The sequence below is a fragment of the Microchirus variegatus genome, assembly GCF_963457635.1.
Source record: "Microchirus variegatus genome assembly, chromosome: 11".
In the NCBI taxonomy this organism is placed as follows: Eukaryota; Metazoa; Chordata; class Actinopteri; order Pleuronectiformes; family Soleidae; genus Microchirus; species Microchirus variegatus.
The window spans coordinates 1,805,508-1,867,511 of NC_139812.1; the positions used below are offsets into that span (position 1 = coordinate 1,805,508).

Sequence of the window (62,004 nt, forward strand, 5' to 3'; positions counted from 1 at the left end):
AGACAATGAGTGTACACATGATTGTTCTTCGCACACAGTGAACAATAATTATCTCCAGCAGAGGTCACTGTATTCTCCCAGACAAATGAATGTATACATGTATGAAAAAACGCCTTCTATATTTTTGTTTTTATATTTTAGAAACACATATGAATCTGTCTGAACAATCATACTGATTAATGAGGCCATTTTGGATGATTCATACTGTAACTGCAAAAGTAGCTCATAGGGTGCTCTGCTTTCATGACCAACAGTCATAGCACGCATGGAAGCATCAGTTTCATCCAAATTGTCAGTGACTCAATATCAAACACAAATTCAGCTTTCAGACGGTGCATGAATGGAAAGTGGCACTCTTCAAAGAGAATGCCAACGTTAGCGTCACAGTGTTTGTGCACTTTACTGTTTTTGCCATTCACCCATTTACTCACACATTCAACCAGTGACACATCTTTCACACCCATTAACTTGCTGCGGGCACAGTGGTCATGAGCAACGTGAGGTTGAGTGTCTTCCCCAAGGAAACATCGAATAGTGGAGCTGGAATTCGAACCCACAACCTTCCAAAGACAACATGACTCGCGCTACCACCGATCCACCATGTTGTCAGAAAAGATTTGTTCTCACAACTTTGGAAAGCTATCAATGTTTCATACTATTTGTGAACATTGTATTGATTAATGACACATAATCAATGCTGACTTAAACATGCCTACCTCACTGGTGCGCTGGAAACCAGCCTGATAATAAATGAATGTGGGGACACATAGAGAAACAGATTTTAGACACATTCACCTAGTAATTTCTACACCAAGGAGTCATATTATACCCTATTTCTCCAATTAACCTAGTTCCCTGGTGTCCTAATAAACATATCTGTGATGTCAAAATAAAAGGATGAAGCACCACAGCAGTTCAATCACCCTGCCAAAACAGCCCTGTTCAGAATGGTCACTTTTGAGTTCCTGTCTCTTTAAATACAAATGAGACACAGGAAACTAGGTCAGCGTCACTGAGGCTCCAGCAGCTAACATCAATTAGCATTTGGAAAAGCCATAATTCTCCGACTCTAGCCGGCACATTGCCGTCATATATAAAATGTATCCACTGGACACGTAAATCCTCTGAGGCTGGAAGTTTGTGTAGAACTCTGTGCTGCACTGTGCAGCCAAGAATAGAACACTTCCTTCTGCTCTTCCAGATACTATTGCACTCTCACGTTTTTTAGGAACAAAGCAGAGACAACAATTCCAGGAATGTCTCATTGTGACGTAGCAATGAGTGCGGAAATCAACATTGTGTGTTTTATCTCCCGTATTTAGACTGAGGAGGACCACAAAAACATGACTGAGTCATCTTTTTTTCACACTTTGCCAACTCATTGAGTCCCAAATATAAGGATTAAAATGATTAAAAAGTTGATTTTGTATAATATGTCCCCTTTAAGTCACTTAAAGAAACTGACGCGTGTAACATAAACTCATAGAGAAAATCAGAATGTTTAGCACTCAGCAATCACAGGAGCTGTTGGTCCACTGCTGCATCATTTGGAGAGTTTGTGTCACTTTCCAGGATTCCAAAACACAGAAGTCACAAAATAACAAGTTTAAACATCCTGAAGGAGGCAGCAGTGGACTGACAATTCCTGTGTGCCGTGGGGTAAACTTGTTCATTTTCTTTGTTGCAGGAAGTGTGCAGTTTGCAAAGTGACCCAAAGTGATCGTGGTGCTGGCAGTTTCTCAGGGGTTACCTTATAAAATAAAAAAGGGTTGTGGGGCTGCTGGTGCCAATCCCAGCAGACATGTTGAAAGGCTGCACACCCTGCACAGGACTCCAGTCCATCACAGGGCCAACATATAGAGAAGAACAACCATTCACTCATTTATGGACAATTTAGAGTGTCCAGTTAACCTCTAAATCTTTTGGACATGTGGGAGGAAACCAGAGAACCTGGAGAAAAACCCATGCACACACCATGACTGCTTTTCTTGATTTATTCTGCTTTAAACGTATTTAAACGTATAGTCTTGTTACTATTTTTGTTCTGCACAGAACATCAAAGCAAAGCGTTGTATGATAACATCTACGTGGTAATAAAGCTGATTCTGAATCTGAACATACAGTAACTTAATAGGACCTTGTCAATGTGGCCTCACTATGGCCTCTAAGTATATATCCATATGTCTATATCTGTAGCACATGGGATTAAATGATTTATTAGAGGTCAACCTCCTCCTACTCCAACTTGAAGATAATTTAGTATCTTTGAGACATTCAATTGGCCTTTCTGCATGAAGTTTGCATGTTCTCCCTGTGTGTGCGCGTGGGTTTTCTCCAGGTTCTCCGGTTTCTTCCCACAGTCCACTGTGGGGATTTCGGGATTAGGTAAATTGGACACTATAAAATGGTCCTGTGATGGACTGGTGACCTGTCCAGGGTGTAGCTTGCCTTTTGCCCTATGTCAGCTGCAGCACCCACCCACAACATTCATGTGGAGGATAGAGCAGTAGGAGATGAATGAATGAATGAATGAATGAATTCTTATAACAAGTCCTCTGTTATTTGGGCACATTTGAAATATAGAGGGAAATGTAAAGAGTCAGAGACAAAAGCACTTGTATGGTTTATTCATTGTATCTTCTATTGTTGCCACTGGGTTATCAGACCTTGGTGACTTGGTGGCCGACAGGGGGAAACATGAGCGAGAGAAAGAGGCTGAAGTGAAACTCCACCCAGGAGGAGGTGCTCACACAGTTTGGAGGAGGAGCGGTGATATCAGCGCGAGCACAGACCAAACCTTCAGTAGTGAAGCAGACAGACAGAGGGAGGGAGGAAGGAAACCTCCCTAGTGTGCAGACAAAAGAGTTTGGAGTTTGTTTACCTCCTCTGGTTCAGCGGTTTCAACACTGACGAGGCGGATGATTTAAGCAGTCCTCTCCTCAGCAAAAAGTTCGGGATTTATTGCATGGACATTGATGCTTTTGCTCACTTCGGCGACCTGTGGATCACATTTGGACTTACTTTGATACTTGACATCGTGTTATTTGTGGAGCCAGCGGTTATGCTCCGTCACTGACATGGACCCTCCGTCCAGGTAAGTTTGGCCACATAGGTCAGCAGTGAGTGTGTGCGTGTGTCTTATTTATCTTCCTTTCTTCCCATAAACCTCCTGTTTCGCTGCGCCTTTACCGGCGCGTAACTTGTCACGCTTCGAACACGCGTTATCCATCCTCGTTTGAATGCAGTGTTTTTTTTTTTTTTTAAAAAACAGGAAATTAACACAAAACTTGCTTTAACATTGTGATATTTTTTTTAATAATTCGGTGAAATGTCACTTTATTAAAGAGTGGTAGTCATGCGTAAAGGGTTACATTTGACTTAACGGCGCTTTCTTTTCACGCAACAATCCTTTAATAATCCAGTCAAAGTGTTAAGCAACACCTTCTCTGTGTTGATTTCTTCTGTTATGCTGCATGTGAGCATTTAGGACGCATCTGTTACAGCCTTTACCTCTGATTTTGCTGGTATGTTTGGCAACCGCGGATTAACCCAATGACACATTCGTCGAGCGTTTAGACGGCGTTTGACCCGGGATAACATAACTGCTTTTGAGTTGAGATGACAAGTTGTGCGTGTTAATGCAGATCGCTTTGCCACAGGTGCAGAGAAAACAAAATAAAAAATGGATTCGCTCCATTCAGCGTGTTTTTTTTGTTAATCAGGAGGAGTCACATCTTTCTAAACAGCTTCAGGACTCTCACGGTTATATGTTCTCCTTAAAACAGAATACCACATTTTTTTCTCTCTCTTTTTTTTTTTTTTAAATTAGAAACTTATTTGTCTTGTTATGGTCGAGTTCACGGAATTCCGCCGCCTTGTGACTGAGCTCTCTAGAGAGAGACAGAGAGATCACCTGCCGCTTTTCTCGCTGTTAATAGCGGGAAGTAGTGGAATGCAGTGCCATATTTTCGCCTCTTTATTGCCAGTAATGGAGGCACTGTCTGTGTGCGCGAATAAACAGCGGGAGGCGCTAACGCACCACCGGCGCCTAATAGAAGAAAGCATTACGCATGAGGCAAACACTGTCCATGTGACAGCTGTATAATGAATTTTTAATCTATTTATTTGAACACTTATAGTGTTTCAATAATATAACACTGATGTCGGAGTATTCTCAAAAATGCGTTTTCCTGATGAGACTGAACCAAACTCTTCATCTTCATACGGTGACAAACCGGGCGTGCAGCTGGACGGTCCTCGTTAAACATTTAGCACATTAAGACCCGATCAAATGTCTTCTTTTCTAGTTTGGCACTAGTCCGGCGGATTTCCTTTCTTTCACTCTCTGCCTCTCCCTCTCTAGGAGGTCACCGCCGGCACGTTTCGGTGCCATTTCTTCATACGTGCCGGTTGGCACGCGTAAAGTGGGTCTCCTGTCTGTGCTCAGCTGTGCGTGGAAAAACCCTCTTGGGAAGTTCACATTTTCACAGCGCAGGAGGACCTGCAGCGGGTGCAGGTGGTTCGGTTGTCATTGCTCCGTGCGTAAAAATGCGTAAAAATCACGAGGATGACCATTTACACCAAACGTGCTGAGAAGTGAGTGTCGAGAAAAGACACGGGGAGACATGGTGTCGAAAATATTACTTTTGATCAATTTGGCACAGACGGAGACCATTGCCAGTTTAATCTGGCAACAAACAGTACGCGCAGAAACTGAATATGATTTTTTTTTTTTTTTTTTTTTTAAATTCCACGTTTAATGTCTTCATTGTGAAAATGATTCGTGATTGTTGTTATTGTTGTTTATTATTTGCATGTTTTAGTTTTAGTGATGTTGATCTTGTTGAAACAGGGATTTCCAGACTGGCGTGTTTCATTTAGGTTATTAATGGCGCAGTTGAAGTGACCCCAGTGGCTTTACTTAAGTCTAATTATTCCCGCTATAGTCCTACAACTATCTGCTGCAGTCAGCAGCTTCAGACAAACAATGGTGGCGCACCGGGTTGCCAATTTGGGCAGGAAATCCGCGCTACTGCGCCATCAGGAACACATTCACTGCACGTAATCACGCGACACTTCCTCAAGCGAATCCTATCTGCCGCTTTGGGAAGTTTGTTTCCATCTACTGACATGCCCGGTGTTAGTTGTCTGCGTAACTGTCACTGTGATTTTCTGTGAAATTCCCTAGTTATAGAGGAATATATGGATCTTCGGGGTCCAGTCCCGGCGCAGCCAAATAGTGCATGCGCCACCGTCGCCCGTAGCGCAGCGCAGACGCGCGGCTGTAGGCTGTTTGGACAGACTGATGAAAGTCCAGGCTGACGGTGCCGCTCTGTTCACCCAACAGACCAGCGAACCGGTCCGATGACTCGACCGCAGTAACAGCAAAAGAAGAGAGCGGGGGAGATCCAGCAGCAGTCGCCGGTGCCGCTGGGACTTCAGCGCAAACCTCCCGCTCGAACGACGACAGCAAGCGGATCTCTGGTCACCCTGGCTCCGCCGGAGAACGAGAAGGAGGAGAGCTCGAGTCGCCAATTCGGCGCAGACCCAAAGCCGCCGTCGATAACCGAGATAGTTGCTCCAGTGGATATTTCTCTTTCGACGGCGACTCGCTGCCGAACTCCCCGCTCTCCCCGCGGCCACTGACAGCTGATAAATCCACGCAGACTCCGAGCCCCAGCTGCCAGGTGATGAAACACGCCTTGCTGCGCGTGGATGAGGCGCACGGCGGAGGACCGGCGACGCAGCTGCAGCATGGTGAGCACAGACTCTGTTAACTGACGTTTAACCCTTCACTATTTACCCAGCTAAGCTGGAACAGGCTGAAGTTTCTCATAACAAACACAGAGACGTTTAACTAACATCTGATACAACTTTCAAAACGAAAATACACTCTACTAACTTCCATCCAGTGTCAAATTTTCTTGTATAAAAAGCTCTTTATTTGTGACAAATGAGGACACTTGTGATTAAAACAATGATATAAAACAATAATATCACCAAGTCTGACAACTTTTCTTCAACCAGTTATCTTCCAGGGTTCCATTTTTAAATGGAGATACTTACACAATAACTACAGGTTTGACAGGTATAGCTGTCAAGTATCATCACTTCCTGATTGCTCAGTTGAAAAAATACCTGTTGTTGTGTGTGAAAGTTATTGTCCTGAATCAGCCAGAACAAGCTGACATCTGTGTGTTGTCACGATGCTGCTGCTGTTGCTGCTGCTGCTGCTGTGTGGGTGTGCAGCAAATTCTGAAACCAGATGGAGACTTTTTTACGCAAGCTCCCTGAAGTGAAGCTTCCTCTAGCAAAGATTTTGGGGGTTTGTGTTCAAGAAAATGAACAAAAACACAGTCAGGATGTTTTTGTTCTCCCCTTCCTTTCTCCATTCTTGCATGTAAGGGACGACAGAGTTATTTTTCTCTGCGCTATTCTCTCACGTGAGTTTGTCAGTATTGGGTTTACGAACTAATTCCTCACACTTCGTCTGCACTCAGAGTGAAATCTGACATAGATCTGAGTGAAACCTGCAGCTCTAAATAAGACATAAATGACTTGTGGTCGTTTTCAGTTTTCCTCTGCTTCCTGCTGAATAACATCTCCTGCTGTCGTGTGTATAAAACCATGCTAAACACTACAGGGCTCATGTAAACTAAACCTCCAAGCCTGTTGCGCTGTCACAGGCACATACTGTACACTCGGTTGAACTCTTTGGCCACTAAGTGTAAATCTTGTTTAACTCCTTCTAATTATATCAACCTTTCTAATTTTTGCATGAACACCTGTGTGCAAACTCTGTGAACTCTGTGAAACAATCTGATGCGTAATGATGAGCATTACGTACAACAATGCAGCTAGGGTGCCTCATCATGCTTTGTTAGACCTGTTGATGATGGATCCACAGACGTAAAGGAATCCTGACTCACAGGGAGGACAGAGGATCCTGACGTCTGAATGAAGTATGTGTTTGTGTATTCATTAAGCTGTGAGGACACATTTTTTTGGTTCAGAATCATCATTGTGAGGACATTGAGCAGGTCCTCATAACCTTAGAGGGCTTTTGAGGGTTAGGGCTTGGTTTTAGGGTTGGGTTAGAGTAAGTTTTAGGTTAGGGCATATACAGTAGTAGAGAATAGGGAATGCATTACATGTATTTATGTCCTCGCATGTATGAGTGAATCAGCTGGCATGCAATGCTTTGTGTCAATAAATGACCTGGCTCCTGGATATAAACGGTTCATGTTGTAAATGGTTGGTAAATGAAAAACAACAATTCATACAATCAGGGGATTTTTGTTATTGTTATAACTTCCTGCTTCAATTACTGACTAGACCGTCGGATCAGATGAACTTGATGTGAAACTAAATTAGACAACAAGAGATGTTGTTTATTTCGTTTTGCACCACAAACAACTTCAAACACAATCAAAACCAAACAAATACTTGTACATATTTTCAGCCTGTATTCCATTGATTGTTGAAGGCCTATATGGCATCTAGGTAGGAAAAACCCACTAAGTTTTAGTGATTTTATTGACACTATTTAATAAATCAAATATTATTTTGCCGTATTTATTTAATTAGTCAGCTTGAATGTCTATAATAAATAGTAAAATATAGCTTTGTTTGTATTGATGGAGCCAGAGTATGTCTTGCACATCTATCACTTCACTCTTAGCCCTGATCCTATTTTTATTTCTGCTGTTTATTTTGATACAAAACAAGACACGCGAGTCTGTCACCTCCAGCATACAGTGATTTAAAATAGTGCTTCAGTCAAACTTGTTTTCATCAACACGACTCAACAGAAAAAAAAAAAAGGTCTCTGCTTTTAGCTGTGATGCTGCAGGCTAAAGTTGTCCTGTTGCTTGGATACCAACACAACTGTGCCACGAGGTTGAGTTTTGGTAAAACATACACAAACAATAACAGACAGACTTGCCTTGCAGTGTTTGTGCAGTGGGTGAAAAATATAACCATTGTAATAACATAGTTTTGTTTTGCTCAGATTCTTCACAGCCTTTTTTTGCAGCTGCAGAAGCCTCCGCACCTTTATTGCCTCAAATTTAAAGCTACAGTACGCAGGATCGTTATGATCGCTGAGTCTCGTTGTCCTGGTCATTAACACTGATGTTCTGTGAATGAGGGTTTATGAGGAGCTTCATACACAACATACAGTATAACCTATAACAGGTTAAAGGCTGGGGAACCTCTGAGCAAGGTACCCAATCCACGTTGCTCCCCATTGGTTGGGTTAATTGGACACTCTTAATTATCCCCAGACAAGAGGTCCATCAGTGCCAGTCCATAGCTCAGATTACGTCAGAAAGGGCATCCGGCATAACAAAATCTCTGCCAAATGAAATATGTGGCGACCTCTTCAGAAGGGGAAGCTTAAAGAGAAACATTTTCCTTTCTTTCGGTTGCTTTTGCTGGAATCGTGACCTTCCCACCAAAGGGACATGTACGTGCAGGTGCTCAGTAGAACAGCTAATAGGAGGTGCTCACTCTCTCTCTATTGGCACCTTTCCACTATACAGTTCTCAGAGCTCATGCTCACCACGGCGCGACTATACGGTTTGGGTTGCTTTCCATTACTATAGTACCTCCTCACTGTGGGCTGAGTTGTCCTACCACAGCTGCACGAAAATGCTGTGATGCCATTTTATATGCGACACAAATGCACAAACTAGTGACGAGCAAAGCAGTTGTTTCGTCTTAACTGATCTGCATTTCGACATTGTTCGATTTGATTCCTGTGTTGGGCATCACGCTCATCAATCAGCGGATGGCAGGCAGTCTGTCGACATCACACGAATATCGGCTCAGCTTGCTTGAAACCTCGCCAGTGCAGGTACTTGGAAAAGTTAGTACCAGGTTCCATTATACTATCATTAATGGAAAAAAGAAAAAAAAACAATGAGTAGAGTGGAGTGGAGTCATGCCGTGCCAATCCGTGCTACTACTGTATAGTGAAAAGGTGCCATAAGAAGCCTTTAGTTTGGATTTTAGATTACCACAAGGCTGTTAACACAACCTAGAGCAGGTGCAGAGGCCTTACTCTCTCTAAAAGCTGATCATTAACACTAAAATATGTTGCCTACGCCAGCTTAAACTTATTGTTTTCATTTACAAGGATAGCGGTGCTTTTGCTAGTAAACGGTGATCTCTGGAGGCTAAACACGAACATCTGTAACCTCTGCACCAATAACTCTTTTGATAATAGCAGTGATTAGCCGCACTGATTGCCTTGTGTCTCTTTTATTGCAGCCAGACAGACAAGATGGCAGTCAAAACAGACAGGCACGTGTGTGTCATTCATTAAGTACGCCACTGGCCTGTGTGTGTGTACGGCAGTCAAAATAGGCCTGCAGGTCTTTTGTGAGATGCAGACAGAAACCCTTCGCTTCTCTTTCAATGCTCTACAGCTATCAGATGCAAGAGATAGGAGATAAAATGATTGTCCTCAATCATGAGAATGTTGGTCCGTCTGTGTGTTTTGTGTTAGATTAAGGAGGATCAGTTTATCCTGTTGTTGTTGCGCTGTGATGGCACGATTACAGCTCCTATCACAACACTTCCTCCTCCTCGTACAGCAGGGCGATCACACCTACAGTTCACTCGTGTTTCTTGAGATTCAGCTGACTCTGATGCTCTCCCGTTTTTAGTTATTTCACACTAAGATGGTTTATTTTCATATGACACGAGGTCAGGCCTGGTTTCTTATGGATCATAAGTATTCACAATGCAACTGTGGTTTTGTGTCATCTGCAACTAGTTACTAAGAGCAAATGCAGTGATTCAGTGTGTTGTGTGCTGAAAAATGTTCAAGTCCTGCGCTTCTGGATCGTCTAACTACGAGGTGTGAGCCTGCCCTTTGTCAGCAGATGATGTGTAAGTACACGGAACAATCTGAACACGATGATTTCAGCATGTTGTGTCATGTATGCAGAGTCACATTAGACTATTGTCTTTGTGGTCACGGTGGTGGTTTTCAAAGAGACAGAATCCATGTGCAATCCATGGCACTGTGTCTCTTCAAAGCAGCCTGACTGTACGACAATGTAACACATCACTGAAAACCGTATGTCAGTACAAGGACCCATAAATAGTTTTTGTTTTTTTAATTCAGACTGACAACATTCATGTGGAAAACAAAGTGTAAGACACTGAATGAATGACATCTCCCACTATTCACTCATTCACTTCAAATTTTCAGCTGTTGCTTTGGTCTATAAACATTTGTGTCTAGCTGTAGGGTTGGACACTATTCACATCTAATCAATCCAGATACTGGTACCAATACTGTTACCTTGAATGAGGTACTTTACTGCCTTTGTAATGACATCATTGCAGTTCAAGTGGTGAAAAACGAAATCCAAACTTCTCAATCCGATCAGGATAAACAGACTTTCCCATGAACTTGTTCACTCTGACTCAAATTGGTACTTGTTAGTAACAATATAATTTGGTCAGCGCCGAGTTCCGCACCCAACCCTTTCTTGCAGTGAGTTTGGCTTCGCGTTCTTCTGTCTCTTCACCCCACGGTGGAGACGTCTTGTTCCAGCATTTCCCCGTCCTGATGACATAATCTGCTCCAACTAACCTTTACGCGGTCGCCGTCGTAACCGTATGTCAGACTTCTGCACTCTGCATCGAAAAAAAACACAGCTACTGTTAAATGCTGTATTGGCATTTACAATAATGGAGGATGTGAGAAATATTAAATGTAGGTTTCATAAAGGCGTGCGTGAGTCATAAGCGGAAATTGGTGAGAGGTCAAAGTCTTTCATAGTCATACTGTAGTTCAGATTTAAAATATAACAGATTAACCACGAAAATACTCGCACGCACACACACACACACACACACACACACATACACACTCACACGGTCAACATCTTTATTATGATGCCAGTCACACATGATAAATACAAATATTGACTCAGACAAATATTGTTTTCATGTTCTGGTCCCTGTTCTTTTACGGTTGATAAACGACATTAATAAGTTTGTCTGGTTTTCATCTTTTCTGTGTTTTTTTTCTTCATGTCATTGCATGTGTGCACCATCAAATGAACTCTAAATTGGGTGAAACCTCTCTCGTCTGATGTCGAAACTCTTTTTGGATTACGCTCTGCCTCTGGTTGTTTTATCTATTTATAACTAATTTAATTTGCCTCTTAATGTTAAAGTTCTGACAATCATTTACCAGTATACTGTGATCAGCTGGAAAACAAAACATGCATGCCTCATTACATACATTACTCCAAGAAATAAAATAAAATCCCATCAGAAGGTTTTTGTTATTCTTCTTTGTTCTTATTCTCGTATTTGTCTTTTTTGTCATGTCTTCACTGTTTCTCATAAGATTAGAAATTAAACAATCTATCAGTTAAGTCTACATTTACTGTATATAATTGTGGTCTGGTTGTGTGGCCCCGAAGGACCGGGGCAGCCATCGATGAATCATTTATAGAGTTTTTTTGTATCCATTGAGTCTTGTTCGCTCTCTGATTTCTCATAACCTTAAACCAGTTATACTTGAAATATTGCTTTGCTGAAGTTTTTATGACAACACCTCCAACCACACGTACGGTTGACCCCGGTTTGGTTAGATTTTACAAAGAGTCATTATACACAGGATGTGGTCTTATTCATTGTGCCAAACACATGAAGCTGTTTTCTGAAGCCGTTTCTAGATTGTGCAGCTCTGGACAATGTCAGGGACATTTACAGACTTCACTGTACATTTGTAACATACAACACATACAGTATAGTAGGTGCTTGTGTGACGAACAGCAGTGTCACCAGGTCTTTTCTTCTTCTTCTGTTTCAGGAAGCTCTCCCAGCCGCTCTAGCAGACGGCAAGGAAGCGCAGCTAGGGACATGGCGGCGGAGGCAGTCGGACAGGAGCTCCAACGCATTGGAGACGACTTTAATCGACTCTTCTTGATACGGGTCAGTCATGCTTGTGTGTGTGTGTAGGGTGTGTGTGTGTGAATGTACACTTTAAATCAGAGGTTTCAAACTCACGGCTCATGTGGCTCTCTACCAAGAGTTATTCCTGTCTTTTAAATGTATTTCTAGATTCCGTTTTCATCCTAAATATGTTATTGTGAACTATACATCGTTCTAGAGCAAAACAAACTTTTCTTTACATATTCCATCATTATTGCGATAAAATGATGGAATATTGTGATATATATCATCCACTTCAGAATTATTTTTTGCCAGACTGTGGCCCCCAGCTGACCAGACTGTGGCCCCCAGGTCATGTGAGTTTGAGACCCCTGCTTTTAATCCACAGAGACCGAGCAATAATGACAGAACATCACAGACTGAATATAGTATGGAAACAGCCGGAGCAGACGTTGTTCCATACACTTTCTGATAAACTGTCCCTCAAACTACCATGGAGAACTCTTAGAGATTGGAGTCATTAGCATTGGAGTCACAGACGACGTTAACGTTGCCATCCAGATACCCAGCAGTTTGGCAGTTAAGGGGAAACTTAAAGGAGACATATTATGGAAAACCAACTTTTCAATCATTTGAATACTTCTATTTGGGACTCTTGAGGCCCTATGAGAAGGCAAAGTGTGAAAAAAGATGACTCCCTCATGTTTTTTGTGGTCCTCCTCAGTCTAAGTCCAGGAGATAAAACACGTGATGTTTTATTCCGCGCTCATTGCTACGTCGCAATGATACATTCCTGGAATTGTCGTCTCGCGGAGCTCTGCTTTGTTCCTAAAAAAAACATGAGAGTGCTGGCGAGGGCAATAGTATCCGGAAGAGCAGAAGGGAGTGTTCTATTCTTTGCTCCACAGTGCAGCACAGAGTTCTACACAAACTTCCAGCCTCAGAGGATTTACGTGTCCAGTGGATACATGTTATATATGACGACAATGTCCCGGCAAGAGTCGGCAAATGATCACTTTTCCAAATGCTAACTGCTGTTAGCTGCCAGAGCCTCAGTGACGCTGACATAGTTTCCCGTGTCTCATTTGCATTTAAAGAGACAGGCACTCAAAACTTTGTCAAATGATGGTTTTATTCATGTCATTGTGTGCGTCCAAATACAGTACATGGCTTTACATTTCAGTCCAACACACTTTTGTTTCAAGTTACATTTTCCTTAACTGCTGACCGGGAAACTGCAAACCTGGATACCAACTTCAGCGTCATGATTCAGTGCCTGGCATGACGTGATCACTCTACATGCAGAGTCTGTTGTCAGTGGGTTCCCATCAATCTGTCTTCTGCGCCCGCTTTGGGTGTGTTTTTATAGCAGCGATCCGACTCTGCTGCGAACAGCTATTCACCATCTTCAGTTTTTATGAAAACGGCCGGCGAAGAGACGAGGTGCCTGATATATTGCCTGGTTTATATGCTGTCAGTTATATGTCTCTGAATGTGATGGTGTTGATTTGGTTGTGTCAGCTACCAGAGCTCCATAGAAAGCATCAGTTATCACAGGAAGCTGTGATCTGGTCACAGACATAAATTACTTTAATAATTCAACTTAATTTTGTGGGTTTTCTCGTCATTATTAAGATTATGTTATGTTAAGCGATTAGCCAGGGTTTTTCAATCCACTTCACCACAGAAATTCAAACTAAGTCGAGCCGAAATAGCAGCTGTTTAAATATCTCAATGCAAAGCAGGTTTCAAAAAGAGCAAATTGCTCAGCAAGGCGAGAAATGGAAGAAAGAGGGTCTACAGAAAAATGTCACTTTATTACCACCACGGGGGATCCAAATCCAGCTGGTTATTTTTACTGTGAGAAAAACAAAATTACTTTTGATCAGAAAATAATTAAGCAGAGAGCCTGAAGCTGCAGAAAAATCGAGATGCCACAGAAACCGCTGCAGTTAAAAAAAGAAAAGAAAAAAGCCTTAATACAAAAAAGCCCCTCAACAGACGATCGTCTCCAGTCTCCCTCATCCTGTTACCAGCGAGGGGAAGAAACAAAAACACAGCTTGGTGGTACAAATTGGGTGTTTAAATGTGGTGAGGCCCACAGTAGCTCACTGACTGCTCACATTATCAAAGTGGAGTTTATGTGTTCAGCCTCAGTAGTTAAGCTGATTACTTCTTGGCTTGCTGACTTAAGAAGTGATGTTCATGGAGGTGTAATTGTGCAGAATCATTTCCAATTCAGCGACTTGGCGCAGGGTTTTTCATTATTTACCCAGATCACCTCTGCGTTTTCTTAAGAAATGTTAAACACCATGATAATAAAGAGCTGCATGTACTGTAGTGCTGTTTGTCCCACTGCTGCCACCATCTTGCTGGCTTCTTGTCAACACACCCACAATGTTTTTACCGTCGTCTGCAGGCAGGTGAAATGTATCAGTAAATGCAGCCTTTGTGGAGGAAGACACAGCTGTCCTCACTGGGCCTCACCTCACCTTTTGTGTGAGATATGACTCATTCCCTAAGGTCTGTGTCTGCATGTCCACAACGGTAAACATGGACGCTTTGTGAAGAACGCTGACTTCACATAATCCTTGAAGCTCTTGTTTTGGTCAAAAGAGAAAACCAAGAACATGGTGGCTGTGGACACTTGCTTCAAGCCTGCCCCACAATGGAGGATAATGGGCTCCAGATTTCAGTCCCGTTCTGGCTCGCCCGACAATCCTGGGTGCCCTCAAGATTTTAGGCTGACAGATTATCTGGCCAAATTAGTTGTTAACAGACGTCATCGGACACGTCAGAATCTTCCTGATTTCAAATCGTAAGTATCAAACATGTCTGACCAATATGAGGGACTGATGCAGACCCTCATTTTAGAACGGAACCTAAGCCATTTAGAGGAAATTGCAAAGCAGAACTCTGCAGACACTGAACCCAGAAAGTATGGCCTTAACATAGAGTTCAACACTGTTCTGAAAAAGCAGAGCAATGCAGCAGCAACTACAGGACGATGCAACGATGATTTTAAGGTGTGATGTTTTTTGGGGCTTCAATGTCACATGACTGGATTTTTCCATCTATGAAAAATTGATTTGTGTTTGTGTGCACTTAGAACTGGCAGGTTGCTTTGTTAATTATCCAGCTCAGCTTAATTACATCGGTGTGATTATTGCCTCGCTGCTGAAATAATCACATTATTCCAGAGAATATAAATTCTGTGAATGGAGCAGCTGACCATCAGTCAGTCAGACAGGGTGTGTCGTAAAGTTGCATCGCTACAATACGAGTTCATTTCCTCTTGGCCTGTGTTTCCTTGGCAACATTTCTGCGCGTTGCGTCATCGCTGCTTTATTTACTCTATCAAAGAGCTGAGTAGAGCTTTGGGAAGCCAGAAGAAGAGAGAGAAAAAAAAACTCAATGCTGGGTTGAATTCACTTTAATCCTCAACAGAAATGGATTAAAAACTAAAAAAGGACTGGCAGGACTTTGATATCACAATTAAAGCTTCGAATACTCCCTTGTGGGGGGTGTATCGGCTGCAGTGTAGCCCAACAACTTCAGAATCCTACTGTGCCACATTTATCCCCAAGACAATCTGATAGCTATTGAAATAATTTAAATAAAATACATTAAAAATGGGTTTAGAATGAAATTGTGGAATATGTCTTTGCATCGTCCTCCTCAAACACATGCATGTCCTCAGTCCTTGTTATTTGAGTGCACTCACGTTTGCAGCAGTCATCACTTTTCATTAAAAGCAATCATATTTAGAGCTGGATTACATATCCATCAACCAGGTTTTGCATGTACAGTATCTGTCTCCTGCAGCATTATCTCACCGAGTTAGGTGAATAAGTTGATTGGTTCAGGTTCAGTTCAGCAGCATCAGTCATTGCACTGACATCAGGAACATTTAAATTCTTTCCACGTATATGGAAAATCCCAACATCACAAAACATGCTGATGTTTTGGGTCCTTTAAATGTGTTGGACCTGATCATTTAAGTCTAACTAGGGCACAAGCAAATAATATTGCCTTTCCCATCCTCCTTCCTTGATACATTGGGTCAAAGATTCACTTTAACGACTTAATCTTTTAAAAATTGAAATACTCTCTGGACGTATTAGCAAAACTGACAACAAAATATGGGGAGCTTTCCTGGACTTTGTTAAGGCACACGTCACACTACTCATAAACTACTTTTTTTTTTAGCTCACTCTGTCTTAAAACAGCAGGAGACACTACAAGGACAATAAATAAACAACTGACTGACAATACGTTTACAATGAAAGCTTTAATGGTGGCCACCCCCTGTCTCTTTATGTGATGTCCCTTTTTTTTGTCTCTTGTAACGTTATTGTATGTCAGCTATATTAAATGTAAAATGCCCATATATATTCACAATGTAAGGCCCAAGCCTTCATGGTGCCCTAAGCAAAATTTAGATTTTTAATTCTGCGATTCTGTGATTTTAAACATATTTTAATTTTAGATATATCTTGCTCTCTTTTGTCATTCTCTCTCCACTCCCTCTTTCTTTTTTCAGCTCCAGTGTGATATACACTTTTGAGACATTTCTTTATGCTCCTCTCTCACATCAATTGCAATCAATGATGTACAGTGCAGTGTGCAAATATTATGCTCCCAAGATCTAAGGTGGAAGAAATAATTACTCCAAAAGTGTTTTTATGCCATGCCTTGGCTTGGGTAATGTTATCATCATGCACAAACAACAAAATACAGATAATGGATAATGGCTCTAGGTCAGGGGTCACCAACCTTTTTGAGACCGAGAGCTACCTGAAGGGTAAAGAATAGTATGGATGGCTACCATATTAACATTTTATGCACTATTTTTTTCTTAACCATTTAAATGGTTAATATTATGCATTTAATTGCATACACATACATTCCAGTGCTTACTCCAAGTATTGTCAGTTTTTATATGCATTTATCCATATGATGAGTGATCATATGGATAAATGCAAGTGAGGTGAAGTAAAGTGAGCCCGCGGGCACCGTATTGGCTGCCTGCGGGCTACCAGGTGCTCGCAGGCACCACGTTGGTGACCCCTGCTCTAGGTAAACTGAGATAAAGATTTGGAAAAGGAAAAGGTGTTTTGGCTGCAACGGCTGTGAGTCAAACTGCAAAGGAGAAGTGAGGGAGGCTGGAGAAATACTGTATGTGAGAATGTGATGAGTCGTGTGTGACTCAACACCTCACTCTGCCAGAGAAGACAGAAAGAGAAAAATCACTGTATATGTCTCTCTCTGACCTTTGGTACAGAATATTCCAGAAGGTGTTTGTTCGCACTGTAAAACAATGAGGAGGCCGAGAAAAGAGGAAGGCAGCGGCTTCTTCCCTGTTCTCTAGCCAGGTTTGATCAAGTGCTCATGCATAGGTACATTCAAGAGTGCTCAGTAACATACGTTTTTTCATGCATTTTAATCAGACACTGACAATTAAGAAACTGTTGCTGAGACAAACACAAGCGAGAATGCCTCAATATTCAAATTGAAAGACATTATAATTATTAAATTCAAATAATGTGTGAAAAACAGCATTGTGATGAAATTCAGTAATGCAGATATTCACTGGCCCCAAAATGTTGCTCTTCAAATGAGAAAACACATTTGTGTACTAACAGAGTACCAAAAAATTAAATTTGCATGATTTTGATTTGTAAATATGACAGTTAAAGATGTACGATGTAACATTTCTGAATGAAAATATCTGGAAAAAAACAAGAAGATTTATTTCGGCGTGTACTTAAATCAGCTCAAAAGTTTGTAACCTTCTTAAAGCCCATAGAAATAAAATGACCAGTGACCACGTTGTACACACACTCAGTACTCCTACATTTTCTCTTATGACACCAGCAAGTATTAAATAGCACCACACACTAAGAAATCAAAGTACGAGACTGTACCTAAAAAGGTACAAATGCTGTCACTCCAGTTGTACCCTATCAGATTACAATCACTGTACCTTTCTCAGTGTGTACCAATTGGTACATTTTTGTACCACGACATAAAGGTACATTTTTGTCACTAGGGGTGCAGAAGTGTTACTTTAGAGGTACAAACAAGCAGGTACACATTTTTTGGAGCGACAAAGCATTTGTACCTTTTTAGGTACAGTCTCGTACTTTGATTTCTTAGTGTGTAGTTGCATGACATCCAGTTAGTTTTGTCTCTACCGTAAAGCACATAGCAAATGCACAAACACATTAGTATATTAGCATATGTGACAGCAATTACTCTTGAGGAAAATTCCTAATGAAACATCAGAGTAATAAAGGAAATATTTATGTGTGCAACTGACTGGAACTGTACGGTACGGCACATATATTTTTTTGCATTTCCATTTGGGATAGTACTAAAATAACCGGCCCCAACCGTTTCCATTTACTGGTACCCATCCCTTGGGGTACCAGAATAATGGTACAGTATGGGTGGAGCTAGATCCACAATAGTCAGCTTATTGGGCGACAGAAAAGCGTCGCTCGCTTGCAACTGGTGTTTCTTCATCACAGGCAAGCTATTCTCATACAAAGCTTGACGTCTTGTTGAGACAAACAGCTACAAACCGAGCAGAAAAAGACAAGCTGCTGATTGTCCTCCATTGTTGTCCGTTGTCAGAACACCGATGCAACATCACGCTACATAACTCGCTAACACAGCCACCGGCCACAGCACACACCACGCCCACCAAGTGAAGGTACTCTTCTCAGTTGAAACACAAGCCTGACCAAGGGCTTTACCAAAACCAAACTGTACCATGGGGGGAAAACGGCTCTTCACCACGCCATCAAACTAGGTTTTCTGTTGTTGCTTTACATACTGTGTGTTTAAGATGTAAAAATATTGGATCATTACAAATTGCAATATCTGTCAATATAATGTTATTTTGACCTGATCGTTCAGATCAAGATTTTACCCCATAAGCTCCAAGGAGGATAGCAGAAATGATTTCACTCCCAAATAAAAAGATCTGTAACCACAGTAGAGGTAAGTTGGCTCGTTTGAATTGGGCTGAAGGAAAATAGTAACAGGAATACCAGCCACGAAGACGATAATAGATAATTTGCCTATCATTGTTCCAGCTGTCACCCTGTTTGAGGATGGGGAATGCTTTATCGTCTGATCTTTTCCACACTTAAAAACCTCAATGCTTCTATGTGATCCGATCACGGCCTTTGCATAATAGGCATCAGGCCAACTCTCTGCCATTCACAATGCAAAATCCCTCTCCTGAGAACAGTTTGCCTTCAAGAGGTGATCCTACCAGGAAGCCTGGATCAAATCCAAGGACACTGCAGGGGTAATACAGTATCTCCCAACTTAAGCGTTGACAAAATCTGAGAGGAAATCTTTTTTTTTTTTCTCAAACATGCCTTGCACTTGATAACAAATAGGCTCAGTTGAATAGATTAGTTTTCATGAATCCTATCTGACTCGGGGGGTGAATTTGGGATGATTGAGTCACCTGGATCACTCCCGATAACATCGTGAATTCAGGACATCTCTGCTTGAAACATCTTTGACGACTTAGAAATAGCACAATGTTCTCCTACTTTACAGTTTCGAGATTATGTACGTTATCACAGGAGCTGTTTCCTGACATGTACTGTGGATAATGTCCAGAGATCCAGGCATTTTCTGCTCACATATGATGAGAGCAGCAGGAGATTTTCTGCCTGAGTGGGAGATCCCTGTTGGATCCAGGCGACGTGATGGCATCTGACTTGAGCGTGCAGGAGGCAGGACACATTTAATCACCTCGGATTATCCAGAGTATCTCTGGCTGACATGAACCACAGATTGATGTCTGCCTTGAGAATGTGTGGAGCGACGACTGCGGACATTTACGTTCACACATACAGTATACCGTAGTGTCGAGGAAAGGCCTGCAGATTGGGGAAATTCTATGAGAATGTGAGTAGAGGAATGTTGCAGGAGTGACCTGACACTTGCAGTCCGGTCTGTCATAAGTGTATAATTCTGTACTGTTGGACAAATAATATATTCCAAAGCAAAAGGCACCATGAGAGCAAGACCAAATATCTTTTGTTCAAGGCCAAAGCAAAAGGCACCATAAAGTCAGGCTCTAAGAGCAGTGCATGCAAGGTTAATAAAAAGGCTTAATAAAGTCAGACACAAGGAAGAGAGCCCTGACACAAGTGTAACATAGTAGTCCTTGCTAATGGTGAATAATGATGAGATAATGAGTTATATAAAAAGTAGGTCATGAGGAGGGGGTCACCCCTCAACCCAGTGTATAAAAGAAGACACTCAGAGGTGGTCAGAGTATTCTGGTGCTCTCACCCTGGTGTTTGATCTGTGGATCCACAATAAATTTTTGACTTGAAGACAATAGCCTCAACTCATTGTTGTTTTTCCAGAGTAAAGTTCTTGTATTTTGAAAGCCCAAGAAAACAGATAGACGACTTCATTGATTTTCTCAAGTCTGCCATGACAATAGCCCCGAAGGATGGTTTATGGACATTATGATCCACAGAAGATCACCACCAATAAATCAACATTTCTGTCTTGACATTTATTGGACTACATTGAGTCAAAAGATGAATTGTCCACAGTACAAAACTAAATGTGTGTGGTGAACTTTGATTAACTTTCCTGCAGTGATAGCATGACACAGACGGTTTTGGCTTTGAGTAAAATGTCTCAATATCTGTTGGATGGAATCCAATGAAATTTGGAGGTTTAGTTGTACCGGTAAAGTTGTATAACATTTCCTACTGTCTCAGGCAGATAATACAAATGTTGCAGTCACCACAGCCCAGAATCTGGAAGCTATATTGGTCTAGCTCACTGGTTCTCAGACACCTGTGGTGTTATTCTTGGGTTCAGACTGTTTGGGCCAGAAAGATCAAGAGAAGATCAACAGTAGAGACAAACATCATATACATCCCTTCAGTCATTTAATAAGCCCTGCTCTAGATAAATGTGAACCTGAATGGCTATCTATTCCTGTATTTAGCTTTCCAGATAAAAATGGACTGGATTTGTTCATCACACTGAAGGGAATACTTATCTATTTTACGAAGTTCTCACATTGTTACTAACTAGCTGTTATCATCTTTAAAGTGATGACAAAGAGTTTATTTGCCTTCACCGCTTCAAGGCGTCTGCCAAGACACAGAGCCACATCACCTCAGGCTATAAAATGACTAATGTTATTTGCAATACGCTCACACACGCACACACACACACACACACACATACTCTGGTCTTACCTCCCAGTACAGTGCATTTTATTAATGCCAGAAAAATGAGATGAAGCACTCAAAAAAAAAAGCACTTTGTGTTTAGAAACTGTATTGAAGTGATTAATTGTCACGAAAGATACCGAGTACATGATGAGTAATTATTTGTTTTTCCATCGTCTTACCAACACTGACACACACAATCTCTCTCTCCTTTGTTCTCATTTAATCCTCCCTCTCTCTCTCTCTCTCTCTCTCTCTCTCTCTCTCTCTCTCTCTCTCTCTCTCTCTCTCTCTCTCTCTCTCTCTCGCTCTTTCTCACTCTGTGAAACATTTACTCAAAATGTGCGTGAGTATGTGTGCATGTTTGTTTTGAAACATCTGCGAACATGCTCAGTGGTGTGTGTGTGTGTGTGTGTGTGTGTGTGTGTGTGTGTGTGAGAGAGAGAGAGAGAGTGTGTGTGCATGTGCCTCTTTAGGACCTTTTCTGGCATAAACACTGACCTTTTTAGGACCAGTAGTCCTCATGGTGACCAAAACCTGGTCCCAAACCTTAATTTTTGAGGAGCCGGTTACGTTTTGGACTGACGTTTGAATTATGGTTAGGGTTAGACATTAACTAGTTAGAGATAATGCTTTGTTTAGGCTGTCTAAATGACTGGGAGTCAAGGCAGTGTCCTTAGAAGCATAGCTGCACAAACCTGTGTGTGAGAGAGAGAGACAGACAGTGAGGGAGAGAGACTAGGGCCCGTGACAGTGTAGGTCCATTATGGCTCAGCCCTGTGGTTAAACAACTCTAAGAGAGCAAAGCACAAGGTCTAATTATCCTGCCAAAAAGCACACACGCACACACACACACACACACACAGAAACTCCAACACACACTCTTTTAGTAGGAGGTAAAACCCTTTGTCCTGTGGACAGAAATAACCCTGAGGAACAATGTGGACCAGTCGGGTGTCAGTGACTGGCTGCTCATGTTTTTGTTTGTGCGCGATTGAATTTGCTTAAAACACTCAGAGCGAGAGCAGAACGGTGTTTCGAACCCTCGCTCGCTTTGCAGTGCGTTGTTTGCATTTTGTAAAACATGACACACCGAGGTTGCTGTTTTGCAGTCACACAACCTCAATTGTTTGTGGAAAAGAGACGTCGGCGATAAATAACAACAGAATAGTGAGAGAGATGACAGAGATGCCGTGTGACGCCCGTCATCAAAGTCACCGAAGTGTCATCAATGCAAACACTGTGAGTGGGTGTTGATGCGCTGTGTGCGTTTGCATGCAAAGGACAATGTTCTGTCCAGACACATGTTTATATAGTTTGCTCTGGAAAAAAAGAAGTTCATTTTCTCCCTCTTCATCTGCTCTCTCTCTCACTCTATCTGTGTGTGTGTGTGTGTCTATTTTTGCGAGGCAGCATAGTAAGCTGTAGTAACCAAACAAAGTCACATGAGCTTTTTGGAACCGACTGACTCAGTGTTTCCACTGTGAAAACAAAGAGACAAGAAGGAGAAGAGCAACAAACCTAGCTGAGAAATGTAAATCCTCAGCATCAGACTTCTCTCTATTCCTGGAGTCTTAGCAGTGTTACAAATATCACTTCTTTACCGTTTTATATTCATTATGTGCACCATTCATCTGTCAGTCATTTGATGAGAAAGCTGTGTATTTTTTACATCGCTGCAATTTTCTTTTTTCAAAACACTCTATATGGTAATACACTTGTTACCTACAGGTGATTTCCATTATTGCATAAGCTTCATGTGGGTTATTCACTGCTGCACTGTTTAATGTGAAATAAACATTTTGGATGCACCAACATTTGAACTAATCGCCCCAGACAACCTATGATATTTTGAATGCTGTAGTATTAATATGTAGTTAAATTATTTGAAGTTACTGGATAACAACATCTAGTCTGAATGCATGAAAACTACTGACTTGTTAGATTGATTGATTGATTGTTTGATTGATTGAGTGATTGATTGATCGTAGAGCTGAAACGATTAATCGATGAATCGATTATTAATCGATTACTAAATTAATCGCCAACTATTTTGCTAATCGATTAATCGGTTTGATGCTTTTTTCATGATTAAAACCAGATTTCTGATTGTTTTAGCTTCTTAAATGTGAATATTTTCTCTTGTCTTTGCTCCACATAACAAAGAAATCATTAAAACTGAATCATTTGGGTTTGTGGACAAAACAAAACATTCAAGAACATCGTCATTTCCAGGTTTGACAAACACTGATCAATGTTTTTTTTCACATTTTCTGACATTTTATGGACCAACCGATTCATCGATTAATCGAGAAAATAATCGACAGATTAATCGATTACGAAAATAATCGTTAGTTGCAGCTCTAATTGATTGATTGATTGATTGATTGATTGATTGATTGATTGATAGAGAGAGGCATTGACACAAACTCATAGAGGGTTTTGTGGCCAGTGTCTTACATCATTTGTGTCTTTGTGTGCAGGAGGTACTACTACTACTTGTTAGAAACGTCACAATTACTTGTGGTGACATATTCCCCTCTTATATGATTAAGGAGGTTAGTTGAGGTAAGAGTTCAAATGAGGAACCTATTAGAGGATCTGTGTTTGTGTGTCCGTGTATTCCCTTTTCAGCAATACTGAGGTAGAAGATTGAGAATCTAGTCGAGTGTGTTTTATGAGACCACTGTTGGCCTCATATCAGACTCTAAGCCTGCAGTTTGTCAGCTGAACGGTACATCTGCTTCTAATTGCAGTGAAAATCATGCCTCTCCTTGAAATACGACCAATCACCCAAATAACAGAGCAGCCCAATTGTCTGCATGGTGTTTCTTAATCATAGGCAGTTATTTGTATTCCCAGCACACTCAGCTTACAATAACCTGTTTGGCATTACCTTTTTGTGATTTAAACAAGATGCCACATGTTGATTTATGTGTTTTAGTGTTGCTGGTAGCTGTTTGGGTAAAGCACAGCCAGTTGCTCACCAGTCTTTATCTTAACTTAAGTTAACAAGTGTGATATAGCTCGGAGGACCACTGTGGAAGAATTAGTGACCTCTAATGGTGAGACTGCAGATTGTAACAAATGAAGGACTCCGCTACTCGCCCATCCCTAACCCAAATGAGTCAAGAAACTTCAGTGACTTTTGCATACCAGAAAAGTATGTATTTGAAAACCAATTTATTTTTATTTTAAAGCAACTAAACACTTATTGATGGGTTGTAATTAATCTGTAAAATCTAGGTCAATGATCCCATCACTTCTGAGACTGTGATCTGTTTACACACACTACACGTAGAAACCAGTCAGATGTAAATGTTTCAGTTTTCATAAACACATACATCCACACCACATCCTCCTGCACTTTCATTAACAGTAGGTGTGAAATATAGTTAGTCACGGCCATGAGTGTTAGCGCAGAATATAATGTGAAACGGTAAAGCTGCAGTGCTTAACTTTGGGGATTTATGTTGTTGTTGTCGATGTTATTATTCCGCCTCTGTTTGGTCTTTGTGTGCTGCGTCCTTCCTCTGAAAACAGGCTCTGTCAAGCAATACTATCAGATCTGACTGCGGGAGCATCTGTGTATACAGCAGCAGTGCAAGATTGGCTGGGACATTTGTCATTTATCCTGTCTAAAGACTGGAGGATTCATGTTTTCATTCTTATCAGGAATTGTAGTTCAGTCAGTGCTTTTAATCTGGTCCAGTAGACCTTTCCAGCCTGTGGTTTAAGTTGGAATGATGGAGAGGAATATTTTAGATATACCAATATAATTTTTTTTTTATAATTACTTTACCATCTGAGGCTCAGCTTTCCTCTTTACAGTGCTTAACAAATGTATGAGACTACCTGTCAAAACAAGAAAACTGACATATTTTAGAAATCTTTCAAAAACTAAAAATGCCATTGTTGTTTATTTGGCACCTTTTTATACCCAAATCTGAGCCAGCCCACTGGGCTTCTCTGAGAATTCAGAAATGAATCAAGCATTCAACCATTAAAACTATTGTTTTCCGTTTTTGTAAATAACTATAATTTGACATCTTTATCAAGAAATGTAAAATTCATGCATAGAAATAATAATCATGTCTTAGCATTAAAGAGCTTCTACATACTGATGTATTAACCTTTACAGTAACATGAACATTATCTTGATAATTACCAATGCTGTTTAGGGCAGCTGTGGCTTTGGGTGGTGGTCTAACAAATTTTTTTCAGCACTTTACATCATCAATGATCGTTGACAACACAAAACACAAATTGAACAAACACGGAACAGTGAAACAAGCTGTCAGTATGTTTGCCTTGAGTCTTTGCTGATGTGGTCCCTTCCCTCACTCGACTCACTGCTGACCACCTTTATCACATCGTAACAGTGAGTCGGTGAATTAAAAGCACAGAAAACTGTGCCAATAAAAACCACAAACCTTATGTCTGTCAAAAGTAAGAGATTAGTCTCTAATGTGCAACATGATAAATGCTGCTGTAGAAAAATTCAAATCAAAATCACTAATAATAGTGTCACTAAAGGCTAGAAATGAACACTGCACCCTCTGCGCTGCTTTAACAACTTTGCAAATGCTCTGCAGCGACCTTCTCAAAACAAAGGCAAAGCTCTAATTTGTGATGTCAACCAGCAAACTGTCGAGCTGCCAAATGGAAGTGGAGGCTGAATTAATGGGTTTTCACTTCTTTGACATTCACATGAGCCCTGATTGATGATAATGACAGATGTACAGGTTGCGGGTGAAACCGAATCCCCTAAAATCTATGTTTGGAGAGTTGTCTCTTCACCTTACTGCCAAACACAACACTCTTTTGATGACATTGAGGTAAACCCAGGGTTAGTTTTAGCTGCTCTTCTGTTCTCTCCTGCACTTTCAGTGATACTTTCTACCCAAGTGTCTCCTTAAATGTTGATTTAACTTCTTAAAATGATGGGGAAAAAATACTTTATTTCTTGCCTTTCAATGTACTATATGTACTGTATATCCTTTACATGGAAGTGGAGTCTGGATGTGAACATGCACACAAAGATGGTGGTTAGCAAGTAAGCCTATGTGGTACTTTAATATCAATGTATTATTCATTTAAAGTGTACACACAGAGGCTGGTGGGAGTGTCTTCTTCTTCTTCTTCGCCTCTTTGGCGTTTTAAGGCAGTTTTTTCTGCCTTGCCCTTCTCTTCTCTTTGCTCTATACCTATCTAAACCGAGGCTTTACACATAGTAACAGTTTCTTTGTTTACTTTTCTTCCCTTAAGTCATAATATATCAGGATCATAGCGTAAACTGAACTAATCCCATACCAAACAGTGCAATATGTGTAGTGGGGCTGAACAATTAATCATTTTCATATCAAAATAGCCAGTTTGCAATTAGCAAATTGCAATTATGTCAATTCATAAAATGTAAATGTTCCCATTTGGGAAAAAAATGAACATCTTATGTAGAATACGATGGTTTATATTCACGATTGGTTTTGGGTTTCGGTTCATTATGCTTTAAATCTCGATTAGACAGAGAATATTCAACCAAAGTTTGAAATTGCAATTTGATAGTGTCTTCAGTCCTAGTGTGTAGGTTTCGTTTCTGCCTTTGCTACGGTGATTTTCTTCCTCCGCGTCCACGAATCCACTGGCTTTGTCAAAACAATTCTGACCAGAAAATCTGCTTCAGATCATTTTTTTCCCAGCATCCTACTCTGGTCACTTCTGACCTGTTTGTTGAACTTGGTAAGAGGCAGAATCACAGAGTGTGATTCATCACAGGGTAAACTAGTCGTCTCCTCACCTGTTTCCTCCTTTGGCATTAGTGGTTTCTGTGGCTTTTGGCTCGTTTTTCAAATCAAACCACACCACATTGATTCCCCCCTCTCTCTCGTGCTCCTCTCCCCTGTTTTTCAGAGCACAATCTTGCCTCAGGGCATGTTCTGTGCCAGTCAATGTCTGGATGGTATTGTACAGTCTATGTGGATGGTGTGTATTGAAGGGCTTTCACGCCCAAGCGTCCATATACCAGTGAAAAAACAGATTCCTGCACTTGTAAATGCCTCAGTTGTTCTTGTTAACGCTCCAGTCTGAGTGTTATAAAGTTTTATTTATTAGAGTAAACAGCAGTTGAGGATTTCTTTTCAGCACGTACAAGATTTTTTGTCGAAGAGCAAGCAACCTTCTACAGTTGCGGAGCTTCTCTCTTCTGCCAAATGGAAATTTGTGAATTCAACATAACATCCCAAATATTTGTTTAAACTGGAGCTATGAAAACATTATCTCCAGTTCGTTTTCTTGGTCTCAGAACATCAGCGGCCTTTTTTTCAGCGTTCCAACGACTCTTTTTGTAAGCAATGTTAGCACTTTTTTTTTTTCCCATTAATTCACTTGGGAGATCCCCAGCCATCTTTCCACATTTCCTCAGCAACGTGAACGTCAACACTTTGTTTTCCTGGTGATTGCTCTCCCAGGAGAAATGTCCTTTCTGCTCTGTTGACGGGGCAGATGTTGCCAGTGCTGCATGTGATGGGCCAAGGAACAAATCAGCAAAGAAACACCTGTTTGGTCAACAGCATGCTAAATGTGTTCATATGACTCTGGAAGGAGGTTGGAAATAGTAAAGGGAAGGGCGCTGTGACAGCAGGTGGTTTCATTCATTACATCAGTTTTCTTTATGAAGACATGTAAAACGTTTGATGACAGACTGGACAGTGCTGTTCAGCCAGGATTTGAACTCTTGTTTTTGATGTTCAGAGACCTTGCAAATCAAATTCTGTAAACACACCAATAGTCTTTGAATGTCTAGCGAGATTTGTCTTCTTTGCTCATCACAGTGATAATTTTAAAAGGGACATACAAGGTCATCTTTTTTCACTATGCAGAGTCTTAAACCAGAGTCAGGTGATACATTATAAGCATGTTTATCAACCATTTCAGCAGATTGTCAGGTACCAGGGTCTGTCAGCCCGGAAATTCTATTGTATCATAATGAACGACATCAAGGACAGATATGAGACTTCTCTCCAGCAGTCCAATATGCCCTAACCCTTCTTCCTGGGTTCCTTCTTCCTAGCCCTGCCCCACTGTCCAGTCTTTTTCTCTCATTTTCCTGTGCCACTGTGCTCATCTTTGCATTTTTGGCTGACGGCTTACCAGAAATATTCAAAATGGCTTATTAAATACCAGGAAGTGAGCGTGCATGTAGTCAATTGTCCTCACTTTCACCAAATGCTCTCACTTCATGTGATTTATAAGGTTTCTGTATGGTCGTCACAAAGATGTATGTACAAGCGCATGCATGCACACACATACACACCACATTGCATATAGTGACATGAATAATTCACACCTGGACATGCAGAGGGTAAAGAGTGGTGGCAGGATGTTGAAAACTGTACTTACCTGCTTCCTGTGGATATAAGCACACCGTCTGTGTGTGTGTGTGTGTGTGTGTCTTTCTTTGATTTTAAACCATCAAGGGTTCCCTCTGCAACACCAGAGTGTTTATTTAGCTGAACATTTGATTTATGTCACAACACACTCAACGACATGTTGTAAAAGGAGAGTTAATGTTAAAGTTAATGCCAATGAGTCGGCAACAACTTTGTATCATGTTTGTCACCTTAAAGTTAAAGAAATCCATTAACTATGTAAATACGTGAGGAGTTTATTGTGCAATAACATTACAAAGAAACCACTTTCATATTAGTCATGTGGGGCAATGCAAAGACTAGAAACTCATGTCATTCACTCCATTTGGTTGATTTTAACTAAAGCAAATGATGTGCATGTTTTGAAGTCTTGAACGTCAATCGGTGTTGAGAATGGGACAGAAATTGTGGCAATAATAAGTGTAATAACGCTCTTTTTCTTCTTGTCTCTCCTTTTTGTTGCAGGGTGCGGCTGGCAGACATAGACATGTTGTCATTCATCCATACCAGCTGCCGCATGTCCACCAGGAGCCCACTGTGCTGTTGTGCATGGGCATCCTGCTCCTTGTGATTGGACGGATAATCTACTTACAAGGCAGTACGAACAGCCATGACCACTCTCAGGTTTAGCCTTTGGAAAAACCCAGCAGACGTAGCAATTTTTTTTTCTTCAATCATTTCTTTGTGTTTTTGGATCTGTCACATCTTGTATCGTGGGGGACCTATTTTTTCACTCTCCATCCTTCGTTTTCTCAAATGCAGGAGGAGCCTTTGGACTCTAAAATGGCTGTATTTTTTAAATTTTGCACCTACGTTTTTCCTCCATGGTTTCTGAGCCTTTGCGATGCAACCAAAGAGCCACGAGTTTGCACTCTTTTCCAGCGTAGAGGCGGTCATGTCACCCAAATATGCCTCTCTGCAAAATGATGCCTGTGGAAATTCAACTGTGCCTTGTACATATTTTTTCCCTACTTTTTTTTTTTTTTGTCAAAAAAGCTTTTATTAAGATGTTTTCCTTTTTTTGTACAGAACTTATGAGTTTCCCTGGGAGATCAACTCTTCAGACCCAGGGGTTGTTAAAGAACGAGGGTCCCGTTTATAGAACTTTCCCACATCTTTTCCCTCTGGCCAGTTTCAGGCAGGGAAAAATGATGCACTCCTGTCACGTGGGGATCCAGCATGCAACGAACTCATGACCTGTGTGGGGAACCGGGCCAAAGATGGAATTTTTATCCAAAATTTTTATCAAAAGTTTTTGCTACCATGAAATGCGTCTCACGTATTCAACATGTCAACTGTATGTTTGTGTTTTAACCGCAGAGTTGTGTTGCCTTCTAATCGTTTGAGTACTAAATGACATGGATGTTGAATCAAGACCATCAAATGTCATGTCATGCTATATTTTGTAGATGTAATCCAGATTAATATTCCAGGGAGAAGTATTTAAACGTGTGTTGTTCTCAATAACTGAAGCCCTTGTTCAGGATGATGTTCAGACTATTGACAGATTGTAAAAGACATCACTGGCTGAGCTGATGTAACAAATCATCAGGATCACACTCATCAGCAGATATTTAGGACTAAAACTAAAAATCTAGAAAATGTGTGCACATGATACATGAAAATCTCAACTATTTATTCGATGAACCACATTTTCCTTTAGAGGAAAGGTCAATTTTTTATTTTTTTTTGAGTCAATTTGAGCCACGGCAGCTCCTGCTCCTCCTGTAACATGGATTTATTCTTTCAAAGGTACCTTATAGTTACACAAAGGCTGCTGATCAACATTTATAGTCATGAGAAATTGCAAAACTGATGTTTCTCAACTCCTTTACAACTTACTCAACAGCAGCTAGTATAAAATGGATGGTCTGACCTGTTCATGTGGAAACTGAACCTGCCCAGGCAGATTTAATAATGCTTTTTTTTCATTCATTGTGATGAATAAGTCTTTTTTTTTTTTTTTTTTTTTTAACTCTTCTTATACTAATTTGATGAAACTGTACCAGCCTCTGAGTAACTGATACCACACACACACACACACACACACACACACACACACACACACACACACACACACACACACACACACACACACACACTTCCACCACAACGACAAACATTTCAGAACCTCCTGCTTTCACTTAAAACCACCACTTCACCAATAACTTTACATTTGAATGCAAATATTTCAAATCTCACGATTTTAGATGTCATGTCAGTCATTTAAACTATTAAACGGTGTCATTCCATGCAGATGTGTTTGCTCATCTTCTGCCTTTTATATCAACCGACCTCACTTTTCACAACCGTTTATTTTCAAATTCAGCGTTGTTGTTTTGTTTCTATAACAAGTGGTCAAAGCGTTCCGTCTTTCTACTGTTCTTTGTGTCAGCCTCTGGATTTACCATTACAGCAGCCAGACTGGGTGCAGCTGCATTGGTTTGTAGACAAGGTCATGTTATCCATTTATTAGCTTAGTGATTCAGGCTGAGGCCAAGTTTCCTCACGCCTGCCAGGTCATTAAACACTCACGGGAGAGATTTCTGGATAGAAACCAAAAACTGAATCATGTGGAGTCAATGAGCGTTTTTGTTATTGGCTGGTTATCTAACAGTAACAGCAAACAGTGGTAGATACAGGCTTCAGAGGAGGTACATTTATTCTTTGTGCATTATTGAAACATATCACTTCTGGCATTGCTTTTTATTTTAGTAGTTAGTGCTTGATACGCGATTACTGAGACGTGTGTTGTCAGATAAAGCTGAACGATAAACGGCCTGTTCAAATCATATATGCATACAAATATGAAATGCCTCATGTGTGGATAAGTGGATAGTTTTCTGTTGGTGGTGAATAATAAATAAGCAAAGAAGAAATTGAACCAAGCACCTTATATTTTCTTTTTATCACAGGTTGATTAAAGAACATTTTAGTTCAGTATGAGGGAAGTTTACCACTCGTCCATTAGAGCCCAGTTTGGGCCACATTTTTCTGTCTGATCCCGACCAAGAAAAGAAAACTCACCAAACGCGACAAACATCCTGCTTATTGTGTTTGAACTCATCAAAGTCACATCCTCCATCCTTAGCAGGGATAAGATCAGCTGAGTCCACACTGCTTACAATGTAACCAACAGCCCAAGTGTTGCCTTCAGGTGTTATCATGTAACCAACACTGACTGGACCGGAGTCAACAGACTAAATATCTATCAACGTGCCTGAACATTATTTCAAAACATTTTATTTGAATTATACACCTGTTATTACAGGTACATAAGCCAAACCAACTAGTCAGTGTTGTCATCCAGAGCGCACGTGACTCAAATAGAATCTATTGGGTTCTGAATTGACTTTTTGGTTTATTTATTTCTGTAATTAATTTACCATATGATCATGAAACTCTTCAGTATTAAAGCTGTCATCATCTTAACTTCCCGTTAACATTTCCCTCGTTCCTGTCGAGCCTTGACTCATGTGCAGAGAGAACCGCCTCTTTTTAGTGTTCTTGCTCCTGATCGGATGAAGTGTTGTGTGTCACTTCATTCTCCTATAGAGCAGTCAGAATATCGACATGTTCAACATATTTAAACTCACTGCAGTTTCAATGAGAAGTAGACGTGTTCACATTCTACAGTGTTAAGAAGTGGCCCTAATCATATGTTTTACATTCACATATTTTACAGTGACATTAGATAACTCATTAAATAATTAGTGCTAAATATTGATCCCTATTTATTTATGTCAGTGGAGCACTGGAGAGGACATGACACACTTTTTTTTGTTACTCAACTAGATATTTAGTGACTCGACTACACTCTTAAAAAACTTTAGAAAATCATAATCATTATAATTTTAGATGAACTGGTAATATTTTAAATTGGGATAACAAGGTTAGTTTGGCTGAGTCAGCCTCTAAAGCAATTCACTGTAACTGAGATCTGGACAAAAATACTTTCCTCTTGTTATTTGTGTCGTGTGCGTTGGACTGAATCGCGTAGAGCAAATGTGTTTCATCCTCTCTGAGGTTACCCAGACAAGAAGTGCAAATCAGAGTGGTAACAGGAGTTTGTTACACAATTAAAAACCAAATTCCTCTGAGTGTGTTTGAGTCACTCTTGGATGTTTGCACAGTTCTGTCAACACCCATTCATCACAGATTAAGTGTGATTTGGCTTTCAACATCATTTTTAAACTCTCATTTGAAAACTCCGTCACCTCTCCGCTCTGTGATGGCATGTTTTAAATCAGCTGTGTCATATTTAAAAAAAAAAAGAGTCTCCCAGTGAATTCAAGCTTGTTGCTGCATTACAGTGATTCATTTTCTCTGGACAACATGGACACAAGGAGCTGCTTTAATACAGATGTAGAAATCCCTCAGACTAATCCACATCTGACACGACAGCCCGCTCACAAAAATAGTGGTTTGAGGACATAGATCCCAAAGTTACATGTCGTAAACAGTGGATTAGACATGAAGTGCACAAACAGACGGCAACACAAATGCATGACCCCGGGGGCAGGGCTAGAACAATACTTGTTGGAAGCAACACAAAATGAACACAAATAGACACATGCTGACTATAACAAAGACAGTGGAAGAAGATGTGTTGTGTGTTGATCCTACTGAGAAGGAGTGAGTGCTGGTTAACATAATTATCTGTTTCCTTGGAGTTGTCAGGGTGGAAAGGGAGAGAAAAATCTAACCACTATTAATGTCCTAGGACATTTTTCAGTCTTCAGTCCTACCCCACGCCGTTCAAATCATTTGAAATGTGAGCCGAGGTGAAGCCACTTCCACTGTTAAAAGTGTAACAGTGAAGCTTAAAACTTGCCGTGTCATTATACCACCACTCTTTTGATGCCCTTTTCAGTTTCTAGTTGCATTTCCCTCTTTCTCTTTTCCAATCCTGACAGTCATATGAAAAAAAACAAAAAAAACGAACAGTTCACACAACCAAACATCTTGCACCATCTTCCTGTGCACCATATGCCCCCACCCACCCCCCGCCTTCGCTGTGACACTGACAGCGCTGTGACTTGCATGTTGTGATATTGTGCCATGTGAAACCCAAGACCTCATTTTGAAGTACTGTATTACAGCTGGAGTGTGAGAGGAGTGAGCATGAGCATGGCAGGATGGAAACAGAAACACGAATTGCCGCCTTCTGAAACTGATATGGAAACCTGTGTTGATTCACTGCTTATGTCTGACTTCCAGCATCAACTCTGCTGGAGCCCCTTCAGGAAACTGTGTTGCAGATTATGTATACGTCTTGAAAAAGGAGACTTGTTGTGAGGAAAGTTAACATTCGTACCTGCTGTTGTTTTGTTTTTGTTTGTTTTTTTACAGGGGGCCACATCCTCATAAACAGGATTCTGTACTTTTTGGAAAATAATGTAAGTCGTAAAAATTGCATACTTTGTCCACAAAAGCTGACAGATTTTTTACAAGTGTGTTAAACTGTCTTTCGATGCATACTTCGCTTTGCCTGGAACACGCTGTAGAATTGCATGTGTTTTGTTTTCAATTCTTTTTTTTTAATTTTGTCCTCCTGTTGGTTATAAAATACTGTATACAACTGTTTTTGTTCTTGACTTATGGGAGATCCAGTCACACTTGGTCACTCGAGATGAATACGGAGACTGTCAGGTGGGGATTTCATTTGTATGGGCCTCTCCCACAAGTGAATGGATCAGCCCAGATACATATTAATGTGTGGTATGAATGCAGCCTGTGTTGTGCTTCACTGTACAGAAATGCAAATGTTGGAGTGTGAGTGTGAATTTTAGAGACAAAGTAGATGTCAATTACCCAGTACGACTGTAGCAATGTTTTTTTTTTTCTTTTGTACATTTATTTTACACTGAAAATATTGTAATTATGCTGTTTCACTTTCTGTAATTAAAGCCCTTTCAACTTTTTAAATGGAAGTCCATGGGTTATTTATTCTTTATAGTTCCACCATAATCATTGCATTATTGTACTCAGTTGTTGCAAAGACTTTACCATGTTTTTCCTAATTTGTCATCATTCTCACAAGTTTTCAACGTCATTGAAATGGTTGTAAATGAAACTTTCTAACAGTACATTTAACTTCTTTAAAACCTCAAAAAATATATAATATTTAATCACTGAATATTCATAACTTCCCTCGACACTGAGCAGTAACATAGACATTTACGGATAGAGAGGATTAAAGACACAATTCTTTATTCTTCTCATATATCTCACATATTTTTTTTGTGTAGGACATGAATGAATAATTACAGTAAGCAAGAACTGGTTCAGTTTACAGTTCTTGATTATTTATGTCAGTGGAGCAAATTGTTACCTGAGTAAAAATATTGTGATCCAGTCTGAAAGTTCTGTCTATTACACCACTTGTATACTCTTGAAACTCTACAGTATGTCCTCTGTCTTCCTTCAGAGTATATTTATACTTAACTACAGGTGAAAATTATCTTTACAAGCTGTAGATTAATTCGACTTTATTGTGGAACATCCCCGTTTGGTCCTTCACCAGCAGCCTCTCAGGTCATTTGAGGTCAAGTTGCACCATGTTGGTATTAAAGTTCATTTAGGTGAAATGAGGACAGATGTTTTCTTTCCTTTTACTGTCTGAAGCAGACTCTTGTTATTTTCTTCCTCTTGTCCTCATCTAGTGTGTGTGTGTGTGTGTGTGTGTGTGTGTGTGTGTGTGTGTGTGCTCATCTGCAGGACACGGAAAGTACTGTGCCTTCCACAGCTTGGCACAAAACACATGCTCAGATAATTATATGTCTTCCACACACAGACACACATACTCACAACTCATTAGCACACGCGCACACACACACACGCACAGACACACATACACACACACACGTGTGCATGAGTCAGAGCAGCAGTCCGGCAGGGTGGATTCCTCCATCTGCACAGAAAGAGAGAAGTAACAGTTTTTAATCCTTTGTGGTTTCAAGGTGAGATGACAAAAAGGCTTTTTGCTTTTTTGTCCAACGGAAATTTTATTGCACAAAGCTCTGCTTTGTATATCACGTGGAGTGCACTACTTACATAAAATAAACAGCTATGAAGATGTGTTATTTTACAATGAAAACACACCATTAGGTTCATACAGAAGCCTTGACATCTTAATGTCAAAAGAAAGACTTATGGTGGCTGACAAATATGTTAAGGAGCTCACAAAGTTCCGAGGTTCATTGAGTGAAAATTGCTTTCATGTGAAACTAAGGCAAAAATATCAGCCGACACATAAAGACCTTGGATTTGGCATCTACTTCAGTGGCTCTAGCTGTGCAAAGTTTGAGCTTTGGCCTTATATGTTACATATTCTACAAAAGAATTGGTGCTTCATCAAATGATCAAAGGGGCGACACAGTGACATAGAAGCTGTAGGAACATGTACGCTACATGTCAACATGTTAACACTATACACACACGAAAAGGGTGAGGCTTGGATGTTGCAACCCGGCATTTGAGCCTGTCCATTTATGTCAGATGAAGCAAACAATAACATAAAATGTCTAGGATCTAATTTAGAAAAATAAATAATGAAAACTAATGTGAAGCATTGCTGACAGTAAAATGTTGGCCATGATTGCAAACATAGTGGCACATGGTTGTTTTCAGTGGTTTGGTTCCAACCACGACTTCTCTTCTTCAATATATCACGACTTATGCTTTGAACAACACAGCAGGAACCAGGTGTGCAGATACTTTGCCTCTGTTACCTTTTCACTCTTAACGTCTCTCTGGATCTGCTGATCTCTGTGTGACTCTGAGCTCAGTCTTCTTTGCTGTGTTTGCTTTGTTGGGCCAAGAGGAAAGCATATTCAGGATGCTGTGGTCGGAGACCTCCAGACTATTTTCTTCCTCTATTGACTGTGTGTGTGTGTGCGCATGTGCGTGTGCATGTGCGTGTGTGTGTGTGAGAGAGCCCCCATTTCACCCCTAGATTGACAGCAATAGCCATTAATATCTGTTCCTTTAGCCAAGCTAAAGACTGAGGCTAATACTGATGACCTTGTAAGCACTTCATTGACATTTAAAGGAGTCATATTATACCCTATTACTCCAAGTTAACCTAGTTCCCTGGTGTCCTAATGAACATGTCTGTTATATGCTTTGGTCCAAAATACCATAAGGATGAAGCACCACAGCAGTTCAATCACTCTGCCAAAACAGCCCTGTTCAGAACGCTCTGTTTAGTAGTATCTCTTTAGGTCCACCTTAAAAAAAAAGTAAAAACAAAACTTCAGGGACAGGAAATGACATCAGCCACAGAGGCTACTGGGAGCTAACAGCAGTTTAGCATTTGGAAAAGTGATCATTTACAGGCTCTAGCAGGCACATTGCTGTCATATATAACATGTATCCACTGGACAGATGAATCCTGTGAGGCTGGAAGTTTGTGTAGAACTCTGTGCTGCACTGTGGAGCCAAGAATAGAACCTTTCGCGGACTTCCGGTTTTCGGATACCGTTGCCCTCGCCAGCACTCTCGCGTGATTTACGGACAAAGCGGAGCGGAAACAATTCCAGGAATTTAGCGCATTGTGACGTCCCAATGAGTGCGGAAGTCAACATCACATGTTTTATCTCCTGTACACAAAAACATTGTTTCTGCACATGAAACAAGGGCGATGATAACCATTTTCTGGTGATTAATTTAGGCACAGAAAATACCTGGTTAGTGGTCTTGTTGCATGGTTAACATAGCTAGTTAACTATAGTTACACCACCGCTGTCCCCTCCAGGTCATTCCTGCACAGAATGTACAAATGAAATGTTTCCCATGGTTTGCATCACTGTCATCAGTTGTTCCTGTAAGTACCACAGTGTTACATCTAAATTGTTATTACATATTCTCATTCAGTCAATAGTATTTCAATTTATCTTATCTTATCAGATGTTCAGCTGTGTTGGGAGCTGGTGACTAACCGCCATAAACATTTGATTCAGATCATGATCATCCTTACAAAATGAAATAAATACATACACAAAGAAATAAATGAATAAATAATCATAATTTTCTTAAATTGGCTTGGTTTAGTGATACCAACATGACATGGTCTGCACTAGGGAAACCACTGCGTTTTGGGTCGTAGGTTATGGTTAATGTTTGAAGATCTTTTACCACATCAGAATGACCAGTTCTAACTATAAATGTGTAATAAACATGGTAATCATGAACATTACCACCTTTGTTCATCACCTTTACTGATGCAAAGTACTTTATTTGGTCATGAGGCTACTGAATGTTTGGTTTCACGTCAGGTAATTTTCATATTATCCGTAAACAATATTTAACAGCTGTTGGTCAATGTCAGTGGAAGAAAATGATACATATAATCATATGTATCCTGTTTGTCGTACTTTTCAGTACAAATGTGTTCCCTATGATCAGGTTGAAACAGGATGTCAGGTCAGGTCACACAATGAGGAAACAGTGAAATGGTTTGTTCAAACAGTATCTAATATTATGGCCTCAAAATACAGAGTCACAAAAAATAAACAAACACAACCAGGAAAAGTTGCATCCTGTAACTTTGTGCTGCAGGAACAAACTATATACTGAAATAGTATAACTGCTTATCAGTGGCGTGCCATATTTTACTGTTTATGTACGAAAGACTTAAAATATTCTTTCTAAAACCTGCAAGTTTCACAGCAGGAATAGTTAACAAAAGGGGAAACAAAAATAACATGCAATATTTCTTTCCGATATACTATTACTGTAATTTTACACTCAAGACCTGACATAGATTTACCACAGTGAACAGTGAATTACGGTGAATTCTCAAAAACACGGTTTAGTGTGCAGCGGGTCTTTTGAACATACAAAAATGCTATTTATAGCTTTAATGTGGTTGGTGATGCTGGTTTTCGTGGTCTGACATGAATGCAGTCATTTCCTGCACTCATGTCGAGGGGGGCATTTACTGGACATGTCTGGAAGGTGTGGGCAGCATCTTCACCACATTGTTCATGACGGTTTGCCCACTCCATGTGGTCATACTTAGACTAGAGAAGATTCAGTACTACTTGTTATCCAAATAGTGTATTTAGCTGCAATAATTCTCTACTCTAACTTATTTGATTAATTGTTTATATATTTTTTTTAAAGTCAAATGATGAATGTGCAGTAAGTCTTCAGAGTGTTTAGCTGTTCCTGAGCAAACATCCTCTGTTCCTCTCAGCCCCTTCTTGTCTCTCTCTTTTCTCCTACCCAGACCTGACATTATCATTTTCTTGAACATTTTAAGTGGGACTGCAGTGATGGTTCCAATTTAAGAAAACATCACCTTGAAAGCCTCTCTGCACCAATACTTCACCGTCACAGCATTGTTTTCTCGTGGTCTCTTTACACAGTAGGCACTTTTGACATGTTTTAGCAGGAAAAGCACAGGTGTTACTGCACAGGACAGTGTGACAGTGAACCAGCACTGTACACTGAAACTGAGGAAACCGGTGATTTTCCTGTAGTGACCTGTCAAAATGGTTGTTGCGCAAAAGGGCAATTTGAACCTTCTTTCAGGACAATATGGGTGTGAAATAAATTTGACTGACAGCTTCATCACAGTGCTACAAATGACGCTTATACACAGCTTGACTGTACTTTTTTTTTACTTTACCATTAGCGTAATCAGCCTAATGATTAAGTTACAAAACAACTGCTTTACAAGTAACGATTCACTCGTTTTTGTGACGCTTATTAAATGAAATTTTTTTTTTTTATAAATAAATCAATACAATTTTTTTTAATAAAATAAAACGAAGTCCGAAGTATAACTTTTTTGTCTAATTTTGGACGACATACTAAAGTATGACTTTTTTTTGTCAAATTTTGAACAACATACTATAGTATGACTTTTTTATCAAATTTTGAACGACATACTAAAGTATGACTTTTTTGTCAAATTTTGGACGAGATACTAAAGTATGACTTTTTTTTGTCAAATTTTGAACGACATACTATAGTATGACTTTTTTTTGTCAAATTTTAGACGACATACTAAAGTATGACTTTTTTGTCAAATTTTGAACGACATACTAAAGTATGACTTTTTTGTCAAATTTTGAGCGACATACTAAAGTATGACTTTTTTGTCAAATTTTGAACGACATACTAAAGTATGACTTTTTTGGCAAATTTTGGACGAGATACTAAAGTATGACTTCTTTTGTAAAATTTTGAACGAGATACTAAAGTATGACTTTTTGTCAAATTTTGAGCGACATACTCAAGTATGACTTTTTTGTCAAATTTTGAACGACATACTAAAGTATGACTTTTTTGTCAGATTTTGAACGACATACTATAGTATGACTTTTTTGTCAAATTTTGAGCGACATACTAAAGTATGACTTTTTTGTCAAATTTTGGACGACATACTAAAGTAGGACTTTTTTGTCGTATTTAGGACGACATACTATAGTATGACTTTTTTGTCAAATTTTGGACGAGATACTAAAGTATGACTTTTTTTGTCAAATTTTGAACGACATACTATAGTATGACTTTTTTGTCAAATTTTGAGCGACATACTAAAGTATGACTTTTTTGTCAAATTTTGAACGACATACTAAAGTATGACTTTCTTGTCAAATTTTGAACGACATACTAAAGTATGACTTTTTTGTCAAATTTTGAACGACATACTAAAGTATGACTTTTTTGTCAAATTTTGGACGAGATGACTTTTTTTGTCAAATTTTGAACGACATACTAAAGTATGACTTTTTTGTCAAATTTTGAACGACATACTATAGTATGACTTTTTTGTCAAATTTTGAGCGACATACTAAAGTATGACTTTTTTGTTAAATTTTGAACGACATACTATAGTATGACTTTTTGTCAAATTTTGAACGACATACTAAAGTATGACTTTTTTGTCAAATTTTGGACGAGATACTAAAGTATGACTTTGTCAAATTTTGGACGACATACTAAAGTATGACTTTTTTGTCAAATTTTGAACGACATACTAAAGTATGACTTTTTGTCAAATTTTGAACGACATACTATAGTATGACTTTTTGTCAACATTTGGACGACATACTAAAGTATGACTTTTTTTGTCAAATTTTTAACGACATACTAAAGTATGACTTTTTGTCAAATTTTGGACGACATACTATAGTATGACTTTTTGTCAACATTTGGACGACATACTAAAGTATGACTTTTTTTTGTCAAATTTTGAACGACATACTAAAGTATGACTTTTTGTCAAATTTTGGACGACACACTAAAGTATGACTTTTTTGTTAAATTTTGAACGACATACTATAGTATGACTTTTTGTCAAATTTTGAACGACATACTTAAGTATGACTTTTTTGTCAAATTTTGAACGACATACTAAAGTATGACTTTTTTGTCAAATTTTGAACGACATACTAAAGTATGACTTTTTTGTCAACATTTGGACGACATACTAAAGTATGACTTTTTTTGTCAAATTTTGGACGAGATACTAAAGTATGACTTTTTGTCAAATTTTGGACGACATACTATAGTATGACTTTTTTGTCAAATTTTGAGCGACATACTAAAGTATGACTTTTTTGTCAAATTTTGAACGACATACTAAAGTATGACTTTTTTGTCAAATTTTGAACGACATACTAAAGTATGACTTTTTGTCAAATTTTGGACGACATACTAAAGTATGACTTTTTTGTCAAATTTTGAACGACATACTAAAGTATGACTTTTTGTCAAATTTTGGACGACATACTATAGTATGACTTTTTGTCAACATTTGGACGACATACTAAAGTATGACTTTTTTTTGTCAAATTTTTAACGACATACTAAAGTATGACTTTTTGTCAAATTTTGGACGACATACTAAAGTATGACTTTTTGTCAAATTTTGAACGACATACTAAAGTTTGACTTTTTGTCAAATTTTGGACGACATACTAAAGTATGACTTTTTTGTCAAATTTTGAACAACATACTAAAGTATGACTTTTTGTCAAATTTTGAACGACATACTATAGTATGACTTTTTTGTCAAATTTTGGACGACATACTATAGTATGACTTTTTGTCAACATTTGGACGACATACTAAAGTATGACTTTTTTTTGTCAAATTTTGAACGACATACTAAAGTATGACTTTTTGTCAAATTTTGAACGACATACTAAAGTATGACTATTTTGTAAAATTTTGGACGACATACTATAGTATGACTTTGTCAAATTTTGAACGACATACTAAAGTATGACTTTTTTGTCAAATTTTGGACGACATACTATAGGATGACTTTTTTGTCAAATTTTGGACGAGATACTAAAGTATTACTTTTTTTTTGTCAAATTTTGAACGACATACTAAAGTATGACTTTTTTGTCAAATTTTGAACGACATACTTTAGTATGACTTTTTTTGTCAAATTTTGAGCGACATACTAAAGTATGACTTTTTTGTCAAATTTTGAACGACATACTTAAGTATGACTTTTTGCCAAATTTTGGACGACATACTATAGTATGACTTTTTTGTCAAATTTTGAACGACATACTAAAGTATGACTTTTTTGTCAAATTTTGAACGACATACTAAAGTATGACTTTTTGTCAAATTTTGGACGACATACTATAGTATGACTTTTTGTCAACATTTGGACGACATACTAAAAAGTATGACTTTTTTTTGTCAAATTTTTAACGACATACTAAAGTATGACTTTTTTGTCAAATTTTGAACGACATACTGAAGTATGACTTTTTTGTCAAATTTTGGACGAGATACTAAAGTATGACTTTTTGTCAACATTTGGACGACATACTAAAGTATGACTTTTTTGTCAAATTTTGGACGAGATACTAAAGTATGACTTTTTGTCAACATTTTGAACGACATACTAAAGTATGACTTTTTTGTCAAATTTTGGACGAGATAATTAAGTATGACTTTTTTGTCAAATTTTGAACGACATACTAAAGTATGACTTTTTGTCAAATTTTGAACGACATACTAAAGTATGACTTTTTGTCAAATTTTGAACGACATACTAAAGTATGACTTTTTTGTCAAATTTTGGACGAGATAAATAAGTATGACTTTTTTGTCAAATTTTGAACGACATACTAAAGTATGACTTTTTGTCAAATTTTGGACGACATACTAAAGTATGACTTTTTTGTCAAATTTTGGACGAGATACTAAAGTATGACTTTTTGTCAACATTTGGACGACATACTAAAGTATGACTTTTTTTTGTCAAATTTTGAACGACATACTAAAGTATGACTTTTTTGTCAAATTTTGAACGACATACTATAGTATGACTTATTTGTCCAATTTTGAGCGACATACTAAAGTATGACTTTTTTGTTAAATTTTGAGCGACATACTATAGTATGACTTTGTGTCAAATTTTGAACGACATACTAAAGTATGACTTTTTTGTCAAATTTTGAACGACATACTAAAGTATGACTTTTTTGTCAAATTTTGAACGACATACTAAAGTATGACTTTTTGTCAAATTTTGAACGACATACTAAAGTATGACTTTTTTGTCAAATTTTGGACGAGATACTAAAGTATGACTTTTTTGTCAACATTTGGACGACATACTAAAGTATGACTTTTTTGTCAAATTTTGAACGACATACTAAAGTATGACTTTTTTGTCAAATTTTGGACGACATACTATAGTCTGACTTTTTTGTCAAATGTTGAACGACATACTAAAGTATGACTTTGTCAAATTTTGGACGACATACTATAGTATGACTTTTTGTCAAATTTTGAACGACATACTAAAGTATGACTTTTTTGTCAAATTTTGGACGACATACTAAAGTATGACTTTTTTTTGTCAAATTTTGAACGACATACTATAGGATGACTTTTTTGTCAAATTTTGAACGACATACTAAAGTATGACTTTTTGTCAAATTTTGAACGACATACTATAGTATGACTTTTTTGTCAAATTTTGAACGACATACTAAAGTATGACTTTTTTGTCAAATTTTGAACGACATACTAAAGTATGACTTTTTGTCAAATTTTGGACGACATACTATAGTATGACTTTTTGTCAAATTTTGGACGACATACTAAAGTATGACTTTTTTTTGTCAAATTTTTAACGACATACTAAAGTATGACTTTTTTTTGTCAAATTTTTAACGACATACTAAAGTATGACTTTTTTGTCAAATTTTGAACGACATACTGAAGTATGACTTTTTTGTCAAATTTTGGACGAGATACTAAAGTATGACTTTTTGTCAACGACTTTTTTTTGTCTAATTTTGAACGACATACTAAAGTATGACTTTTTTGTCAAATTTTGAACGACATACTATAGTATGACTTATTTGTCCAATTTTGAACGACATACTAAAGTATGACTTTTTTGTTAAAATTTGAACGACATACTATAGTATGACTTTGCGTCAAATTTTGAACGACATACTAAAGTATGACTTTTTTGTCAAATTTTGAACGACATACTAAAGTATGACTTTTTTGTCAAATTTTGAACGACATACTAAAGTATGACTTTTTGTCAAATTTTGAACGACATACTAAAGTATGACTTTTTTGTCAAATTTTGAACGACATACTAAAGTATGACTTTTTTGTCAACATTTGGACGACATACTAAAGTATGACTTTTTTGTCAAATTTTGAACGACATACTAAAGTATGACTTTTTGTCAAATTTTGGACGACATACTATAGTATGACTTTTTTGTCAAATTTTGAACGACATACTAAAGTATGACTTTTTGTCAAATTTTGAACGACATACTAAAGTATGACTTTTTGTCAAATTTGCGACGACATACTAAAGTATGACTTTTTTGTCAAATTTTGAACGACATACTTAAGTATGACTTTTTGTCAAATTTTGAAAGACATACTAAAGTATGACGTTTTTGTCAAATTTTGGACGAGATACTAAAGTATGACTTTTTTGTCAACATTTGGACGACATACTAAAGTATGACTTTTTTGTCAACATTTGAACGACATACTAAAGTATGACTTTTTTGTCAAATTTTGAACGACATACTAAAGTATGACTTTTTGTCAAATTTTGGACGACATACTATAGTATGACTTTTTTGTCAAATTTTGGACGACATACTAAAGTATGACTTTTTGTCAAATTTTGAACGACATACTAAAGTATGACTTTTTTGTCAAATTTTGAACGACATACTAAAGTATGACTTTTTGTCAAATTTTGGACGACATACTAAAGTATGACTTTTTTGTCAAATTCTGAACGACATACTTAAGTATGACTTTTTGTCAAATTTTGAAAGACATACTAAAGTATGACTTTTTTGTCAAATTTTGGACGAGATACTAAAGTATGACTTTTTGTCAACATTTGGACGACATACTAAAGTATGACTTTTTTTTGTCAAATTTTGAACGACATACTAAAGTATGACTTTTTTGTCAAATTTTGAACGACATACTATAGTATGACTTATTTGTCCAATTTTGAGCGACATACTAAAGTATGACTTTTTTGTTAAATTTTGAGCGACATACTATAGTATGACTTTGTGTCAAATTTTGAACGACATACTAAAGTATGACTTTTTTGTCAAATTTTGAACGACATACTAAAGTATGACTTTTTTGTCAAATTTTGAACGACATACTAAAGTATGACTTTTTGTCAAATTTTGAACGACATACTAAAGTATGACTTTTTTGTCAAATTTTGGACGAGATACTAAAGTATGACTTTTTTGTCAACATTTGGACGACATACTAAAGTATGACTTTTTTGTCAAATTTTGAACGACATACTAAAGTATGACTTTTTTGTCAAATTTTGGACGACATACTATAGTATGACTTTTTTGTCAAATGTTGAACGACATACTAAAGTATGACTTTGTCAAATTTTGGACGACATACTATAGTATGACTTTTTGTCAAATTTTGAACGACATACTAAAGTATGACTTTTTTGTCAAATTTTGGACGACATACTAAAGTATGACTTTTTTTTGTCAAATTTTGAACGACATACTATAGGATGACTTTTTTGTCAAATTTTGAACGACATACTAAAGTATGACTTTTTGTCAAATTTTGAACGACATACTATAGTATGACTTTTTTGTCAAATTTTGAACGACATACTAAAGTATGACTTTTTTGTCAAATTTTGGACGACATACTATAGTATGACTTTTTGTCAAATTTTGGACGACATACTAAAGTATGACTTTTTGTCAAATTTTGAACGACATACTAAAGTATGACTTTTTGTCAAATTTTGGACGACATACTATAGTATGACTTTTTGTCAAATTTTGGACGACATACTAAAGTATGACTTTTTTTTGTCAAATTTTTAACGACATACTAAAGTATGACTTTTTTTTGTCAAATTTTTAACGACATACTAAAGTATGACTTTTTTGTCAAATTTTGAACGACATACTGAAGTATGACTTTTTTGTCAAATTTTGGACGAGATACTAAAGTATGACTTTTTGTCAACATTTGGACGACATACTACAGTATGACTTTTTTTTGTCTAATTTTGAACGACATACTAAAGTATGACTTTTTTGTCAAATTTTGAACGACATACTATAGTATGACTTATTTGTCCAATTTTGAACGACATACTAAAGTATGACTTTTTTGTTAAAATTTGAACGACATACTATAGTATGACTTTGCGTCAAATTTTGAACGACATACTAAAGTATGACTTTTTTGTCAAATTTTGAACGACATACTCAAGTATGACTTTTTTGTCAAATTTTGAACAACATACTAAAGTATGACTTTTTGTCAAATTTTGAACGACATACTAAAGTATGACTTTTTTGTCAAATTTTGAACGACATACTAAAGTATGACTTTTTTGTCAAATTCTGAACGACATACTTAAGTATGACTTTTTGTCAAATTTTGAAAGACATACTAAAGTATGACGTTTTTGTCAAATTTTGGACGAGATACTAAAGTATGACTTTTTTGTCAACATTTGGACGACATACTAAAGTATGACTTTTTTGTCAAATTTTGAACGACATACTAAAGTATGACTTTTTGTCAAATTTTGAACGACATACTAAAGTATGACTTTTTGTCAAATTTTGAACGACATACTAAAGTATGACTTTTTGTCAAATTTTGGACGACACTATAGTATGACTTTTTGTCAGATTTTGAACGACATACTAAAGTATGACTTTTTGTCAAATTTTGAACGACATACTAAAGTATGACTTTTTTGTCAAATTTTGAACGACATACTAAAGTATGACTTTTTTGTCAAATTTTTGGACGACATACTAAAGTATGACTTTTTTGTCACATTTTGGACGACATACTAAAGTATGACTTTTTGTCAACATTTGGACGACATACTAAAGTATGACTTTTTTTGTCAAATTTTGGACAACATACTAAATTATGACTTTTTGTCAAATTTTGAATGACATACTAAAGTATGACTTTTTTGTCAAATTTTGGACGACATACTAAAGTATGACTTTTTGTCAACATTTGGACGACATACTAAAGTATGACTTTTTTTGTCAAATTTTGGACAACATACTAAATTATGACTTTTTGTCAAATTTTGGACAACATACTAAAGTGTGACTTTTTTTTGTCAAATTTTGGACAACATACTAAAGTATAACTTTTTTGTCAAATTTTGGACAACATACTAACCTATGACTTTTTTGTCAAATTTTGGACAACATACTAAAGTATAACTTTTTTGTCAAATTTTGGACAACATACTAACCTATGACTTTTTTGTCAAATTTTGGAAAACATACTAAAGTATTTCTTTTTTTTTACTTTTTGGGAATACCTTTTTGTTACATTTGGGATAGCCCCAAGAAAGTTCGCAAAACGGTCATGATCCCTCAATCTGGCTTGGGAGACCAGTTAGTTATCCATTAGGCCACTGTGGCTTACAGCCTCTTTGTCATGTAGTTCTTTTGTGTTAACAAACTATGACATTTTGGTGACTTTTTGGGCGATATACTACGATGCTCAGTATACTACAATAAGAATGACTTTTTGTCAAATATTGGAAAACATACTAAAGTATGACTTTTTGGTGACTTTTTGGAAGACATACTAAACTATGACTTTTCGGACGACATACTTAACATGAATTTTTTTAACTTTTTGAACCACATACTTAACTATATCAAATTTTGGACGACATAATAAAACACTTGTTTGTCACATTTGGGATGGCCCCAAGAAAGTTACCCCTAATTTCCATGAGCTTGGGAGACCAGTTTGTTACCCATTAGGCCACTGGGACTTACTGCCTCTTATTTGTAGTTCTTTTGGCACATATTGGACCTGTTAATAAACTATGACATTTGGTAACTTTTTGGAGGATATACTAAAAAATGACCCTTTTTGTGACCTTTGGAGGACATACTAAACCATGACATTTTTTTTGACGACATACTAAAGTATGGCTTTTTCCACAATTTCGAAAGCATACTGAATTATGACTTTTTCCACATTTTCGACGGCAAACTGAATTATGACCTTTTGACAAATTTTTGACGACATACTAACCTATGACTTTTGACGAATTTTGGATGACATGTAAAAATTCGACAGCATACTGAAGTATGACTTTTTCCACATTTTGGACGGCATACCGAAGTAAGACTTTTTTTGTCAGATTTTGGACGACATACCGAAGCTATGTTGACTCCGCCCAAATTGAGGAGGTACTACTGGAAAACCAACTAACCATGTAGAATAGAGCCGTGTTGTGCCATGCCGGGCCAGGACCGTAAAAGTGACATTTATTTCATTCTGATTGCAGAATTTAATCCATAACATACGATTTAGCCAGTGCCATGTTGAGGTTTTGCAAGCAGAGGTCCAGAGGCATGACTTGCAAAATCATACGTGACCTACTTTATCATAAATTTTCCTCCAAATGGGACCAAAACTCACAAAATTTGTGATACATTTGACTTGTGAGTGTGATCGTTCTTGGAGTCTTATCAGAATCATGGAAACACTGAAGACAAGGATGGCTGAGTCTGCAAAGGCAGCTGCAGTAAGACAATCTTAAAGTTACAGCTCATTTAATTACAGGTCAGCTGTACATGAGCACACACCCACACAGACATAACGTAACTTTCTACCCTCATTAAATAATTATGAGATCACACAGCTACAGTGCTAAATCATATTATATATTTGTCACTGTGGATGAAAATGCAAGAGGCAATGACAGAAAGACAAGAGTTGTATTATCCTCAAATGTGAACATTTTAGACTATTTAAAGGAAGTTGTGCTTTCCCCTCCTTGGGCCTCATCAACAGGCACACAAGCATAATCCACACTGATCTTTTATCTTTTATCCAGTCCAGCAGATGCTGAAGAACAATTGTGAGGGTTGCTCAGCTGGTTTTGGGGATTTTTTCAGCTATATTTTGTTTTGTTACACAGAAGCTTTTTTTTTTTTTTTAATTAAATCATCACATTTTTGATGACTGCAGCTGCTGCAAAAATGCAGACAATTCTTGTTCTTTTTCTTCAAAAGGTGTCGTAAAGATTCATCTCTGTAAGTGTGTATCCATGCACATACAGTATATGATGTATGAGTTCAGCAAAACATAGCTGTACTGTATGCGAGTAGCACTGCAGTGTTGCAGCTCTTTGGCTCAGTGTTACATCAGCCTCACTTGAAGCAGATATACAGCTCCGTAGCAGTTTGAGCCAACATATACCACCAGAATCACTGAGGCAAATAAAGCCAGGAGCTGCGAAGAGGACTTAACAAATCCAAAGCTAAAGAGGGAACAAACCACAACTGAGTCAAAGCAAAGGAAATGTAAGCAACTTACCCAAACCACACACTGACACGACCAATTTAACTCAAACTGACCTTAGCTAAGTTGATGTGCACAGGAGACCATGCTGCTGTGTGAGGTTGATCACAATGACCATGAGTAAATGGAGCAAGAGCAAAAAAATGTCAAAGGGAAATCCAATACTAACACACAACAACACGCCAAAACACCAAGACACTAAAAAATATCAACACACCAACAACACCAACACACAATTACTTGTCAAAACACAGTCACACCAACACCTGAATACTAACATGGCTTGTCTTCTAACCAAAATTCAATTCCCAGCTTCTCTATTCTACTTCTCAAAGTGTCCTTCTCGACATCCAGAAAACCCATACAGGATCCAATCATTCATTCATTCTTCTCCCACCTCGTATCCTGTTCCGGGTTGCAGGGAAGATCCAATCAGACACACCCACAACAATCCTAGACAAAAATAAAAAATGAACTAAAACCAAATCAACCAACAGTAAGTACTCTGTACTATTCCAGCCCCTAAAAGTCAATAATGACACTTTTGTCTTTTATTTCTAATATGCCAGGTTTCAACTGACTGTATCTTTATCTCCATTGTCACATGACAGTGATATCAAAGACTTAACAGCACATTTTAACCCTATTATACTCAGAGATGGAGCAATGTACTTTTTTTCACAACTGAAGAAAAACATATAAACGTAATATCCTGTAATTTAGACTGACTTAAATAAGTAACAATACTAAAGAGATAAGGCAGGTTAAATCTGGATCAATCTAAATAATCTGTCTCATTAAATAATCAATATTTACTTTGTATTAAGGGAATAACACAGAGTCTCTGAAGTCTTTGAATATGATGGTTAGACAAAATAAAAGCAGTGTTGGTGACAGTGTACCTTTACTTTCTGTAAACTGCAACAAACTGCAGTGATTATTGGAAATGATAAATTGTGTTTTGACTGATGCACTTCCTGTACTGGCTCTCATGCTCAACTTAACTTCCTGTTTACAGCTCCAACATCCCACAAACCCCTGCTTCTCTAATAGAAAATGCTGTGCAGGCCTTCTTAGTTCACACTGGCCCATTGCAGCCACATTTGTAATCAAGCTGCTGGGAGATTTCACGATGGAGTTTCTGCACACGTGAGGAAGTGTGGAAGTTTGCTCAGGATCTTTTAGGTTGTGCGGGATGATTTGTAAGTATGTTGCACTGGAAAACCAATCTCAGCATAGCTGCTTTGTTATGTAACAACGTCAGATGTGTAATTATGACAGTTTAATGCTTTTTTTTCTTTTATTGGAAGAAACTTGTAAACCACAGTCATGAAATCCTCCCAAGAAGATAGAAGTGAATGAATATGTATATAAACCTGAAGATAAGAGACACTTTTTATTTTTTTTAAATGTGTCTTCTATTGCATAAGGTCCTGGCGTGAACATTGTGTTTCTGAACCATTCTTCTGCTTTCATGTACTGTTTTTTTTCTTTATTTTTTATGACAGGGTGCAGACGCTTTGAGAACACTGACACACTGACACCGGATTCTTTTGTCTTCAACAAAAACAGAACACAGGGAGTTTGCACAGTTTGGAAAGTCGCTGTAATTGTTTCAAATCACAGATGTCTCACATGTTGTCCGTGCAGTTCAGCTGTGCAGAGGTTGACATTACAAAAGACAACAGTAGCAGTTTTGGAACACGTTTTGTCACCTTGACATGCAATACGAGATATGAGGTGATTGGCGACTTTGTCTGTCAAGCTGGAGTTTTTTTTTTTTGTTTTGTTAGTATTTTGGTCATATTGAATATGTACATATCTCAAAGATCTCTTCCCTTTCTTTCCTGATATCCTGTTCTGCTTTTCTTTCTTTCTTTCTCAGTAAACGTGACATAATGTGTGGCAAAAGCCACACGTGTCTGTAAGGGCAAAAGTGCAAATGTACATCCATGCGTTTGAGGAAGTCTGTCTGTTTACATTTGACAAATACAGAACTGTCTCTTATAAATGCTTAAAGCTCGTAAGATTTGTCTTCCTCCACCAGACATTAAACAATAAACTCATTTTTAAAATCCCAAAGTTATGGAGACAAAATAGAAACTACTGCGAATCCAAATGAACACTTTTGTCTTTACTTGGGGAGGTTTGCTGCACAGCCCGGGCTGTTGCTGTGCCCTCGGGGTTAATCACAGGTTTGTCTCACACAACATATAATTGCTGGCATTTAACAGAGCAAACGCGTCATTCAGTGACTCACAGTCAGATTTAGTGTTATTCTGTGTTGTAATATTCCTCCAAACAAAATAAGCTGTTGTTCCTTTTTGGTCAAAGCCAAGAAATCCTCTTTGTTGATCATTTTCATGTCGTTTTTTTTACGTTAACATTGTCCCAAATTCTCCCAAAGCCACTGACTGAGCTGCTTTTGAAGAAAGCAAAGAGCTCTTCAGGACACTCTATGCAGATCACATCTGAATCTGATCTAGAAACTGAAGACAGTGAGGTCATTTCCTGGTGTTTTTCCTCGGGGTTTAGTAATTTTAGCAACAGGCAATTAAAACTTTACACATGGAGCACAAATTATGGGCAAACTCCACATTTCCAACTGAACCTATTTTAAATGTGATTGCTGCATTAATTTACTTTTCTCAAAGATTTGATATATGGAATTGCATTCAGAGCAATATCTAGATTTATCATTTCAGATTTTGTAGAGCAGGACACAGCATGTTGTTGATGTTATTACTGCCAAATCAGTTGATTTTCTGATATGACATTAAGAGTTAAGTGAGGATTCATTTGTGTTTATATGTAATTTGATACTTCAGTAATAATGCAATGGCTTCTGTTTACACCATGCATCTCCTCTGCACCCACCAAACGTACTAGATGCTGTTGATGTGTATCAAATGCAATGCAAATGTTTTGCTCTGAACAGACCCCTGCTGAGAAACCTCTATCCAGTGGAAATATTGCTTTGTGTTGATGCATTTAAGTGATTCATCAGTGAAAGTGAGTCAAACAAGATCAAGTCCAGCTGTGCTGTATTTACCTGATTATGTGAAACAGATTCTGAAATGAAATAACCGTAATTTTAGGACATGAAATTGAATTTCAACTGTATCTTCATAGAAATGTAAAATCACATTGAGCAAAGTCCTTGTGAAAGTCACATATTAGCACAGTTTTATTGGATGAATACAAATTGGAAAATATGGGGAAGGTTAACAGCCTCACACTACGTGAACCTCCCCTTCATAACACTTCCTCCTTCACTGTCATGTGCCTCATCACACAACAACTGTAATATTTCGTCAGCTGTTTGACTCACTATGAGAGTTAGGCATGTCTAATCTCTGTGAAGCCTGTGAAAGACCTTTTAAACTCCACTTATGATTAAAAAATCAGGTGCTGTTGCAAAACCCCTGCCACAGGTTTCAGAATCAAAAGCTTTCACATCTTCAAAAACAGAAATATCAAAGCTGCTCAATCACCTCAGGCAACTACACGCTGCTAAAATGTGTTTTTGTGTGCGCTCAACTCTGGGGAAAATGATGTGAGATACACCTGATTAAAGTGAAAAATTTAAAGGCTTACGCAACATTGTAAGGGTTTGTATTCATTGCTTTTATTTACTTTAGATGTTCAGTATTGCAGCGTGGCTCCATAGTGTTGCATTGCATTGTTGTGGCTGTTTTGTTTTTCTGTTTTCACACTGCGTCGGTTTACGTCGTGTTTTGTGCTGCGCTTAGATACAAATGCACAAAACTGTGCGGTAAATCTGCTCAGGGAGAAATGATTATAGTAACAATGTGACAATCACAGTCAATTTAAAGGGACAGTGAGCCTGGCTCACAAACTGTAAGACATGTTCGCTCACCGAACAGGGACGCTCTGATGAAATACTCTGTTGTGGTGCATTGTGGGCGCTGTTTTTTTGGTTTTTGACTCGTGGGATGTGTCTCAATTAATGGTGTGCAGCCTTCGTCAGCTGCATTTGGAAGCTGAAAGTAGGCGAAATAAGTCAAAGCAGATCAACGAGGCCTGTCCAAATTTGTGGGCTCCTCTAAATGCTGCCAACGAATGTGCCTCACGTTTCCCTGCTGCACAGCTTTGCAGCCCAGAATATCCCACAATAATTTGCACTACAGAAAGGATTCTTTTTTTTCCCCCAAACAAATGCCAAGAAGAGACTGGATTTTTCTCACTGCAAAACAATCGCTGAAAAATAGGTCTAATGTGAAGTTAGAATAGTTTTTTCTTTTTATCCTTGATGAAATGTGTTTATTGTTGAGTTAAATGTTTTTTTATTTAACTTTTTTAGTTTATCTATTTTAGTTTACCATTTATTTCAAAATATAAATTACGAATCATTAAATGCAAAGTACAAGTACAACATGTTATAGTATATTATATAACATAATGTAGAGCTGAGAGAGTTCAATAGGTGATCTCCATAATCTCCAAAATTAAAAAAGAGTGAAATAGAAAATAATAGCAAAAGGTTAATCAAGAAATGTTGGTTTGCGAGTGCTGTGAAGGTCCGAACAGCTGGTGAAAGATGGGCTGTACAGCCTTTGACCCTGACTTTGACCCCTAATATATATATATATATATATATATATATATATATATATATTTTTTTTTTTACCATATTGTATTTTATTTTTATTCTATTTTTTACTCTTATCTTACATTTTACTTCTTTTTACTTATATAAGAGCATATTTTATTTTATTCTATTTCTTACTCTATCTTACATTTTACTTCTTTTTACTTATATTAGAGCGTATTTTTACCTTATTGTATTTTATTTTATTAGAGTCTTACTTATATTTAGAGTGTGATTTGTTTACCATATTGTATTTTATTTTTTACCCTATTTTTACTCTTATCTTTACGTTGTCTTTCTTCTTACTTATTATGCACTTGCACATTTCTGCACCTCTTGTCGAAGTGAGCTGTATTAAATGTGTGTTTCCCCCCCGGGGGAGGAATAAAGTCATTCAATTCAATTCAATTCAAATAGAGAGAGATAATATAATCACTGAAGTGCCACTTTAAATACATTTATTTTCTACAGTGTATTCATCAATCCACATTCTAGGGTTACCAACTATTTGTATTGGAACTATGTTAACTGTATTGTCCCATTTAAATTAAATTATATTCCATTGTATTCATAAGTGAGGCAAACTGTAGACATGATATCATTGGGAAATACCACAGAAAATGCAGATCAAATTTGAAATTTCTGAAATAATCAGTTTGTCTATTCATTAAAAAACTAAAGCACAGAAACGTAAGAGTGCGTGATGTTTGTCTCCAGATCTTCGAGAACCATTTCTGCTTCATTTTCTCTTAGCAGACACCTAGTCATTTATCTGTGATTAATGTTTGATTCATGTCTGTTGAGAACAAATGAAGAAATGATGTGATGTCACTGTCCACAGAGGGTGGAGGCTGTGGTGTTGCTTGGCTCAGCAGTTGTTCTTTAGAACAGGAGGTCAGCCAGTGCTTCCTGTTTCTAGACAAACATAAAAGTTGACACTGGTTTCTTTTAACCAGTCACTGTTGTTCTCTAACCTCGGTCAAATGATTCATATTTTAATCAGACGAAGATGCCTCAACTTAAACAAAGTGGTCATTTTAACACACACCACAATGTTGCTCAAACCAAGTCATTTAGTTTTTACTTAAAGCTGGGATAGACAACTTTTTGGCTGAAACTTTACATTGTATTGAAACTGATTTCACAGTTTAAAGGGAACATATTCAGCAAAATGTTTAATCAATGTAATACTTATATATATTTTGGGGATTCTGGAGGCCCTATGAGTAAGCAAAGTGTGAAAAAGGGAGATAAAACACGTGATGTTGGCTTGGATGTTGGAAAGTGATTCATATTTATTTATATATATATATATATATATATATATATATATATATATATATATATATATATATGAATAATGTTAATTAATGCAAATAAACATGAAAAGTCGGTTCACCCAGCTGGTTTACCTTCACTCACCCTGCCCACTAAGACCTTATTTTCCAAGAAATGACAACCAAGATGGTCCAAATGAGGAAGTGGTGTTTGTCACATGTTTACAACGCTATATACTATTTGTAAGTTAATACATTTGTTTCAAGAATCACATGCTCAACCACAAACTGTGGTAACTCGGGTACTCAAGTAAAATGAGGGATGGTTTTCTGAGAAATCAGAAAATACATGAAAGCATCTGTGGAGAGGACTCAGCAAACACGTGATTTTTTTGTTTGACACTGACTTGTCCATGTGCAGATGATCTTTCATGAGAGGTTGCGTTAGAAAGCATTAGATTTTTATGTGATTGTCGTCCAACTGTGGATGTTTAACCCTCCACAGGTGGATGACCAGTCTACAAGAAGGATCACAAGTTTAAGATACGAGTTTAAGATTGTTGGAGTCAATTTTCTAATTAAACAATGTATTTTGATGCACACCTTAATGGTGGTGCATGCAGTAGTTTCTGCCTTTAAGTATTTTTCCCAAGAAAACACAACTGTATTTTACAAAAGCCTTAGTATCATGAAGTATCATGAAGATATCTGTCTTTTAAGTGTCAACTCACAGTGACATCACCCAATGGCTTGAAAAAGTTTTGAAACATGTGTTACCATATTTGGAACAGGGCACTTTCTGACTGAAAACTGCGCATCCGCCTCCTGCAACAACCTACCAGATACTACCAGCTGACAATAACATGATGTCCACACCCTAATTCATACTGTGTTTTGTCATCTACTTTACTGTAAAGTGTGAAGAAAGTGCACAAGGGTTTTTCGAAGGTCTAAGGACAGAGGATGTTACCAACCCTGTGAAGTCCCATAAGACAAACTATGTTTTGTAAACTGTGGGCTATATAAATAAAGATTGATTGATTGAAAGTGGACATTATGCAGCAATGTAGACCTGAAACTAGGGAAATAAAATGTTTATTCATGAAATAAATCAAGTGAGACATTTTCTCATAGACTTACAGTAAGACAGGTTTGTATGACTATTACCAAACTAATTGGGAACTAACTGGAACTAGGTGTGTTTCCACCACAGGGGGGAAACTAAATGGAAGTACCAGGAAGATTTTCTAAAGACTAAACATTTTGCTCCAACATTTTATTTCAGTTGATCAGCCTCCACAACTGTGTTGTCTGTGAAGTGTCTGGACTGTGATGCCCTGATATTTAATTTGTCTTGACACAGTTTAATATGAGGAAGAAATTCCAGATTAGAGATGAAGAAAGGTAACAGATGATTGAGGCCAAGAGTATTATTTATCTATTTGGTGAAACTTCAAATCATATTTTTGTATTTTTGCTTCACTGTTATATTCTAGTGTTTACCTATTTCTTTGTGATTAAAAGTCCAGTTGTGCGGAGCCACAGACATGACATGGGGGGTGGACTCTATTTTGTGGCCACTAAATGTAGACAAAAAGCTACAACTGTGGTATTGTTCATGATAATAGAAGCTCTGGTCTCACTGACGACTGTATGACATCAATGTTGTTTTTCTAGCTCTTTTTGATGAAAATAAGGCTGTAGCTTTTTGTTGTCTACATGACTATGATTCAAAATCTGGCATGTGTTTCAACAATGTTTGCATCCTATCAGTTTATACCTAATAATGGGATCTCTGTTAACTCTGCTGCTTCAATCGCAGTAGCAATACTGTTACACTGTAAAGTGTTGTGTTTTTATTGTTCTGCAGTCTTGGTCAGTCAATAGTCTTGAACTGCTATATTAGTTCCAGTTTTCAGTTCTCGCATTAGAGCCCATGAGGAGACGCCATTTTCCTTGTGTTTTTCAGTTCTTGTGAGCACATGAGCTGTTCTGATGTGGACACCGCACCTACTTACAGTCACTCCAACCACATCTAAAGGCCTCCTGTGGGGTCATGGAAAATTTGTGTCACTGAGCCAAACAAAAGCAAACAACCTGAAAACGTTCATGTTCATTTCTCTGTCCCTCCTTGTCTTTCCCATAAACCCATGCACTGCACGATGATGACCACTCTTTTAAGGGGGGTTTTGTCTCTCGAACTTCCTCTTCTCTCTGCTTCAAAGGTTAATATGTGCATGTGATTTCTGTGTCAGATTAATTAAAGGGTCTGTGATGCAATAAGCGCCTCATTAGCAGCAGACCGTGATAGTTCTTTTTTAAGATAAGCGACTCTGAGAATAGGAAGCGTTGAGTGCCTTTAAAAGCTTTTATGTTTTGGTGAAATTATTACTTTATTTATTTATTTTTTAAAGAATTCGAACAGCAACAATATTATGCACATACACACACACACACACACACACACACACATAGAGAGAGAGGGAAATAGTTGACGTCAGATTCATCTAAAATCTTCAGGTACTTTCCATATGGATGAGTCCCGTTGTACTGGTAATCACACCATACTGTAAGCCCCGCCTTTGTTTGTCTTTGCACCAATCAATGAGCCATTTGCCTTGTCTGAAGATTAATCTGTTTTTTTTTTCGTGCTGAAGCTGCCAGGTGGATGAGCTGGTTCCTCCTCTGACGTCCAGGAGTTTCTTCCCCGAATTGCTTGTGGTGCAGTGCACTGTGCAGACACAGTGGCACGGACCACAACAGACTAATAAATCTCTGATATGTAACCAGATTAACAGCAGATTTTTTTAGAATACTATTTGAATCATAGCAATCCAAATGGTTTGTTTTAAAAGACCCAAACGTGTTAGATCCAAAACCATGTTTTGACTTTTTTGTGTCCTCCTGGACACATTCTTCATGACATGATGATATGATATTTGTGTCTGTATTGTATTGTTTTCTCAAAATGCAGATGATGATGTTTTTTTTATTCTCCAGGTAACTTTCATATGCATGTTTAATTTTTTTCCCCAATATTTTCACTTCTATACATAGTCCAATTGTCATGTGCCAGCTAATCTTGACAAAATGCCACCATGAATGACAAAGACACTTCTTATCGCCATGTCACCATTTAACTGGAACTGTTTTTTTTCTTCTTCTTCTTTTTCCCTCCCCACATATGCATCATTTCCCTTCAACAGTATCTCATGACCAGAAATGTTTTTTCATGTTGATTTAATGTTTTTGGTTTCACTTTCTATATCCGTTGAAAGTAAGTCAGATGTCCAGGCTTTGTCCTCTGAACCGAAACAAAACTTGACTGTGTGTTGAAATACCAGGGTCATTCATTTAACAGCATTAATCTAACGACAGTCTGACTGGTCATCAGATTAAGTCCATTCATTTAAAAATGCTCTACAGTCTTATTGAAAACCCATTATTAACTTAAAACCCATGGAGCCAGGACACGCCCATGCAAACATACAACCAACAATGAATAACACACATTCTTTAGTTGTGAGTCTCTTGAAGAGTTTTCTTGGGTCTTGGTTGCCTGCAATGATATTGCATGTTAACACACTTCTGCACTGGATACATTTTGCAAATCCAGAGCTCCCTTTTATCATCAAAACTTTAACAGGGCACAGAATAGTTTGTAAAAAAAAAAAAAAAAGGAAGGGGCTTCATTGCGTTACAAAGTATACATGGATATCGGAAAAATCGGGAAATAATCTGTCCCTCTTTTTGCCATATTTATACCATTCATGTTTCTTTGATTCAGTGCTTTTGACAGACACATATCATAGTATATTATGATGATAGATGGTGTCATTGCACCATTATCCACATCAGTGCCATTACAGCTACGTTTTTCCCTCCAAAACTGCTTCTCCATTTAAAGTACTGACCTGTTATTGGCTAGTGTGTCAGCCAATTAGAAGCTGTTGCCTGGTGACTCAGAACTCTTCCCATCCCAATCTTTGTCCTGCCCTTTTTTTTTTTTTTTTTTTTAAACTCATTTTTCAAACTGGCATCTGAGTGGTTGTGTCACTCCTGTCTCGTGATTGGCCAGGCTTTTTTTGTACAGGTATATAAACAACAGCAGATAGTTTGGGCTTGTGTTCACATAGAGAGGCAGTTTACGGAGCTCAGTAGTCAGTCTTTGACCCAGGTGGGGCCACGTTATAAGGCAATTACATAAACATTTGTTTAAATGTCACTAAAAATAAATACTGACATTTCAAACATTTTATTGGTTTCTTTAGAACAGTGGATATTTTGCATGATTTTAAATGAGTTAAATGAAGGCCTTTAAAAGGGTCAAATTTTGGAGTAAACAAACAATTGTGTTGTTAAACTCACAGAAGTGCTATTTGAAAAGATTATAAGTTACTCCAACAATAATATACATGCTGTATGTCCCTAATACAGTCCCTAAATGTTCAGTTTTTACAGCAATTGCATGAGTAAATTTAGAGATAATTTTAGATGCTTCAGTTTATATTGAACCTATTTGAAGTGAATTGATTTTGCTGCTGATATAGACTGGACCAAATAACTGAAACAGGTTACCGTAGTATAACTGAACCTGCTGGAAACTCCCTTTAATTAGAACTATACTGACCATGTTACTGGTGTATGTTAATCAACAAACGGTGTCCTCACAACTTCATTTTGCCAAACTTCTTAAACTACCTCAACATGAGCTGTTACATTATAATTGCGGAAAACGTCAAGATATCGTGTAATTCAGTCAAACGCAAATTACAGATATAGATGTTCCAACAACTCTCTGATGATCTGTTTGTGTTTAGGATTATGGTAATTGGCATCATAATATTGTTTTAAGTATATACTGCAGAGGGCTACAGAGATAATAGCGCTACTCTCTGCAGGCAACATCTGCCATCACTTCAAAGTCCAGTAGAGATAAACAAATATGGGGTCCACATGGCGGTACAGTGGCTAACACTGTTGCCTCACAACAACAAAAAAGGCCAGGTTCACGACCCAGTCTGACTGAGGGCTTTTCTGTGTGGAGTTTGAAGAAATATGACTGTAGATCTATGCACGATAAGGGATGAGTTACTGTTGACACACGCAGTGAGAGTTTATTGAACACATAAGTAACATGAACATAAACAGTGAACACAGAAATACATTGCATGCTTGTTTAAACATGTAATGTCCAATTGACAATAGCGACTGATTCATTCCCTTATTCAAAATAATGAGCTTCACGTGAATAAATAAATACCCCAAGGGAAGCAGCACCTTCAGACTCAAGACAAAAACGGTGCAATGATATCATCCGCTTCTACGTCAGTGCGAGTTTGATTGCGCAGTTTCACATTTCAACATGTCTGCCTCTTGTCCGTTTTGTCTGAACAAGAAAAACAGTGTTTCCTCCTGACACCACTCTGTGTGCGCGCACTTGCGTGTGTGTGTGACAGCAACAAACTTCTCCTTTTTAGCCAAAGCTCTTTCTTTTAACCCTTCACATAACGTGACATACCTTGTGAAAGCCCTTTTTCTCACGCACAAGTTAATTTCTGCAAGCAAAATTGGTTATTTTTGATGTTCCATTTCCACTTTGTTGTACTTAGTCTACTACACTAAGTAGCAACATAAAGATAAAAGAGTAAAATTTGACCAAATGTTTCTATCATATGATTAAATGTCAGGAAAAACCACAGATGTGTGTGTGTGTGTACATATATATATATATACATACATATAAATACATGTGAATATATATATATATGTATATGTATATGTATGTAAACTGACATTTCTGTCATGTACAGTATATCTCACACACTGCTTTATCTATTCAGCTACTTTCAAAATTGCATGTGTGTGTGTGTGTTTCACATGTCAGGGCATGAGTCGACTCACTTTCCATTGAGACACTGCAGCAATTGTGTTCCCTGCACACATTTCAAGTGTTACTCATCAGTGTACTGTGTATGTATATTTTTTATGTACTGTATTTACCACATACCTAATTTACAGAAACGTTGGGACACTTTGTCATATTGCATTTAAAACTGAAATCTGCATTTATTCAATAGACAAATCAAAGTGTTCACCTAAAATAGCATGTAATACTTTCATTGACGTTGGGACAGTTTGCAAAACTGAAGCGGTTACATAAGTAACTGTTCTGGACGGCTCTACAATTAGCAGGTGAACAAACTAAGGGAAAGAAAAAAAAGTAAGAGTATCAAGATGAGGTATAAAAGAAGCATCCACCTAATGCTATAGTCTTTGCAGGCAAAGATTGGGTCTTTTACCATATAAAAAAAGATTAAGGAATCAGGGGTGTGTGTAAGGCCAACAGTAGAAATTGAACATCAAGTCCTCAGGCTGTGTTATGTCTGCTTCTGTGATAGACGTAGCCACATGGGATAACAATACTTTGTAAAATCATTGTCACTTTGTCACACAGTCCACTGCTGCATCCAAAAATACAACCTGAGACTGTATGAAGCAAAGGAGAATACATCAGTTTTGTGTAGAAAGGCTGTAAATAATCATGCAATGTAAAAACAATTACATCAATGAATATGTACAATTAGTATAACTAAAGTATAACTGAAAGAAAAAGTGATGTGACCCATTGGTAAACTTTTCTCTGTGCGTTGCAGGAATCCATTTTTAAACTTGTT

General features: G+C 37.9%; 1 protein-coding gene across 1 annotated transcript; it reads left to right on the forward strand.

Moving 5' to 3' along the window:
* Positions 1–3,077: 3,077 nt before the first annotated feature.
* bcl2l11 (BCL2 like 11) lies at positions 3,078–29,212 on the forward strand (the record flags this gene model as incomplete). Its single annotated transcript, XM_083897985.1, has 4 exons — positions 3,078–3,094; positions 5,348–5,757; positions 11,843–11,964; positions 29,048–29,212. The coding sequence occupies 4 exons, from the start codon at positions 3,078–3,080 to the stop codon at positions 29,210–29,212; spliced, it is 714 nt and encodes a 237-aa protein (XP_083754111.1).
* Positions 29,213–62,004: the final 32,792 nt, after the last annotated feature.